At 45.6% G+C, this 71,840-nt stretch overlaps 3 protein-coding genes across 5 annotated transcripts in view; 2 read left to right on the top strand and 1 right to left on the bottom strand.

Moving 5' to 3' along the window:
* LOC132206812 (zinc finger protein 420-like) overlaps positions 1-982 on the top strand; it is a 7,462-nt gene extending 6,480 nt beyond the window's left edge. For both annotated transcript variants that reach the window (XM_059641867.1, XM_059641866.1), the window contains exon 3: positions 1-982. This exon is cut by the window's left edge and continues 884 nt beyond it. In XM_059641867.1, the coding sequence (XP_059497850.1) occupies positions 1-940 (940 nt within the window). In that variant the 3' untranslated portion in view covers positions 941-982.
* An 11,256-nt stretch (positions 983-12,238) lies between these two features.
* On the top strand, positions 12,239-43,991 carry LOC125448991 (zinc finger protein 271-like). Its single transcript, XM_048524528.2, has 3 exons — positions 12,239-12,296; positions 14,264-15,388; positions 37,684-43,991. Exons 2-3 carry the CDS (start codon positions 14,523-14,525, stop codon positions 38,363-38,365), a joined length of 1,548 nt encoding a protein of 515 aa, XP_048380485.1. The 5' UTR covers positions 12,239-12,296; positions 14,264-14,522; the 3' UTR covers positions 38,366-43,991.
* LOC125448990 (zinc finger protein 239-like) lies at positions 28,090-48,328 on the bottom strand. Of its 2 annotated transcripts, XM_059641878.1 has the most exons (3): positions 46,131-48,328; positions 44,515-45,397; positions 28,090-35,376 (listed from the first exon to the last, which is right to left on the bottom strand). In XM_059641878.1, the coding sequence occupies exons 2-3, from the start codon at positions 45,294-45,296 to the stop codon at positions 34,449-34,451; spliced, it is 1,710 nt and encodes a 569-aa protein (XP_059497861.1). In that variant the 5' UTR covers positions 45,297-45,397; positions 46,131-48,328; the 3' UTR covers positions 28,090-34,448. The 2 variants fall into 2 exon arrangements, with proteins under 2 accessions (XP_059497861.1, XP_048380481.2); XM_048524524.2 differs by lacking the exons at positions 44,515-45,397; positions 46,131-48,328 and adding an exon at positions 36,022-36,429 and having other exon boundaries at positions 28,090-35,669.
* Positions 48,329-71,840: the final 23,512 nt, after the last annotated feature.

Consider the following 71,840-nt stretch of genomic DNA (forward strand, 5'->3'; position numbering starts at 1 on the left):
CCGGTTCCCTTCCAACCTCCAGAAGCACCGGCGCGTTCACACCGGCGACTGGCTGTTCACTTGCTCCCTGTGCGGAAAGGGGTTCACCCAGTCTTCCAGCCTGCTGAGGCACCAGAGCAGCCACACGGCGGAGAGGTCATGCAGATGCGCTGACTGTGGCGGCGCTGGGGGGCACTTTCAGAGCTCCGCGGAGCTGGCGCCGAGCCAGGCCGAGGAGAGGCCGTTCGGCTGCTCTCACTGCGCCAAGAGGTTCAGGATACTGTCCAAACTGAGGAGGCACCAGCGGGTCCACACCGGGGAGAGGCCATTCTCCTGCTCAGAGTGTGGCAGGGGGTTCAAGACCTCGTCCAACCTGCTGAACCACCAGGTCACCCACACCAGCGAGAGACCCTTCCTGTGCCCCGAGTGTGGCAGCAGCTTCAAGAGCTCCGGGGACCTGATGGTGCACCAGCGCATCCACACCGAGGAGAGGCCATTCGGCTGCTCGCACTGCGCCAAGGGCTTCAGAACATCGTCCGACCTCAGGAGGCACCAGCGGGTGCATACCGGGGAGAGGCCATTCGTCTGCTCCGAGTGTGGGAAGGGCTTCAGCACCTCGTCCAACCTGCTGAACCACCAGGTCACCCACACCAGCGAGAGACCCTTCCGGTGCCCCGACTGCGGCAGCGGCTTCAAGAGCTCCCGCAACCTGATGCTGCACCAGCGCATCCACACCGAGGAGAGGCCATTCGGCTGCTCGCACTGCGCCAAGCGATTCCGCAAGTCGTCTGACCTGCTCCGACACCAGCGGGTCCACACCGGGGAGAGGCCGTTCGCCTGCTCCGAGTGCGGCAAGGGATTCAGTCAGTCGTCCAGCCTGCAGACGCACCGCCGAGTTCACAAGAGGTTACTGGGGTTGGATTGTGCTGTTATCGCCGACGTGGATCACCTCCAGGACTGAATCCTGTGGGATCCCTAACAGTGTGGAAACAGGCCCTTTGGCCCAACCCTCAGAGCATTCCCCCCCGCCCCCCCCCCCCTGCCAATAACGCCCCTAATCAACACATCCCTGAACACTACGGGCAATTTAGCATGACCGATCCACTCTAGCCTGCACATCTTTGGACTATGGGAGGAAACCGGAGCAAACCCACGCAGACAAGGTGGGGGAATGTGCAAACTCCACACAGACAGTCGCCCAAGGGTGAAATCCAACCCGGGGTTCCTTGGTGCTGTGCTAGCGACCGTGCCACACCACTCTGTTTGCTCTGGCAGACTGTAACCTTAGACAGCGCTCTCATAACGTTAGCATCCACGGAGAGAGCAAGCTGCCTGACCTGCGGTGATTTCCAGCATTTCTTTTGTTTGTTTTCAGTCTTTCATCTCAGAGTCAGGAGCTGGAGGACTTGAGACTCTTTCCAGAAACTCAGATCTCCGTAATCCAGGACTGACATAGCTTGGCGCCAGTACTGAGAGAGCACAGCCCTGTCAAGAGGGGCCACATTTCAATTTGAATATTACTCGACTGATACCTGCAATGGGGTTGGGATGAGGTGGGGGTATTAGGTTTCCTTGTGAAGGAAGGCTGGGCCTGTATCACTAGAGCGTAAAAGAAATAAGGTCTTTTTGAAACATATCGGTTCCTGAGGGGACGGATGCTGTCGGTACAGAAGGTGTTGGTTTTTACTGTTGTGAGAGAAACCTACAGTCCGTCTGAGAAAATGACCCTGAGCTTCCAGTTGCCTGCCACTTCGACAAGCCACTGTTTCTTGGCCAGCATTATGGTGTCGGGCCTGGTGCAGTGTTCCAGCAAGCGTCAGCACAAGCTCAAAGAATTGCATCTTATTTCCTACTTCCTGTAGCCTCTGGGACTCAACGTCAAGTTTCAATAACTTTACAGCCCGATTACCTCCTTCTGTGTTTCTTTGTTAACCTACCTTTTATATGTCTCTCACTGGGCTCCGTCTCCATCTATCTGTTCATTCCCCCCTTCCCAGCTACTAAGAATTAGCTGATGGCATTTTTATCTTGTAGATTCCCACAGGCTGTCTCTTACAGTGATCATAAACTCTGGTTTGAGATGCGTATATTTTTATGAATTCATCTTAATAACTAATCAAAGAAAATACAGCCTTTATGCATCAACGATTATTCAGCAGTTATTCAGAAGTGGGCTGAGCGTGAATCATTGATAACTTAGCTGGTTAAATGTGTCAGGTTAAGTGTGTGTCTGTAGCAGCGCGAAATGTCTCCTTTAAGAGAAAATAATGCTCTTTTCTTACATCCGGCTCGCAAAATATGTTTGGAGAAGATTTCTGAAAAATGTCAGATTCTCTAAATCTTGAAACCTCTGAAATTTAAAAGCTAAAACTTACTGACGTTATGTTCACGTGTTTATCCCAAGGGGCCTCAGGATGCACACAGTTGAATGGCCACAATTAGAAGGAGAGAGGGGAGGGAGAAGAGTTAGCCCCGGTGTCCTGGGGCCTGATATTTAAAGCCTTAATCAGTGTCAGTGAAAACAAGTGGTCTGGTCATCCTCAGATCGTCATCTGCATGATCGCGCTGCACAAGAATGGACTTCCACTTCTCCTACTGTTTCTACAATTCAAAAAGTGCTGTCTGACTCCATGATGGTGAGATGCATCGATACAGCCTGAGATGGAGGAAAGTGCTACGTAAATGCGAATTTCTTTTGCGATCGATCTTTCAGTCGAAACGCGTACCAGCTGACTCTGGGACAAGAACTCCCAGTATGAACCGAGGCCACTTCCCTGCAGAGGCCACTCAGTAAATTGTGGGAACTGACTATTTACGGAGCGGTTTTGTCTTGTTGGCTCGAGTATCCAGCCCTTTCTCCTCCAGGCTAATGCAGGCTGAGAATAGACAGTGGAGCTGGTCAATGGACTGAAAGCTACCTTTTCCACCAATCAAGATGGGAGAGGTTCTCTGATGAAGGGTCTAGGCCCGAAACGTCAGCTTTTGTGCTCCTGAAATGCTGCTTGGCCTGCTGTGTTCATCCAGCCTCACATTTTATTATCTATTAAGATGGGAGAGGTAATGTTTTCGCCCAAGTTGTTCTGTATTTTGTCAAACTCTTGTCATTAAGATTGCAATATTGAGTATACTTCAGAAACACAATGTTGCTTCAAAGTTTGACTTTGTTCTAAGGTGTTGAAAGGTTCTATTTTCTTTTTCCCCGTCTTGTCAATCTAAGTTAACAGTCATATAGAGTGTTTCAGATAGACTGTTCCTTTCAGTGTCTACCCAACCGTGTCACTCTCAAACACTGTCTGTTTCATTCTTTTTCTCAACGATAGACTAAACTAGTTCCCTAGTGTCACAGAGCCATACAGCCCTTCGGCTCGACTTGCCCAAGCTGATCAGGTTTGCTCAACTGAACTAGTTCCACTTGGCTGTGTTTGGCCCATATCCCTCTAAACCTTTCCTATTCATGTACCTGTCCAAATGTCTTTTAAATGTTGTAATTGTGCCCACCTCTACCACTTCCTCTGGCAATTCGTTCAATTTACATGCCATCCTCTGTGTGGAAAAGTTACCCTTTAAAATCTTTCCCCTTTTGCCTTAAGCCTATGCCCCTCTAGTTTTGGACTCTCCAACACTGGGGAAAAGACCTTGGCTATTCACCTTATCCAAACCCGTCATGCTTTTACAAATATCTATAAGGTCACCCCTCAGCCTTCTATGTTCCAGGGCATAAAGTCCCAGCCTGTCCAACCTCCTGTTATAACTAAAACCTTCCAGTCTGGCTGACATTCTTGTCAGTCTTTTTTGCACCCATTCCAGTTTAATACCATCTGTTCTGTAGCAGGGTGACTAGAATGGGATACAGTACCTTATACGGCTGTAACATGATGTCCCAACCACTGTATTCAGTGGTGTGACCAATGAAGGAAAGCATGCCAAGTACCTTCTTCCCCTCCCTGTGGCATAACTTTCAAGAAACTATGTGCCTGCACCCTGCAGTTTCTGTTCGATAACAGTCCCCAGGCCCTATCGATCCCATCTGTAACCAATAGCTGTTTATATTTTTATTGATTGTTCTCGGTTTTCCTGTAAAACACTGCCTAACCCCTGCATACAACCCAAACTGCTGCTTATTCCTCCAAAGATACTTTCTAACATGTTATGAAGGTGAACTAACTGGAGGTACAGAAGCTGTGGGATTTAAAAACTCACCACAGTATGTTCAGTTGCAGTGAAAGCATCTCGACACAGTTTCCAACTCTAAAGTCTGTGAATGGTGAAAGAGACATAAAAGCAAAACATAAGTTCATATTTTATGTAACTGATATATCCTCAGCCACGTGTTTAAAATCATGAATAAAGTCAGGTGGGTAAGAATTACCATGGGGTTAATGTTAAAATCATTTCCTAAACCACTCGACTATGACTACAGTTCCATTGCTGTTGGTCATGTAAAATCGCAGTATCAGGGAGCTGAAGACACGGGGGCACTGTGCTTAAATGTGCGCGGTATGGAAAACAATGTAAATGTGCATTAGTGCCTATTGAAATTTGGCAGGTACAATGTTGTGGGCGTTGTAAAGCTGTGGCTGCAAAGAGATCAGAGATGTTAACTGAATATCCAAAGGATGCACGTCTTCTCAAAAGGACAGGCAAAGGGAGCGGGGTTGCCTTGTTCAGAAGAAGTGAAATTAAATTGATAGCTAGAAGCATTAGAAGGTTGAAAGGCAATAGACAATAGGTGCTGGAGTAGGCCATTCGGCCCTTCGAGCCAGCACCACCACTCATTATGATCATGGCTGATCATCCACAATCAGTATCCTGTTCCTGCCTTATCCCCATAACCCTTGATTCCACTATCTTTAAGAGCTCTGAGTGTCTCTTTCTTGAAAGCATCCAGAGAGTTGGCCTCCACTGCCTTCTGGGGCAGAACATTCCATATATCCACCACTCTCTGGGTGAAAAAGTTTTTCCTCAACTCTGTTCTAAATGGCCTACCCCTTATTTTTAATCTGTGTCCTCTGGTCCTGGACTCACCCATCAGTGGAAACATGCTTCCTGCCTCCACAGTGTCTAATCCCTTAATAATCTTATACGTCTCAATCAGATCCCCTCTCATCCTTCTAAACTCGAGTATACAAGCCCAGTCGCTCTAATCTTTCAACGTGTGATAGTCCTGCCATTCCGGGAATTGACCTTGTGAACCTACGCTGCACTCCCTCAATAGCAAGAATGTCCTTCCTCAAATTGGGAGACCAGAACTGCACACAATACTCCAGGTGCGGTCTCACCAGGGCCCTGTACAGCTGCAGAAGGACCTCTTTGCTCCTATACTATATTCCTCTTGTTATGAAGGCCAGCATGCTATTAGCTTTCTTCACTGCCTGCTGTACCTGCACGCTTGCTTTCATTGACTGATGTACAAGAACACCTAGATCTCGTTGTGCTTCCCCTTTATCTAACTTGACTCCATTGAGATAGTAATCTGCCTTCCTGTTCTTGCCACCAAAGTGTATAACCACACATTTATCCACATTAAACTGCATCTGCCATGCATCCGTCCCATCACCTAGCCTGTCCAAGTCACCCTGTATTCTAATAACAACCTCCTCACATTTCACACTGCCACCCAGCTTTGTGTCATCAGCAAATTTGCCAATATTACTTCTAATGCCTTTGTCTATATCATTAATATATATCGTAAACAGCTGCGGTCCCAGCACCGAACCTTGTGGTACCCCACTGGTCACTGCCTGCCATTCTGAAAGGGACCCGTTTATCACTACTCTTTGCTTCCTGTCAGCCAGCCAATTTTCAATCCAACTCAGTATTTTGCCCCCAATACTGTGTGCCCTAATTTTGTTCACCAATCTCCTATGCGGGACTTTATCAAAGGCTTTCTGAAAGCCCAGGTACACTACATCCACTGGCTCTCCCTTATCCATCTTCATAGATACATCCTCAAAAAATTCCAGAAGATTAGTCAAGCACGATTTCCCCTTCATAAATCCATGCTGACTCTGACCTATTCTGTTGCTGCTATCCAAATGAGCCGTAATTTCATCTTTTATAATTGACTCCAGCATCTTTCCCACCACTGACGTCGGGCTAACCGGTCTGTAATTTCCTGTTTTCTCTCTCCCTCCTTTCTTGAAAAGTGGGACAACATTTGTCACCCTCCAATCCGCAGTAACTGATCCTGAATCTATAGAACCTTGGAAAATAATTACCAACGCGTCCACAATTTCTGGAGCCACCTCCTTAAGTACCCTGGGATGCAGACCATCAGGTCCCGGGGACTTATCAGCCTTCAGACCTAACAGTCTATCCAACACCATTTCCTGCCTAATATAAATACCCTTCAGTTCGTCCATTACCCTCGATCCTTCAGCCACTACTGCATCTGGGAGATTGCTTGTGTCTTCCCTAGTGAAGACAGATCCAAAGTACCTATTCAACTCATCTGCCATTTCCTTGTTCCCCATAATAAATTCACCCGTTTCTGACTTCAAGGGCCCAATTTTAGTCGTAACCATTTTTTTTTCTTTTCACATACCTAAAAAAGCTTTTACTATCCTCCTTTGTATTTTTGGCCAGTTTTCCTTCATAGCTCATTTTTTCGCTGTGTATTGCCTTTTTAGATAACTGCTGTTGCTCTTTAAAAGCTTCCCAGGCCTCCGGCTTCCCACTCATCTTTGCTATGTTATACTTCTCTTTTATTTTTATACAGTCCTTAACTTCCCTTGTCACAGCTCCCCCTGCCTCCCCTTAGGATCTTTCTTCCTCTTTGGTATGAACTGATCCTTCACCTTCTGCATTTCTGCATTAGAATCTACATTGGTAGAGTTTAAAAGAAAACTGCAAGAAGGGAAAAGGCCATGCTGGCAGTTATGTACAGACCCCCGAGGAGCAATAAGGATGTGGGGCAGAAAATAAATTAGGTGTTAGAAAAGGCATAGAAGAAAGACAGTATTATATTCATGGGGGATTTCAAAATGCTGACGGACGAGGAAAGTCAGGTTGGTAACAGATCCCAGAAAAATAAATTTGTGGAATGTGTAAGAGATTTTTTTTTTTCAAGAACCCATGAGCAAATGGGGTATTCTGGATTTGGAGTGTGAAATAAGGCAGACTTGACGAGGGATCCCTTCGGGGACAGTGACCATAATATGCCCTGCAGTGAGAGAGGGAGAAGCTGGAACTAGATGTAATGGTATTACGACTGAGTAAAGGTAACTACGAGGGCCGTGAGAGCGGAGCTGGCCAGAGTTGGTTGGAAGGGGAGCCTAGCAGAGAAGTTAAAGGCAACGGCAGAAGATTCTGGGGTATTTCAGGAAGCAGAGCAGAAATGAAACCCAATGAGGAATGAGCATTCTAAGGTGGGGGTGGGGGGGGGGGGGGGGGGGCGCGGAACAAGGCAGCCATGGCTGATATGAGAAGTCAGGGATAACATAAAAGAAAAATAAACACGTATAATGTGGCAAAGATTAGGGGGAAGCCTGTGAAAACCAGCAGAGGACAACTGAAAAAAACAGGAACCGGGTTGGAGTGAATGGGAGGGGAGATCCTGAACTATGAGGGGAAGTTAATCAGTACAGCAAATGTTGTTTTTACTGTATTATTCATATACTCTGCAATATCCATGTAGTCAGTTGCGTGAAAGGCTGTCGGTAACTTTTATTTAAGGCAAGGTTGCATTATTATTAGTGATTTATGCTGTAAATAAAATATAACAGTGACATGTATACTCTCTGCCATATGTTTCCGTTATTTAGTGTGTCTACATTGATTATATGGACCTCTTGATCTATAGGCACACCTCTGATCCCATGTTGAAGAAGATTGTGCAAGGTTTTTGTAAAGTTTTTACAAGGTAAGAGAGATTCAACAGTGAATGTTAGATCGCTGGAAAATGAGGCTAGAGGAAGAGTAATGGGGAGGAAGGAAATAGCAGAGGAACTGAATATACGTACTTTGCATGGTTTTCTCTTTAGAAGTCACCAGCAACATACTAGAACTTGAAAAGAATCAGGAACATTTACTGGAGTTAGGGAGAATGCCACAGGACTGGAAAATGTCTAATTTGACACCCCTGTTTAAGAAGGGAGGTGGTAGAAGACAAAATTATTGGCCAGTTATCCTGACCTTGTTACAGCCTTGGTTCAAACATGGACAAAAAAAGCTGAGTGTCAGAGGTGAGGTGAGAGTGACAGCTCTAGACATCACAGCCACATTTGATTGAGCGTGACATTTAGAAGCTGCAGAAAAATTGGAATCAATGGGTGTCAGGTGGAGGAGATGGCCTAGTGATGTTATTGCTGAACTGTTAAACCAGGTAATGGCCTGGGGACCAAGGTTCAAATTCCACCAGGTGGAACAGCCTCTTGATGACCGTGACTTGCTGGTTGTCAGAAAAATCAATCTGATACACTAATGCCGTTTAGGGAAGGAAACAGCCATCCTTACCTGGTCTGACCTACCTGTGACTCCAGACCCACAGCAATGTGGTTGACTCTTAACTGCCTCTGGGCAATTAGGGATGGGCAGTAAATGCTGGTCTAGCTAGTAATGCCCATCACCTCTTAATGAATTGCAATAAATGGCCCAACAACACACAAAGACCTTTACATTATCCAGGACAAAGCAGCCTGCTTGATTGGCACCACATTACACTCCCTTCACTGCTGATGCTCAGTACACTGTCTACAAGAAATTCTCCAAAGATCCTTAGGTAGCATCTTCCAAACCACGATCACTTCCATTGAGAAAGAGAAGGGCAGCAGATAAGTGGGAACACTGTCACCTGCAGGTTCCCCTCCAAGTCAGCCACAATACTGACTTGGAAATATATTGGCGTTCCTTCACTGTCTCTGCATCAAAATTCTGGAATTTCCTCCCTAAGGGCATTGTGGATCAACCTCGAGCATACGTACTGCAGCTCTTCAAGAAGGCAACTCAATAGCACCTTCTCAAGGGCTTAGAAAAACGCTTACCAGACAGCATTGTCCAAGTCCCACAAGTGAATAAACAAAAATCGCTGGGAAGGTTTAAGGTTGATTTTTATTGTCACATGTACCAAAATACAGCAAGAAAATGGTGTACAGATCAAAAAGAATTACATGCATACAGGTTACACTGCAGCTTATATTACTTGAGGCTGGAGTCCATTCAACAGTCTGATAGCAGCTGGGAAGAAGCTGTTCCTGAACCTGCTTGTGTGTGTGTTCAGGCTTCTGTATCTTCTGCCTGATGGCAGAGGTTGTAGTAGGTCGTCACCAGGGTGCAATGGGTCTTTGACAGTGGTGGCCACCTTTCTGTGGCAGCGAGCCGTGTAAACAGAGTCCATGGTGGTAGGTTGGCTTCCGTGATGGTCTGAGCAGTGCACACCACCTTCTGTAGTTTCTTACGGTCCTGGGCAGAGCAGTTGCTGCATCAGCCTGTTACGCACCCGGATAGTATGCTTTCAGTGGTGCATGTAGAAGTTGGTGAGGGACCTTTATGGACCTGCCAGAGGAAGAAGAGGCATTGTTGTGCTTTCCTGACCATCTCGTCTGTGTGGGAAATGCAGGACATTGGTTATTGTCACTCCAACGAACCTGATGCTCTTCACCCTCTCAACTTCAGTTCCGTTGATGTAGATGGGGGTGTGTTCTCTTCCTTTCATTCTGAAGTCGATGATCAGTTCTTTGGTTTTACTGCTGTTGAGAGAGAGGTTGTTGTCATTGCATCATGTCACCAGGCCCTTTATCTCCCTTCTTCAGTTTGACTCGTTGTCGTTAGATACCTGCCCTACTATGGTGGTGTCATCAGCGAACTTGTAGATGGCGTTCATTCAGAATTTGACAACACAGTCTTAGGTGCACAGGGAGTACAGTAGGGGGCTGAGGACGCATCCTTGGGGTCTCCAGTGTTGAGTGTTATTGTGGGGGACGTGCGGTTACCTATCTGCACTGATTGTGTTTTATGGGTCAGAAAGCTGAGGATCCAGTTGCAGAGGTCACGCGTTTTGTGATCAGTCTGGAGGGGATAATGGTGTTGAAGGCAGAGCTGTAGTCAATGAGCAGGAATCTGACAGAGGTGTCTTTCTGTCCAGATGTTCCAGAGATGAGGGGCTAGGGATAAAGCATCTTCTGTGGTTCGGGATCAAGGCAGATTGGGAGACTGGAATTGATGTAGGCTATGAATAGCCTCTCGAAGCACTTCATGATTGTTGAAGTCAGAGCTATTGGGCGGTAGTCATTAAGGCACACTGCGTGTGTTTTCTTGGGTATGGGGATGATGATGGTCTTCTTGAAGCAGCTGGGGACTTCAGCTTGTGGGAGGGATTGGTTGAAGATGTCAGTGAATATCTCTGCCAGGTGGTCTGCACAAGGTCTGAGTGTTCAGCCAGGGACACCATCCGGGTCCATGGCTTTCCATGGATTGACTCCCAGGAAGAGTATATTACAAAGGATAAGATTGTGTAGTATTTGGAAGTGCACGATACTATAAGGCCGAGTCAGCACAGTGTCATCAAGGGGAAGTTATACCTGACAAATCTGTCAGAATTCTTTGAGAAGTTAATGAACAAGTTAAACAGAAAGCCAGGGGACATAATCTGTTTGGATTTTCAGAAGCCCTTTGATGAGTTGCTGCACAGGAGGTTGCTAAATAAGTCCATGGTGTTATAAGGGCAAGTAACTGGCATGGATACAGCATTGGCTGACAGGCAGAATGCAGACAGTGGCAGTAAAGAAGTCTTTATTCAGGATGGAAGGCAGTGACTAGTGGAGTTCCACAAGGGTTAGCAGTGGGGCCAGAACTATCCAATGTTATACATTAATGATCTGGATGAAGGAACAAGGGCTTCGTTGCTAAGTTTGCAGATGACCCAAAGATAGGCAGAGAGACAGATGAGTTGAGACGGGTGAGGAAGTGGGTAAGCCACAGAATTATTGACAGCTGGGAGAGTGGGCAAACTAGTGGTAAATGGAATATGGGCAAGTGTGAGGTTATGCACTTTGGTAGGAAAAATAGGAGAGTAGTCTACTTTCTGAATGGGGAAAGGCTTTAGAAATCTGAAGCATAAGGGGCTTTGGAGTCCTTGATCAGGATTCTCTTAAAGTTAATAGGCAGGTTCAGTTGGCAGTTAGGAAGGCAAATGCAACATCACCGTTGACTTTAAGAAGGCCAGAAGACAATACCAAGGGTGTGCTGCTGAGGCTGTATAAGGGCCTAGACAGACCATATTTGACATAGAACATAGAACAGTACATACTGTGAGCAGTTTTAGGAGTTAGAAGTTAAATTTAGCTTAAATTTAAATTTAAATTTAGCAGTTTTAGGCCCTGTGTAGGGAAGCATGTGCTGGCATTGTATGGGGGATCCAGAGGAGGTTCAAGAGCATGATCCTTGGAACCTTTTGGACAGTAATTCTCCTGGTCCCACTGTTCAGTTGGCACAGTTATCCAAACTGAGCTGGAAGCCAATAAGGCTTGACACAAAATATTTCAACAAGTAGTTAAATTCAAATCTGCAGGGAACTCCACAAATTCACAAAAGAAACAAAAAAAAAACTACGGATGCTGGAAATCTGAAACAAAAACAGAAATTGCTGGAAACACTCAGCAGCAGGACTGGCAACATCTGCGGTGGGAGAAAGCAGAGTCAATTCCGAAGAAGTGTTACTGGGACTCTGCTTTCTGTCCCGACAGATGTGGAGTTGCTAGTTTTGGACTGGGGTGGACACAGTCAGAAATCACACGACACCAGGTTGTAGTCCAACAGGTTCATTTGAGAACACCAGCTTTCGGAGCCTTCAACCTTCCTCAGGTGTTAGCGAAAGAGGTAGTAGCCACAGAATTTATAAGTAAAAGATCAAGGGATCACACCACTGATGAGGCTGTATTAAACAAACCTGAGATGCTGTTAAATCTTTGGAAAGAAAACTAGGCTGACTCCAAACCAAAACACAAACAGATTCCAAACAGGGCCTCACAAGTAACCAGCACTGTCTGGCCTAAAATGTCAACTTTACTTTTACAGTGATGAAATCTTTAGCTCTCACAGGACAGAGACTTGAACGGAATTTGGGGATTTACAAGTACACATTAATCAAGTAAAACCTTCTAACTGACTGAAAATCCATGATTGACGGCGGTCCCAAGCCCATAGAAAGAGAAGGAGCCGCCGACCCTCCAACCAATCGGAGTTGATGTGAGACGGGACCTCCTTCACGTGATCCACGGGCGCCGAACGGCCGTGAAGTCGCGCGCAGGCTCAGTCAACGGTTACTAGCCGAAGCTTGAGCAGTGGGGGCAAGAGTTGCCGGAGGCGGCGGACGCTGAAAGGTGCGGATATCCTGACGTGCGGTGGAGTTGGCTTGGCTTAGGCAGTTTTCCAAACTCTGGGAAGTGCTTCTGATCTGATTGAGAAGGTCGGGGCTCCGGTTTGCCGCAGCCCAAGAACAGGCTGCGGATCTAAAGTCGGACGGAGGGCTGGGGCGATGGCCGCCATCTTAATTGGGGGCAAGGTCTAGCAGGGCGCATGCGCGGCATTCTCTCACCGAGCCCGAGTGATGATCTGTGGAGAGTGAATTCAGACCGAGATAAATATTGGTTTCAAGGGATGATCTGTGGAGAGTGAATTCAGACCGAGATAAATATTGGTTTCTTAACTTCCATCCTGTTTTTGCAGTATTTTACAAATTGGTTTTGTCAGACATTGAATGGAAATGATTTGTAAACAGAAAATAAAATGGTCCTGGGCAGTAGGAGGAAGATGGTTCACAGTTTGGGATGTGGGAGGAGAGGGGATAACTATAATTCCGCTTTGGGGAAAATCAGTGGAGCTCTGACCAGACTTCACTTTTTTTCTTTAGGTAATCGTAGGTAATGGAAACTGAACTAATCCCACATGTCTGCATTTGGTTCATATCCCTCCTAAACTTTTTCTATCCATATACCTGTCCAAATGTCTTTTAAATGTTATAATTGTATCCACTGGCAGTTCATTCCACACCCTCTGTGTGGAAACAGTTGCCCCTCAGGCCTCTGCATCTTTTCCTTCCTCACCGTAAATCCCTTGCCCTCCAGTCTCGCACACCCCTACCCCAGGGGGAAATCTCCTTGGCTATTCACTTTATCTATGCCCCTCGTGATTTTAATACCATCTACAAGGTCACTCCTCAACCACCCACACTCCAGGGAAAGAAGCCCCAGACTCTTCTTATCACTCAATCATGCCATTTCTGGTAACATGCTTTGTAAGTTGTTTCTGTAACCATTTCCATTTAATAACATCATTGCTATAACAAAGCAACCAGAATTGTACACAGTGCTTGCTCTAAATGTTGCCTCACCAATACTTTGTACAGCTGTAACATGACATACCAGCTACTGTACTCATTGCTTTGACTGATGAAGGCAAGTGTGCCAAATACTGCCTTTACCACCCTGTCAACCTTATGACCCCACTGCTTAGTAAGTATGTACATGTATGTCAAGGTCTCTCTGCTCGAAAAGACTCGCCAGGGTTACCATTAACTGCATAAGCCCTGCCTGGTTTGTCTCACCGAAATGCAATACCTTACATTTATCTGAATTAAACTCATTTGCCACTCCTTAGCCTACTAGCCATATTAATCAAGATTCCATTGTAATCCTACATAATCTTCTTCACAGTTGACTATACTGCCAATTTTGATATCATCGGCAAACTTACTTATCATGTATCATGTCTCCTATTATCTCACCCAAATCATTTGTATAAATGATGAACAACAGTGGATCCAGCGCTGATCCTTGTGGCAAGTCATCGGTCACAAGCTTCCGGCCTGAAAAGCAAGCCTCTACCACCACTCTCTATGTTCTACCATCAAACTGATTTTATATCTAATTGGTTAGCTTTAATCCCATGAGATCTAACTTTACCAACCAGTTTACCTTATGGTACCTTGCCAAAGGACTTTAGCAAGGCCTTGTGGACAACATTTGCTGTATTGCCCTCATCTATTTTCTTGGTCACTTCAAAAAATTCAATCAAATTTGTGAGACATGATTTCCCTCGCACAAAGCCAATTTGCCTATCCCTAAACAGTCCTTGACAGCTGCTCAGTCAGCAAGACAAGAACTGAAGCCATTGCAAAGGTGAGGCAGGGAGGAGAAGAGCGTAGAATGAACATGGTGGTAATGCATTTGGTTTTTGCTCCAAAAAGAACCTGGGGTTTAGAATTTTGGGGAAGAAGTGAGGAGATAGTCTTCCATGGAAAACCAAAATTTACTGTTGATGTTTGTAAACTTATTTTATCCTTTTACAGGTTTTGAGAAGAGCAGGATTGATAGATGCATGGCTGGAATCAAACATCACATCAGGATCTGAATATCATTGGCCTTTGAATATGGAAGGGGAAATGCTTGTCAGTTCTGTCTGAAGGGACTGATTTAAGACAACAGTGAGAATGGCAAAGTACCAACATATACACACACCCCTGAGTGACACTGTTCTAGAAAACTGCAAAGAGCTTTCAACAGTGTGACTTCCTGAAAACGGCACTGTTGATAGTGGGGAGAGATTGTATGTGTGTTCTGTACGAAGAAAACATCTGCACCATGGCCAAGCCGTTGACATGTGGGGACTGTGGCAAAGGATTCGATTACCCATCCCAGCTGGAAATCCATCGGCGCAGTCACACTGGGGAGAAGCCATTTATCTGTTCAGTATGTGGGAAGGAATTTACCAAGACAACCTGTCTCATGTTACACCAGCGAATTCACACTGAGGAGAGGCCATTCAGCTGCACACACTGTGAAAAGAGGTTCATTTCTTCATCTGACCTCAATCAACACCAGCGAGTTCACACTGGGGAGAGACCATTCATTTGCTCCCAGTGTGGGAAGGGGTTCACAAAATCATCCAACCTGGTGACTCACCAACGGATTCACTCCGAGGAGAAGCCGTTCGGCTGTGCTCGCTGTGGAAAGAGTTTCAAATATTTACACAGCCTTGAAGAACACCAGCGAGTTCACACGGGGGAGAGACCGTTCACGTGCTCCATATGTGGGAAGGGATTTACCCAGCCATCTAGCCTGGTGAGACACCAGCGAGTTCACACCGGGGAGAGGCCATTCAGCTGCCAAGTGTGTGGGAAAAGCTTCAGGCAGACATCAGCCCTCATCACCCACCAGCGAGTTCACACGGGGGAGAAACCGTTCAGCTGCTCTGTGTGCGGGAAGGCCTTCACTGTATCATCCACCCTCAAGGCACACCAGCAGACTCACTCTGCAGAGAAGCTCTTCAACTGCTCTCACTGTGGTAAGTCTTTCAGGTGTTCGTCCGCCCTCCTTGCACACCAGCGCATTCACACAGGGGAGAGACCATTCATCTGCTCTGTGTGTGGTAAGGGATTCACTCGATCCTGCAGCCTGGTCACACACGAGCGACTGCATAAATAACTGGAGAAATTGGACTTTGCTGTTATTTGTGTTGGCCATCACAACCAGGATTATTTCATAGAATCCCTACAGTTTGGAAACAGGCCCTTCGGTCCAACCAGTCCATACTGCACCTCAAACCATCCCACCCAGACACACCCCACTATACCCACCTAATCTACACATCCCTGAACACTACACACAATTTAGTGTGGCCAATCCACCTAGCATGCACATCTTTGGACTGTGGGAGGAAACTGGAACACCCAGAGGAAACCTATGCAGACACAGGGAGAATGTGCAAACTCTACACAGACAGTCACCTGAGGGTGGAATCAAACTCGGGTCCCTGGCGCTGTGAGGCAGCAGTGCTAGCCGCTGTGCCACCCTAAGATTATCTGACAGTCTTTTGGCTTGTATATACCGTGAGAATAATTAGTGCAATCTACTAGAGTTTCATATTCTGGATGTGCCACTGATTTCTAAAGAAGTGCTTTCTCACCTTCAAGATTCTATTTGTGCTCCTGCACATTAATTGAAGAATTCTCAATAGGAACTAATTTATAATAATATTGTGAACGTTTCCTGGGTGGATCTTTGGTGCAAAATCTATAATTCAGTGTCTGAAAGGCTCCACTGATTTGACATCTCCAATGTCAAAGTGCTGATTAATTCTTACTGACTTGTGTATACTGTCCACAGTGATACTCCGTTATGCAATTAAATTATAAAAAAGAGCCTCACAGTCTCCATTTTGCAGCTTCCTTTCAGTCTGAGTTGAAAAAGGAGCCCTCATCATTTGAGACGGACAACTTTTTCAATCACGCAGAAAGGTCCTGGCAAGGATGAAATTCTGAACTGCTCAAGCACAAAATGTTCCATCTACTGCAATGCCCTCATGACCGCCTCATCCTTTGTTTTAAGGTAGGATTCGTTTCACAGGACGTGTTGGCCACAAAAAAAATCATCCTAACATATTAAAAAAAAGTGATTGATCAAGGAGATTGCAACAAAGCATTTGTTCTTCAAAACTCCCCTGCTCCTGTCATAACCTTGCACGCTGTACAGTATGGCCACACCATGTCTGACAGTTTCAGAGTGAAGACTGGAGTGAAACAGAGCTGTGGCTGAGCTCCTCACATTGTTTGGCGTTTTCTTCTCTCTTCTCATGTCCTTGGCATCCCCTGAAGATATGTGAGGAGTTTATCTGAACACCAGCTGAGACAGCAGAGTTCACCATCAGTCCCAGACTGAAAACAAGGTTTTAAGGATATAGTATGTCTTTGTTCAGGGGTTCCCCTACACTGAAGATGCTGCATGTTTGTAGATAGGATTGATTCTGAGTTGTCAGAACTGTCATTAAAGGCCCTTGTGCCAGTTGTTTGGTGACAGTTCTGTCTGATGGGATAGAGAATCAGGGCAGGGTAAAGTGATTGAGCATCAGTGATGGGCATGAATGGGTGTGAAATGAGCCCAATCTACACAGGGTTATGGTGACCACCATGAAACCATCAGCAGCAATCACAGTATCTTGTTAGAGAGCTTTGTTTTTCTTTTAATTATATGTTGTACCTGAGGAATTAGATTTTTGGTTATTTCCTAAAGGCAGTTCAGGAGCATCCATTGGGTGATTGACAGGAGCTTCAGACTAACTGGGATAGGAGAAAGAGCCCGGAGGACGGAGTGGGAGAGTCTGTATCAGAATCTCAGTATTTGTCAGTAAAATAGTTTTATTCAAGACTGACAGCAGTGATTATCTCTGAGAATGACACATTGTAGTTAGAGAGGAAACGTGGTGGATCTTTCTTTGGGTGAACTGACAATAGATATTTGATAAGCTGCTGGACAGCAGGCCTTTTGTTAAAATGAACATCATGGTGTTGAAAGGAGTGGGACAGTGTGGATAGAAAATTGTGTAAACAATGAAGAATGGAGAGCGGTGGTTATTGAATGTCCTTCAAACTGGAAGGATTATAAACAGTGCTGTCCACAGGGGTCAGTGATAGGATTACTGCTCTTCCCAATATAGAGAAAGAATCGAGCCTTGGGTCTAGGGGTGATACAGTCCAAATCGTCCAGGAACGCCAATGTAGGGCAAGTGAGGATCGCTGACAGAACGGTGTTTTGATGATAAACTAATCAAAGCACTGAATTCCAGAGGTGAGAGGCAAGTGGCTGCCCTTGACATGAAGGCTGCATCTGAGCAAGGTTTGCACTAAGGAGCCCAAGCAAAATTGGAATTGGTGGGAATTGGGGAAAATGCTCTCTACTGGTCGTTACCTGGCACATAGGAAGATGGTTGTTGGAGGTCAGTCATCTCAGCTGTGGGACACCTCTCTACAGGAGTTCCTCAGGGGAGTGTCCTAAGCCCAACTGTCTTCAGCTGCTTAATCAATGACCTTCTCTCCATCATAAAGTCAGAAATGGGGATGTTTGCTGATGATTGCACTGTGTTCAGCACCATTCACCTCTCCTCGGATATTGAAGCAGTCCATGTTCAAATGCAATGTGATCTGGAGAATGTCAAGGCTTGGGCTGACAAGTGGCAAGTAACATTTGTGCCATTGTCAGGCAGTCACTGTCTGCAATAAGGGTCAATTTATCCACTACCCTTTAACATTCAATGGTGTAACCGTCATTGAATCCCCCACTATCAACATCCTGGGGGTACCACTGACCAGAAATTCAACTGCACTCACCACATAAACACTGGCCATAAGAGCAGGTCAGAGGCTAGGGATGCTGCGATGAGTAACTCACCTCCTGACTCTCCAAAACCAATCGACCATCTACAAAGCTCAAGTAAGTAATGTAGGAGTCCGCTTGATACCGCTTCCACAAGTATCCACTCCTTTCTGCACCAATGCTCAATAGCAGCAGAGCTTACTATCTGCAAAGATGCACTGCAGAAATTGATCAAAGATCCTCAACAGCACTTTCCAAATCCTCGACCCATCTAAAAGGACAAGGGCAGCAGATACAGGGAAATACACCACCTGCATGTTCCCCTCCAAGCCCCTCACTGTCCTGATGTGGCTATATCTTGTAGTGTCTCTGGGCCAAAATACTGGAGTTCCCTCCCCAAAGGGTATTGTGTGGATCAACATACAACATGGGTTAGCACTGCTGCCTCACAGCACCAGGGACCCGGGTTCGATTCCACCCTCAGGCGATTGTCTATGTGGAATTTGCACATTCTCCCTGTCTGCATGGGTTTCCTCCGGGTGCTCCGGTTTCTTCCCACAGTCCAAAGATGCACAGGCTTGGTGGGTAGGCCATGCTAAATTGCAATGTTCAGGGATGTGCAGATTAGGAGACAGATCTGTGTGGGATGCTCATAGGGTCGGTGTGGACTTTTTGGGCCAAAGGCCCTGTTTCCACATTGGAGGGATTCTACAAAATCTATGAAATGAAATCTATGTGGATTGTAGTGGCTCAAAAAGGCAGCTCACCACCACCTTCTCAAGAGCAACTGGGGACAAGTAATAAAATCTGGCCAGCCAGCAATGCCTACATCCTGTGAGTTTAAAGAAAAAGAATCATGGACTGTTAACATCGAGTGAGGAGGATGTAACTGATTAGTCATTCAGACACCAAGCAAAACTGACCTAAATTGTCCTTGAACTGATCATCAACTCCTTCATGATGGCTTTTGTCCACTGCCATACCTCCAAAGCGCTGAGAGCTGCCAATCGTTCTGGTGGCTTCTGGATGATGGGGATGTGGAAATTTTGTTTCACACCGGAAGATGACAGCGCTGTGTGTGTTTCAGCTGTCTTGACTTGACCAACATCGTGCCTTGTTTTAAAGGGGTTGGAGTATAACAGAAGGGACGTTTTACTGCAACTGCACAAGGTACTGGTGAGACCACATCTGGAGGACTCAGAGCACTTTTCATCCCCTTGTTTCAGAAAATATTTTCTATCACAAGGTCCAGTGCTTCATGAGGGATGACGCCGGGTGTGGAGGAACCGTCTTGTGATCAGAGGTTAAACAGGTTGGGACTTCACTCAGAAGAATGAGATGACCTTGTTGAAGCATGTAAGATTCTGAAGGGGCTTGACGGGGTTAATGCTGAGAGGATGTTTTCCCTCCTGGGAGAGTCAGGACCAGAGGGCATAGACTCAGAGTTAAGGGGCACCAGTTTAAGACTGAGCTGAAGATATCTCAGAGGGTAGTGTGGGCCTTTGAAACTTCTTCCCACAGAGAGCTGTGGGGACAGCGTCCTCGTATTTTTTTGGGCTGAGTTAGTTAGATTTTTGATCAGTAGAGGAATCGAGGATTGTGGCGGGGAAAGGGCAAGAAAGTGGGTATGAGGAGTGTCAGATCAGCCATGATTCCACTGAAGGACAGAGAAGTCTCAAAGAGCCAATCGTCCCACCCCTGCTCCTCTTTCTTATGACCATATGATGTCTTCACAGCAAGTGAAGTGCGTCACTGTGTTGAAGTTAACTCTCCAGACACCCTTTTTGAGCTGAACTAACCAGTGAACTCTTTCTGATTTTTATATGCTGGGCACTGGATCTTTTTCACAGGACTGAGAATGTCTGAGAAGTAACTGGCTGGAAAACCCTTTCCATTCTATTACTGCAGCAGATTTTGGATTGCTCTGAATCTCTCAGCAGGGTCATTGACCCAATGAGCTCCATCTTCCAAAGAGCTAACCTAGATGTGCTGGACTGATCAGTTTCCATCTGTGCCGTACTATTTCATTAAAAATGTTCATTTTCAGTGGTAAAGAAGGAAAGCAGCAAAGGTGGAGTTCAACCAGTTGGAATCAATTTCTGTGGGGAAAAAATTGTGGCAATGCAGTGGGAAAAGTTTTAAAATTTCAGTAATCACGTGGAAGAGCAGCAGTTCAAATCATTTTCAGCAATAGCACAGCAGTCATTCATAAGAGTTTACTTTTTTAAATTTAAATTGGTGTAAGTTAACAAAATGACCTTTCTAATTTCTGTTTGAATAATTTGAAGGCAGTGTTAAGTGAACACCACTTGTAGCGGGGACTAGCTTCAGTCTTCCCAATGTTTCAATGAACAAATTCTCTGCTTGTCCAGCAGTTTATATGGCTGACGGGAGGCAATGGCCTAGTGGTATTATTGCCAGACTGTTAATCCAGAAACCCAGATAATGTTCTGGGACCTGGGTTCGAATCCCACAATGGCAGATGATGGAATTTGAATTCAACAAATATTTGGTATTAAGAGTCTAATGATGACCATGAATCCATTGCTGATTGCCAGAAAAACCCATCTGGTTCACTGTCTTTCAGGGAAGGAAACTGCCCTCCTTACCTGGTCTGGTGACTCCAAACCCTTACTCTTAACTACCCTCTGGCAATTAGGGATGGGTAATAAATGCTGCCTAGCCAGTGATGTCCTTATCCCATGAACGAATAAAGGAAAAAAACAAAATTGGACAAGTCAGGATGGGGTTCAAGGGAACTTGAAGGCGATGGTGTTCACGTATATCTGCTGCCCTGGTCCTTCTACCGGGTGAATATTGAGGATTTGCTAATTGTTTCAAAGTTCTGGTTGAGTTCCAGATGTGTAGAATCCTCTGTATCACCCATATCTGTCTTACTTTATTCCCATGGACGCTAGAAGCTTGCGTAGGTTTAAACTGAATGGCAGGTTCCCTTGGCTGAAGAACAGGGGCAAGTAGTTGGGTTTATTTGCCAATCCTGCAGTTTCGATGGTCACTCTTTCCAGAAGGGGACCTTACAAATGAGTAGATTCTTTCAGTTCAATTTCACAACTTGATACTTGTGTTTTTCTGTGGGTCCTCCCTTACTCCCCTTTTTCTCTGTTTTAAATGAATTTTGCAGGATATCAGAAGGGGAGGTTCTGGTAGCAGGAAACTGAAAAGAGTCATCATAAAGTTGGTCAATTTGTTATAACCTGAATATCATTGATTTTTAAACACGGAATGATGGAACACCATTTACAGTGTAGAGAAACGTGTTTTGAAAACAATGAGGTTTCAGCCAGTTATCTGACCTGTTCAAACACAAGTGCAGTCACAGCAGAGAAAGCGTGTAAGTGTGGGGAATGCGAGAAGTGTTTAAAATCCCCATTGGAGCTGGACACACATTGACACATCCAGAGTAGGGAGAGGTCATTCATCTGGCCCTTGTATGCGAAAGGATTCACTCAGTGTTCCTACCTGCTGGCTTACCAGCAAGTTCATATTGAGGAGAGGTCTTTATTAATTCAGAGCAAGTTAACACTGGGAGAGGCTATTTATCTAACCCAAGTGTGGGAAAGGATTCACTATGTTATTATCTCACCTGCTGAGACATCAGCAAGATCACAGTTCACTCCAGGAGTTGAATGTTGCTCACATCCATGTTCTTTTCTACTAATGTTAATAAAATCCAGTCCAGTTTTGGATACTGTTGTTTTGAATAAAAGTCAAATGGGTCAACTTTGTGTTAAGGACAGTGTGAAATCATTTCATAAACTCAATGCAAGTTAGTTCCTTTGAAGTGTTTTTTCTCTCTCCATCTCCTCTGTCACCACCTCCGAGGTCAAAAATCACACAACGCCAGGTTATAGTCCAAGAGGTTTATTTGAAGACAAGCTTTTGGAGTCTTGCTCCTTCTTCAGGTGTCAGAGAGGTGGCACCAGACACAGAATTTGTAGGCAAAAGATCAAAGGGTCATAGAACTGATGCAAATGTATTGAACAAACCTCAGATGACTGTGAAATCTTTAATCACTTAGAAAGGATTAATATACAAATCCCAGAAATTGTTTCAAATTGCTGCTCTGAGATAGCTAAATGTTTTGTCATTTTACCAGAGTCGGGTCAGACAATGCATTTTAGGTGTGAACCTTGTTTAGAATCTGGTTGTGTATTAACTTGGAGTCAGACTGATTTTATTTCCAACACAAGAACTTGTAAAATGCCACATCGACTGTCTGCAAATTGAGCACTTTTTGGACAAAATAGAATGTATCCACAAATTAAAATCTGCAAGTGCAAATTCACCCAATTAGATTTGTGTGCATGCAGGCGCGAGGGAGGATCTGTGTGTGAGTGAGAGTGTACAGTATGGTTGAGTCACCTGTGGTGTAACATGAACCCAAGATCCTGTTTGAGGCCATCCTCATGGCTACCAGACTTGGCTATCAGCCTCTGCTTGGTGACTCTATGTTGTTGTATATCCCAAAAACTGCCTTGGAGGGGACCGGACGATATTAGCAGTGGGCTCTGTGATTCTTTTGGCTGCATTAGGCAAGTCCCACCCCCCTCCCAATTGCTGGATATTACAATACTGGCCTGCAATGGCCCTCAAAGTAAAACCTCCATCTCTGTGCAACCTCTCAGAGCAAAGTACTGACTGTCCCTTGCCAGAATAGTACAGATACTGTCAATCTGAAACAGAACTAATCCATGGTAACTGCAGTCTCTGTAGGGCCATGCCGTCTGTGTCTACCCCCTCTGTATCCATGTAGCATTTTTTTTCCCATGTACCTGTGCAATGTAATTTTCAAATGATGGACTGTCTCCATGTCCTCCAGCCATGTAGGCTACAGGTCTATAATGACGAAGACTCACTGATGAAATTCTGTCCATCCTCATTTCCCAAAGTATCTTCAACATGTCACACATTTCTGTGTGTGTAAGACACATTTTAGTGCGGTCACACAGAGTAATACTGGAGCAGGCTCGATGAGCTGAACCATACAGCACGGTGCGGCATGGTGGCTCAGTGGTTAGCACTGCAGCCTCACAGCACCAGGGACCTGGATTCGATTCCAGCCTTGGGTAACAGTCTGTGTAGAGTTTGCTCGTTCTCCCCATGTCTGCATGGGTTTCCTCCGGTTGGTCCGGTTTCGTCCCACAGTCCAAAGATGTGCAGGATAGGTGGATCGGCCATGCTAAATTGCCCGTAGTGTTCAGGGGTGTGTGGGTTCTAGGGGGATTGGTCTGGGTAGGATGCTGCAAGGGGCTGTGTGGACTTGTTGGGCCAATGGGCCTGTTTCCACATTGTAGGGAATCTAATCATACAGAGTCATAGAGTCCCACAGAACAGTGACAGGCCCTTCTTCCCAAACTGGTCCAAAATGTCCATACATGCTAACCCCATTTCCCTACCATTGCTTGGCCCATATCCTTCAGGTTGAATGGCTCACTGTGTTCCTGTTTTCAATGTCTGTGTTTAGGCAGCTACATGACATTTCTGGATCTGTGTTTGGGACAGGAATAATTGAGTATGGATAATTGATCAGCATTAACTAGCACTTCAGGGAAATGGGGAGTGTATATAAGTTACAGCAGAGGGAGAGTGTTTGGGATGGAAATGTACTGATTTTGGGGAATGAGTGGAAAAATGTATTCAATATAAATTGGAATTGCTTGTTTCAAATTTCTATTCAGTGCTGACAGTTGTGTGTTGCTTTATTAGGAGAAGATTTGAAAACAGAAATTGCAAACCAAACATTGTGTCAAGGTAATACACCATAACAAGATCTAACCTTGATTCATCATAGTCTGAATGTTTATGCTTTTTGTCGGTGGTAAAATATTTGAAATATCAGTGTAATTGAAAGAGCACCAAGATACAGTGTTTCAGTGCACTGACGATGGAAAGATTTTAAATTAGATACACAGGCTAAAAGAAACACACCATTCTCATGGGCAGAGACTACATGTCTTCTATGTGTGGGCAAGGTTTCAACTGATCATCAAATTTGGAGAGGCATAAGGACACTGACACCACGGAGGAACTGTGAAAATGTACTGACTGCGGGAAAGGGTTATGATCTGCATCTCAGCTGGAGATTCATTGATGTAGTCACACTGGGGAGAGTCCATCCACGTGCTCAGAGTATGTAATGGGATTTAGTTGGATATTCAATCTACAGACACACTAACAAGTTCACCTTGGAGACAGGCCAGTCACCTGCTCTGAATGTGGGGAGAACTTCACTCAACCCACCTGCTGACATACTAGAGGGTTCAGACTGGGGAACTTCACTCAACCCACCTGCTGACATACTAGAGGGTTCAGACTGGGGAAATGCCATTCCCTTGTTCTGAATAGGGGAAGCGATTGACTAAGTCATCCAACCTGCTGATACACCAGTGAGTTTATCTGTTCCCAATGTGGGAAAGGATACAGTCATTCATCCAATTGGCTGACACTTCTATAGAATTAAAGGATTGGCAAAGATTTGTAGCTAGGGTTGTGTTTGAGGTTGTTGACTTGCTCACCAAGCTGGCTTGTTCTCATTCGGACGTTTCATCACCATGCTAGGTAACATCATCAGTGGAGCTTCAGATGAAGCGATGTTATTCTAGTCTGCTTGGAATTTATACTGTCCGGTCCGTTATGGTCAGTAGTGTCATTTCCGGTTTTGATCTGTATGGGTTGATATATGGGGCCCAATTCTATATGTTTGTTGATTCGAGTATGGGTAGAGAACCATGCCTCGAGGAATTCCTGTGTGTGTCTATGTTTGGCATGGGCTACTATGGTTTACTTTGTCCCAGTTAAACTGAAGACCTTCGTTGTCTGCATGTAGCGATATTAAGGAGAACTTGTTCTGCTGTTTTGTTGCTGGTTGATGTTCATGCATTCTCATTGCTAAAGTTGAGCGTATGACCAACAGGAAGTTCCAAATGTCAGCATACAGAAAAGCAACCCACACTGATCAAATCCTCAACTTCCACAGCAACCACCCCAACATTCACAAACAAAGCTGCATTAAGACACTATTTAAACAGGCCAGGACAAACTGCAACACTCCAGAACAACTGCAGGAAAGAAACAGCACCTGTACAAAATTCTTGCTATAAATGGATATCCCCGCAACTTCATCTGCAGGTGCCTACTAAACAGACAACAACAGGAGGACACAATATGCCCTAAACACTGGCCACACTGCCCTACATTAAGAACATATCAGAACTGACAACAAGATTCCTAAGACCACTAGGAATCATGGTGGCCCACAAGCCCACAGCAACTCTATGACAAACACTTACTAGGATTAAAAACCCTAATCACACACAACATGCAGAACGAACGTGGTTTGCATGGTATTTTGTAACGACTGCCACAAACATTACATCGGACAGACAGGAAGGAAACTAGCCAACAGAATACATGAAAATCAGATAGCAGCGAAAGGGCACAACAAACTCTCCTTAACATCAGTACACTCAGCCAATGGAGGCCATCAGTTTAACTGGGATTCGGCAGCCATAGTAGCCCAAGCCAAACATAGGCATGAACGGGAATTCCTAGAGGCATGGTTCTCCACCCATACTGCAATCAACAAACATGTAGAATTGGACCCCATATACAAACCCACACAGATCAAAACTGGAAATGACACTACTCACCATAACAGACCAGGCAGTATAAGTTCCAAGGAGAGTAGAATAACATCGCTTCATTGGAGGCTCCACTGATGATGTCACCTAGCATGGTGACAAAACGTCTGAACGAGAATAAGCCAGCTCAACAAGCATGTCAACAACTTCTATGCAATCCCCACAGGATGGAAAAGGCCATTCTGCCCAACAGGTTAACACCAACCCTCCAAAGAGCATCCCACACCCACCCCTCCGTCCTCTCTCTACATTTCCCATGGACAACACACCTCATCTATACATCCCTGAACACTACGGGTAATTGAGCATGGCCAACCCACCTAACTTGCACATCCTTGGACTGTGGGAGGAAACCCATGCAGACACGGGGAAGAACATGCAACCTCCACATAGACAGTCGCCCAAGGCTGGAATTGAATCCAGGTCCTTGCTGCTGTGAGGCAGTGCCAACCACTGAGCCGCTGTGCCAACACTGAAGAATCCACACCAAGGAGAGGGTGCATAGGGCATTCACTGAATTCTCTGCCCCACTCAGATTACAGTGGGTTCAGAATTACAGAGATTGGGTTCTGCTGGTAAGCACATCCAACTCTGAACCAGGTTCATTCTGACAGTGGGAGGACAGGAAGGTTTATTTCTATCGGACTGGTCACTCTCAACACTTGACTTCCAGCGGACCTGATATCGTTTGAACTTACAATGCACATTTCCACTGAAATGAACCATAGAAGCTGATGAAGTACATTTATTTAATTCCAGATAGTAAACAACGTTTTTCCTACCACTTCAATTAAATAAATCCTGAAATAAATACGTGTCTCTGTTCCATTGAGTCTACAGTACAGGACTAGGCCAACTGGCTCAACTGATGTCTGTCAGTACTGATGCTCCATATGAGCTTGCACCCAGCCATAAGTCACAAGTTATCTTTAATTTGGCTATTTAATAAGAAATCTCGCAGGCAATCAAATATTGAAACAATTAGTTAAAACTTTATTGCATGCAATAACCAAAATAAGACCCCTCAAGTAAGCAAGTTAAGCCTCAAAACTGAACCTGGCTACTACTGGATTAATGGTGGAATTTAGCTATGATTCCAACTAACACTGTATGTCTCCAGAAACTTTTTTTCAATTCATTGCGGCATTGCTGGCTGGCCAGCATTTCTTCCCCATCCTTTGTGCCCTTAAGAAGGTGGTGGTGAGCTGCCTTCTCAGGATTCAATCCTTGTGCAGTGTTGTTCTTTGAAGTTCTGCTAATGAAGGTGTTGGATTCTTACACAGATTTTTATCCTTCAGGTCTATGATGTAATATCGATGAATCTTTCGATTCTTTCATCATATCTACAGCTCACCTTCTAATCAGAAGTAACCTCTTTACCCTTGTTACATTTGGCCTTAACTGCTTGTTCAATACACAGCTTTCCTGTGATTAACTCCTAAAACTATTCAGCAGAGCAGCCATTTATCCTTGTGGTGCGAGGCATTCAGTTATCAAGTACATGTCAAAACAGCTTTGTTCATGAGGTTTTGACTCCTTCTCATACATGGCTAGTTGCTTTCAATTCCTGTATTAGTTTGGCCTTGTCTTTAATAGTTTATTCCAGATGGGAGTTATTGCTGCTTCTTTCGGTTTTTGAATAGTTTCTGAAGTTCACCACTATCTCGCACCTCTCCTCATCTCCCATCCATCAGCATATCTTTCTAATCTTTTCTCCCTCATGTACGTATCCAGCATTCCCTTAAAAATATTCCTGCATCACTTGCTGAGGGAGTGAATTCCACATTCTCACCACTTGCTGGGTAAAGAGATTCCTCTTGAATTCCCTACTGGATTATTGAAGCCTTAAATATCTTAAATCATAGAACCATGGAATCCATAGAATAAAGACTTCCATCAGGACACACTTTGGTCTTCTTTTTTTCTAGACAAAAGCTTCCCAGCCTTTGCTGAGAGTTGAATGCTCTGACTTCTAGTCTTATAGATTCATACAGCACAGACAGCCAGAGAGTCGCCCAGCATGGAAACAGACCCTTCAGTCCAACCAGTCCATGCCAACCATAATCCCAAACTAAACTGGTCCCAACTGCCTATTCCTGGCGCAAATCTCTCCAAATGTTTCTTATTCATAAAAAACAAAAGAACTGTGGATCCTGTAAATCAGGAACAAGAACAGGAGTTGCTGGGAAAGCTCAGCAGGCCCGGCAGCACCCGCGAAGAAAAAAAAAATCAGAGTCAACGCTTCATAAAAGGCCTTTTGGCCCACAGAGTCTGCACTGACATAACTACCACTAAAAGTGCGCTAATGACAATTTTCCTGCATTTGTCCCATATCCCTGAATGTTATGATATTTGAAGCACTCATCTAAACTTTTTTTAAAGGTTGTAAGGTTTCCAGCCTCCACTACTTCCCAAGCAGTGCAATCCAGTTTCCCACCATTTGCTGAATGAAAAGGATTTTTTTTCCAAAAATCCCCTCTGAATTTCCTGCCCCTTACTCTAAAACTATGCCCTCTCACGATTGACCCCTCAACCAAGAGGAACAGCTGATTTCTGTTCACTCTGTCCATGCCACACATAATCTTATACACCTCAGTCAGGTAACCCCTCTGCTCCAGAGAAAACCACCCAAGCCTATCTAGCCTCTCCTTATAGATCAATTTCTCCATCCCAGGCAACATCTTCGTGAACCTCCTCAGTACCCATTTCAGCACCATCACACCCTTTCTGTAATGGGATGACCAGAATAGCACAAAGTACTCACTTGTGGTCTGATCACCACTCTGCACAACTCTAACATTACTAAGGATGGCATGGTGGCTCAGTGCTAAGCACTACTGCCTCACAGCACTGAAGACACAGGTTCGATTCCAGCCTTGGTTGACTGTGCAAACTCCGAAGACACTCTCCCCTTCTCTGTGTGGGTTTCCTTTGGGTGATCTGGTTTCCTCCCACAGTCCAAAGATGTGCAGGTTAGGGCGGATTAGCCATGCTAAATTACCCACCGTATGCACGCTAGGTGGGTTAGCCATGGGAAATGCAGTGTTATGGGGATAGTGAGTCTGGGTGGGATGTTTTTCAGGAGGTTTGGTGTGGACACGATGGGCAGAATGGCCAATTTCTACACTGTTGGGATTCTATGATCTACCTCCTCGCTCTTATATTCTCTGTGCTATGATTGATGAAAGCAGTATGCTTGCCTTTATTGGAAAGTGTAGGAGTTGGGATGTCATGTCGCAGCTTTACAGGACTTTGGTTAGGCCACTTTTGGAACACTATCTCCCCGCTATATGAGGGCTGTTATGAAACTTGAAAGGGCACGAAAAGATTTACTAGAATATTGCCAGAGTTGGAGTGTTTGAGCTATAGGGAGAGGCTGAATAGGCTGCCTGGAGCGTTGGAGGTTGAGGGGTTACTTTATAGAGGTTTAAAATATCACGAGGGGTATGGATAGGATGAATAGCCTGTGTGTCCCCCAGGGTAGTGGAGTCCAAAGCTAGAGGTCATAGGTTTAAGGAGAAGGGGAAACATTTAGAAGGGACCCAAGTGGCAACTTTTTCCACACAGAAGGTGTTGAATGTATGGAATGAGCTCCCAGAGGACGTCGTGGAGGCCAGTACAGTTACAACATTTAAAAGGCACCTGGATGAATACGTGAATAGGAAGGATTTAGAGGGATATGGGCCAAATACTGGCAACTGGGACTAGGTTAATTTAGGATACCTGGTCAGCATGAACGAGTTAGACTGAAGGGTATGTTTTCATGCTGTACATGTCTATGACTCTAAGTGTCCCATATGCCTTCTTATCTATCCTACTCACGTCCTCTGCTGAATTTGGGGATCTGTGAATAATTACCCCAAGATCCCTCTGTTCTTCTAAGCTACCTGGCGTCCTGCCATTCATTAAATACTCCCTCATCTTGTTTCTTCTTCCAAAGTGCATCACCGCGCACTTGTCAGGGTTAAATATTATCTACCACTGGTCTGCCCATTTGAACAACCCATCTATATCCTGCTGTAATCTATAAGCAAATTTCACTATTAACCACTCTACCAATCTTGGTGTCATCTGCAAATGTGCTTAACATTCCCCCCACATTGTCCTCGACACCATTTATGATCATTATAACAAACATTAAGGTACCCAGTTCTGATCCTGTGGTACACCTCTGAACACAGGTCTTCTGTCACTTAAACAGATTGCAACCTCTGTCCTTTGTGTTCTCTTACTAAACCAGTTTCTGATCCCTGTCACCACGTTTCCCTGAATTCCACATGCTTTTAACTTCTTAATCAGTGTCGCACGTGGGACCTTGTCAAAAGCTTTGCTAAAGTCCACAAAAACTACATCAACAGAGCTTCCCTCATCCACACACTTAATCACACTTTCAAAAAATCCTAACAAATTTGTTAGGCATGACGTCCCTCTGACAAGGCAACACTGTCCATCCCTAGTGAACCCATGCCTTTTCAAGTGGGTATTAATTCGCTCCTTCAAAATTTTATCCAATAATTTCCCTACTGCTAACGTGAGACTCATTGGTCTGTAATTTCCTGGTTCATCTCTACCATCGCTTTTAAAAAGTGAACCATGTTAGACATCCTCCAATCCTCTAGCTCTTCCAGCATGGCTAGAGAGGAATTAAAAATTTATGTCAGAGCCCCTGCAATTTCCTGTCTCGCCTCCCATAGCAGCCTTGGATGCAATTCGGGCAAGGCAGGGAACTTGTCTGTTTTTGAGCCCGACAGAGCTTTCAACACCTCCCATTTCCTGTGTCAAACTGTGAAAGTTCCTCACAGTTATTTCTTCTGAATTCCGTACCTATGTTTTCTTTTTCCAGAGTGAAGGCTGTAGAGAAGTATTCATTCAACACTCTTCTAATATCCCGTGGCTTCACACACAGGTTACCTTGTTGGTCCCTGGTCAACCTCTTCTTTTTAAGGTATTTATAAAATATCTTAGGATTTTCCCTAATTGTGTTCGCAAGATCTTTCTCATGCCCTATTTTGTTCTTCTAATTGCGTTCTTAAGGTCCCTCCTGCAATTCTTGTATTCCACAGCTGAAATGCTTCCTTTGGACATGCTAAAGACCCACTCTGCTTATTTATCCAGTCCTGAATTGTCCTAGACATCCAAGACTGCTCCTGCATTTCCCTCTGAAGGGTACACGTTAGACCTATACTCTCCCCAGCTCCTTTTTGAATGCTTGGCTGCCAATTTTTTTTAACAAAAGAACATCAAGATTTCTTATAGAAAAGAATAAAAAAATCTATACATAGATAAGATAAACAACAGAGAAAATATTTATGCTGATTCTTTGAAAGAGCTTACCAATTCATAGCATTACCCAGCAATTTTCTATCCATTCCTAAAATCTGACCTTTTGAAGGTTCCAGTTGAATTTGTTTCCAGCTTCTTTCAGGCTCTGAATTCCAAGTCACAATAATTCTGATTTTAAAAAAGCATTATTGAGTGCATAGATTTGTGCAAGTCATTTGAAAAGGGGTGAAAGAAGAAGTTACTGGTACAAATGGAGCTCAATCCCTTTTAATAATTCACAATTGCGACTGTATGTAGTATAGCCACACTTGCTGACACTTAAAAAAAAGGAACTTGTCAACATACAAACAAGCAGCAGAACAGACCTATTAGCTTCTAAAACCCACTCTGCCATTTCATGGGTCTGTGGGTGACCTGATTGTAACCTCAAATCCACATTCTCGCCTACCCCTAAGAACCTTTCAACTCGTTGTCTAATAAGAACCTACCTACAACAAAAACAGAAGTCGCTGGAAAAGCTCAGCAGGTCTGGTAGTATCGGTGAAGAAACGAAAATCAGTTAATGTTTTGGGTCCAGTGACCCTTCCTCAGGATCTACTTACCTTTGTTAAGGACTACATATTTAAGGGCTTGGAGACAACAAGGACAGCAGATGCTGGAAGCCACAGTCTATAAGTGTGCGGCTGGAAAAGGGCTTTGTTTTCATCACTATTTTGGGAAGAAAGCTCCAAAGACTCGTAACCGTCAGAGCAAACAAAAAACACCTCAACTGTTATAAGTTGGCAACTTCTGATTTTTAAACTTCATTCTAAATTCGCCTGGAAGAGAAATTATCCCCTGCATATCCACCAACGTGTAAAGACCCCTCAGGATTTTACATATTACTCTTATTTTTAAAAACTCCAGCGAATATAAGTCTTACCTGTAGTAAGCCACAAGACAAACTGCCTCAAACTTTCTCTGAACGGCTTATACATACAAGCAACCTTAACTAAGGTGACCTACACTGGACACAGTACTCCAGATATGCTCTCACGTTTTCCTGGTTAAATTTGTGTCTTTTAGGCAAACTGGGTGAGAGGGGTAGGCAACTCTTTAACAGATTGGGGTCTCTCAAAGATCATTGGCAAAGGAGCCAGGAGTGGGAGATGAGATTTACTTGTTTTTTGACACAGTGGTATTAGAAAATATATTGGAAGTGTCACCTTTGTTGGTGACACTGTTGATACTTAATTCAGTGTAAATAAGATCGTGACACATGCCGATGCTTGACCAATCGTCTCAAAACCCAGCAGCATCATCTTTACACTCTAGGGGGAAGCACAATCTCCATATCTACCCCACAGGCTATGGCGCCAGTCAATGCAATGTGTAAAACCTCGACAAATCTCGAGCTCAGGGAATCCCTTCTTGTACTGCTTGACTTTGCAAAGGACAGAAGGAGACAGACTCGAATCCATAATCGTTGCTGAGGATCAATTGAACAAATCAACTTGAAAACCTGCCGGTAAACCATCAGAACCTGCCCAAGTCACGCCAAACTCTCGGACAACTGGTCTCCGTCACCAATCCCAGATGCAGGGAGTCAGCATTCCCATCACTACCAGTGAAATCCCAGCGGCCTTGACACCTGCAACAGTTGAGGATTCAAGACCCTGTTGTTTCCTGACTTCTGGGAGCTGTTCATCTCCCTGTTCGTGTCGAGCAAACGATTTGTTCTCAGTTCCGCTGGATTTCTGCTGATGTGTGCCCCCACCACCCCCCCCACCGTTTTACACAAAGAACAAAGGAATTACAGTACAGGAACAGGCTCTTCGGCCCTCCAAGCCTGCGCCGACATGCTGCCCTTCACAACTAAAACCCCCTACACTTCCGGGGACCATATCCCTCTATTCCCACCACATTCATATCTTTGCCAAAGTGGCCTTTAAGATCGATAAAACAGTCTATGAATGAAGGACCAAGCCACAATTTCCATATTGTCACCTGTTAACATCTTTATCCAGAGTGTAATGGGGAGGTGATGGTCTAGTGACATTATCGCTAGACTGTTAATCCAGAGATCCAGATAACATTCTCGGGATCCAGGGTGAAATCCCACCATGGCAGATGGTGGAACTTGAATCCAATAAAATACCTGGAATTAAGAACCTAATGATGAACATGAATCCGTTGCTGATTGTCAGAGGAAACCCATCTGGTTCACTAATGTCCATTAAGGAAGGAAACTGCCATCCTTTCCTGCTCTGGCCTATATGTAACTCCAGATCCAGAGCAACGTAGCTGACTCTGAACTGCACTCTGTTCAATTAGGGATGGGCAATAAATGCTGGCTAGCCAGTGACACCCTCATCTCAGAAATGAATATTAAAAAAGACAGGATAAAGTACTTAATAATGACTAGCAAGAAAACCCAAAGTAGATGTACCTCTGTATTTTTACAGTTCATACTTTGATGGGGAGGAGTTCTCTCTGACCCTCACTCAACCTCACACTTATTTTCTCGTTTTGTTCTGGGCCACCTAGGGCCCCATTTCCTGAAGAAGTGCAGGAAAGTCAAAGTTAATTGTACACAGATATACAAGCTTCAAACAATGGGTCATGGACAGACAGAAAAGATTCTCCAGCATTCTCTTTACCTACGGCCAACCTGTGGACAGTTCTTACTCAATCTTTTCTCTCCAAAAAATTGCCTTAATTGTCCCAAAGCAAACTGTCATCCCTTGCACATTAATCTACCTCACTTTCTGACCATTTCCCGTGTGCTGAATTCTCTCCTGGTCATTTAAAGTCAGTTTCTCTCTGAAACACGCGTTACAATCTTGATGATGTTACAATGTTGTCTTGTTCCCCAGACCACATTAACCATTTCATGTTCAGCTGTTTTTCAAGGAGCTGCGCATGTTTGGGAGCTGCTCTTCAGTGCGAGTTCATCATGAACAACCCCATGTTCATGGCTTCACATGTAACACATCACATCTGCCCTCTCACCCAGGTATCCCAACCTGATACCACACAGTCGTGACTTTCATGTCATCCTTACCAATAGGTCTCAGTGGGTGTCAACACTGAAAACTTGTTCATCTTCCCCTCTATGGTCCTGAGGTTTCAGGTAAAGGCCTGGCATCAAATGTGGTTTTCTTTACACAACTCCTCTGTATTCTCGATTTCAGAGGTCAGGCTCTTTGCAGTGGAGGAGATGGAAGACAGATTGAGTGCAGATGTAAAGTGAGGATAGCTTTCCATAAACCAGAGACAGAACCAATTGCAGGCTGGGAGATACCTCTGCTCAGTCCACAGACGTGAACTCTGGCAATTGTCGTTTCAATACACCATTGTGTTCTTCTGCTCAAACTTCTGTCTGAGGCCTCTTGCAATCTTCCAACGAAGCCTGATATAAGCTGCAGGAACAGCAGCCATAATAGCACAGTCCAACCTGTCATCACTTGTGAACTCTTTGGTGCGCCCGTAGGTTCGATGACTGAGTGAAACCCTTTCCACACTCAGAGCAAATGAATGGCCTTTCCCCAGAGTGAACTCGCTGGTGTGTCAGCAGGCTGGATGACTGAGTGAACCCCTTCCCACATGTGGAGCAGATGAAGGGCCTCGCCCCAGTGTGCACACGCTGGTGTATCAGCAGGCTGGACGAATCCTTAAAGCCTTTTCCACAATCACAGCAGATGAATGGCCTCTCGTTGGTGTGAACACGCTGGTGAGTCAGCAGGGTGGAGGACAGAGTGAATCCCTTCCCACACTCAGAACAGACAAATGGCCTCTCCCCAGAGTGGACTCTCTGATGTATCTGGAGTTTGGACAGCTCCGTGAATCCTTTCCCACACTCAGCACACGTGAACGGCTTCTCTCCAGTGTGAACTCGCTGATGTGTTTGCAGATGGGATAACTGAGCGAATCCCTTTCCACAGGCAGAACAGGTGAAAGGCCTCTCGCCGGTGTGAACTCGATGGTGTTTCTGCAGATTGGACAAAATAGTGAATGCCTTCCCACACATGGAACAGATGAATGGTCTTTCCCCTGTGTGAACACGCTGGTGCATCTGTAGGTGGGATAACAAAGTAAATCTCTTCCCACACGTAGAGCAAGTGAATGGCCTCTCCCCTGTGTGAACACGCTGGTGTGCTTGCAGGTTGGATGATCGACTGAATCCTTTTCCACACTCAGAGCAGGTGAATGGCCTTTCTCCAGTGTGAACCCGCTGGTGCATCAGTAAGTTGGATGAATCACTAAATCCCTTCCCGCACACAGAGCAAGCGAATGGCCTTTCTCCAGTGTGACTCCGTCGATGAATCTCAAGCTCAGATGGGGCCTTGAATCCTTTCCCACAGTCCTCGCATTTCCACGGTTTCTCCATAGTGACCAGGTTTAATTTCATCTACTGCAACACTTCTACAGCCTTCCTGTTGTGAATGGGGAGATCATTTTATAGTTCTGTAACAGGTTAAAACTCTTCACAGTCACAGCAACAATCTCACTTTGTGAGCCAGGATGACCTTTTGTAGCAGTTTGGGTAGAATGGTAGTTCTCCTTCAAGATACAGAGAACTATAAGCCTAAGTCTTGGCGAAAGGAGTGGTTGTTAGATTTTGACAGGTTGGTTGGTTGGTTGGTTTGAGATTCCTGTCTTCAAATCCTCTCCATCTAATCTCCTGTAAAACATTACAAAAAGTCAACACGGCGCAAATTCAGGAGACCATTCGAGTTTCCATGAAACATTCTTTCCCCTTGTGTTTCCAAAAGCTGGAAATTCACATCTCACGTACTCTCCCTCCATCCTCACTCTGCTCTACCCAAAGTTCGTGCTCCCCACTCTCACCAAGCGACTCAATTCATGCCGATTTACAGACTCACACTCAAACCTTCCTTCTGCAGCGGCCATGGACAAAACAGGAAGAGGGCAGTTCATTAAAATCAAAACCAAGTTCCCCCCCCCCCCCCCCTCAACTCAACCCCACAAAATCCCCCGAATTTTCCATGGGTAGGGAGACGGAATTGTTTTACCTGACAGCTGTTGGACAGGAAAGATTGCTTCGGAATGAAACCCGGTGTTGTTTTGAAGCCAAGCTGCAAAGGCTTGAATGGAAGGGAGATTTTTGCAAAGAGACCCGTCCCCCGAAGACCCTCCAGGAGGAGGAGAGGGGTGGCCAAGCTGCCCGAGCAGGCGCAGTACGGCTGCAGGCGGCCTCGATCCGTCTCGTTCCGAAACACCACGCGCCGAAGACACGGTGTTCCCCGGGGAAGGGAGGCGCTCCGGCCAGTTGCCCTGGAGACCTTTGTCGCAGCTGGGTGATGGGTAAACAATGGGAAGGGGGCGGGGCCCCAGCGTGTCCGTGACCGGCAGCCTGGGTCCCGGTGATTTCATCCCCATCCCCCCCGAAACAACCTCGGAGCACGGCACCTCCTCTTGGCTGCTTGGGGAGGGCTGCGCCCCCTCGCGGTCGACGTCACAATGCGGAAGTTGCCCTGTGAGCTTCAGAGCGATGCTTCCTTCTCGGTGCGACATCTGCAAACAAAGTGGTAGAGTGTCCCACTTCCCATTTCTTTCGTCGTCCTGGCAGGGTGGCAGGAAACTGTTCACTTACAGTGATTCCAGGGAAGGACCATGCTCTGGAAAGGCTGTTTCAGAGATAGTAGGAACTGCAGATGCTGGAGAATCTGAGACAACAAGATGTAGAGCTGGATGAACACTGTAGGCCAAGCAGCATCATCAGGTATGCCTATCTCTCTTCAAGGCATTAGCATTCTTTCTTCCCAGCTTGATATTTTTCTGGCCAGAACAATGACGACTTTCCAAATGTTCACAATTATAGGATTTCTGTCAGGATTTAAGGGACAGTGAATGGGTGCATCCAGTTAGTTCTATCCTCCCTCCGTTTCCCCGTAATCTTGTCAGTTGATTTCCTTTAAATGCCATCCAATTTCATTTTGAAATGATTTTGATTCACCTTCACTCGAGCACTGATTTTTGTCAATTTGTTTAGTAGGATACTTGAAAAAGAGGGTTTGCAGACTCAATTCTCAAGTCAATGGACCTGTTTGATCAAACAGTCGAGTGTGGATCTGTCAATCAGCATGAATCAGCACGTTTATGAGAACGAGGACAGTGTGGATTAGGTACAGCAGAGTGAGAATGGAGAGAGTGTGTGTTGGGTAGAAATTTACATATTTTGGGGAAATGCGAGATGAAAAATATTATTCAATAGAAACTAGTCTGTTTTGAATTTCTATCTGAACGGATAGTGACATTTTTGTGATCTTTTACAGGATATTAGAAAGGGAAGTTTTAAAGTCAGAGAGCTCAAAGCGCACATCATGCAAATGTGTGATACTTTCACTCAGTTACCCAGGACCTGCAAAGAGTTGGCCTTAAAATCTTAAAGAAGAAATGTTTCTTCTTTTTGCTTCAAAAAAATTAAACATCAGTGGGACAGCAAGAGTGCTCCAGTGAAATGACTGTGGAAGGAACTTTAACTAGTTATGCAGTTAGAGCAACTGAAAGAAACACTGCATTCAACAAGATATTCTGTGCAATGATGAGGCTTTAGCTCATTGTTGACCCTGAACATATGCAAGGACATCTTGCACCATGGAGAAACCATGGAAATGTGAAGACTGTGGAATAGGCTTCAAAGTTCCATCTGAACTGGAGATTCATCGACGTAGTCACACTGGGGAAAGGCCGTTCACCTGCTGCCAGTGTGAGAAGAGATTTGTTAATTCATCCACCCTACTGAGACACCAGCGTGTTCACACAGGGGAGAGGCCATTCACCTGCTCTGTATGTGAGAAAAGTTTTAGTCAGTTTTCCAGTCTTTTGAAACACCAGCGAGTTCACTCTGGGGAGTGGCCTTTCACCTGTTCTGAGTGTGGAAGAGGATTCAGTGCTTCATCCAGCCTGTTGACACACCAACGGGTTCACACTGGGGAAAGGCCGTTCAACTGCTCTGAATGTGGGAAGGACTTCAGTGACTCATACAGCCTGCGGAGACACCAGCGAATTCACACTGGGGAGAGGCCGTTCACCTGCTCTGTGTGTGGCAAGGGATTTGTTCAGTCATCTGAGCTGCAGAGACACCATGTCTCTCACACCAGTGAAAGACCTTTTCAGTGTTCAGACTGTGGTCGTAGCTACAAAACATCCCGGAACCTGATGCTCCACCAGCGAATTCACACCGAGGAGAGACCGTTCAGCTGCTCTCATTGTGCAAAGAGATTTATAACATCATCCAATCTCCGGAGACACCAGCGTGTTCACACAGGGGAGAGGCCATTCACCTGCTCTGTGTGTGGGAAGGGATTTAGTCAGTCATCTGGGCTGCGCAAGCACCAGCGAGTTCACAAATGATGACATTGCTTGGCTTTTGCTATTGTTATTGCATCTGTTGATCACAACTGGGACCTAACCATGCTCATTCTCACAGCGGTCAGCACTCATCTCAGAGTGAGGAGATGGTGATACTGAGACCCACTCCAGAGACGATTACATCCGTGATCCAGGGTTCAACGTTCCTGCCTTTGGAGGCAGCATTTTCACGTGAGACTTTGCTCAATCGATGTTGGGTTGGGGACAGGGTTTATTTTATAAGGAGAGGTTGGATACAGGTGTGACTATTGGAGCTTAGAAGAATGAGAGATGATCTTTTAAAACATGAAATCCTGACAATGTTGATGCTGAAAGAGTATTTCTGACTGTGTGAGAGGTTTGAGCCGGGGACACAGTTTAAAAATCCAAGCTTGCCCATTTCAGATGGAGAAGAGATTTTTCTTCTCTCAAAGGGCCATGACTCTTTGGAACTCTCTTACCCACACAGCAAGGAAGGCAGGGTCAGGGAATTTTTTAAAGCTCAGGAAGATAGATTTTTGCCTAATAAGTCAATCAAGGATTTTCAGGAGGGAGGGGTGAATGTGGAGTTGAGGCCACATGATCAGATTCAGTAAAAAGTGTTTTTGTGTGCTATACAAGCAGATCATTCCATACAAGTGTATCAGGGTAGTGGAACAGAGTGCAGAATGTCGTGTTATAACTGCGGAGAAGGTCCAGAGAGAGAGAGAGATCAGAATTAACATTTGAGAAGTCCATTTAGAAGTCTGATAACAGTGGGAAGAAGCTTTTCCTGACTCTATTTGTACATGTATTCAAACTTTTATATGTACTGCCTGACAGAAGAAGGTGGAAGAAATATAACTTTGGGAGAGGGGTTTCTGATGATGTTGGTTGCTTTCCCAAGGCAGCAGGAAGTATAGACAGAGTCAATGGATGGAAGGCTAGTTTGGGTGATGGACTGGGCGGTGTTCACAACTCTCTCGTTTCTTGCGACCTTGGGAAGACAGTTGCCAAACCATGCTGTGATAAAGCCTGATAGAATACTCTCTATGGTGTATCTGTAAAAATTGGTAAGAGTCCTTGTGGACGTGCCAAATTTCCTTAGGCTGCTGAGAAAGTAAAGATGTTGTTACGCTTCCTTGACCATCACATTGACATGGGTGAAGCAGGACAAATTGTCGGTGATTATCACTCTCGACCATCTCCACCTCAGCACCATTGATCCAGATAGAGCCTTGCCCTACACCCTGCTTCCTGAAGTCAATAATCAGCTCTTTCATTTTGCTGACATTGATGGAGAGATTGTTGTCTTTACATCATGCCACTAAACATGCAGTCTCTTTCCTGTATTCTACCTCAGCGTTTGGGATCTAACCTACAACGGTGCCACCCCAATTCCAACTGTAAGTTTTAAGAAGGAGTAGAGGCAGTTTAGATTAATTCAATGTGGTTCAGCCCACCTAATTGAAAGTTTCAAATTCATCCCTTGAAGTGACACTATTTAAATGTCCCAGGTTGGACAGACAAGTCCCCCAGGTCACATGTAAGATCAGATTTTATTTGGTATAATTTAATAAGGTACTTATTCCCCCTTTCTCGATTCATCCATTACTGAGATCAAGCTTGGGTAGCTCAGTTTTCATAACTTGAAGTGAATAAGCTGAAAATGTCCTTTATTTAAAGATTCAATAGAAGAAGTTGGAGTGAAAATGTCATGGAATATAAACACACAAATTGAAATTGGGAGACTTTATTTCACCCAGGTGCTCCAGTTTCCTCCCACAGTCCAAAGATGTGCAGGCTAGGTGGATTGGCCATGCTAAAATGGCCCGTAGTGTTCAGAGTTGTGTGGTTCATAGGAGGATGGGTCTGGGTGGGATGCTCCAAGGCTTGGTGTGGACTTGTTAGCCCTGTTTCCACACTGTGTGGATTCAAAGTATTTCATTTCATTTTCAATAGCTGAGAATAAAAGTGTGAATATAGGATAAAAACTAAGAATGGAAATGAAAGGGAATTGGGTGTAGTTAAGGGAAAGCACCTTTTCTACTTTTAATGGCACCAAACAACTCAATAATATCACCAACATTAACAACTTTTGCCAATTCAGTCTCAATGCTGTAAATTGTTAAAACAGCTGATCAACTGCCAGCAAGCCAAACAACATCTGTACAGAAATCTGTCAATCTTTTTGTGTTGACCCTTCCTCAGAATAGGGAAAGTCTGAGGAAAAACTTTTGTGTCCTCCACAATCTTTCCTGCATTGTTTGTTTCTGTATCAAGGTTTGTTTTTGTTGGAGTGAACAAAAGTAGCAGAGGAGTTAGCAGTGATTCTGGTAAATATCAAATTAGTTTAAATGACTACTAATAGGACAGTGCTGTGGAGAAGATCAGAGAGGTTAAATGCTGACTATATGCAAGATGTTGAGGTGCAGTAGTAATGACAGTCCAGAACCCCAGATCAAAGTTCTGAGGGTTGAATCCAACCGCAAAGATGGTAAAATGTCATTTTAATAAAATCTGGCATCTTAATTCAATAAAATCAATACTGTCAATTTTCATTAAAAAAAAATCTGGTGCACCTGACTCCAGTGCTGAGCATTAGCATGCTTGAGTATCAAGAACTGGGAGAGTATGAATACTGCAAGTTGCTACTTTTAAATGGTGAATAATTCAAAATATGGAACAATTCAAATATGATTGTCAAAACCCACTTTTGAGACTGCATTTCTACTGACAGAAAATATCTTGTTCTCACTTTCTGTTGAATTCTCTCAATGATAGTAAACAGTTGATTGTCACTGGATCAGTTTGTCTCCATCATTATTTCTCAATGCACTAATCTCAATTTTGACATAAAACTGAAAGTTATGAGGATGCTGGAAATCTGAAAAAAAACAAAAATTCCTTTGAAATATCAGCAGGTCTGGCAGTATCTGTGGAGAGAAATCAGAGTTAATATTTGTCCAGTGACCTTTCTTCAAAACAGTTCCACTGACTTTCCAGTTGTTTCTGCTTTTAATCTGAATTTTGAGTTTGTTTGTAAGCTGCTTTTACTTGACACTGAGTTTTTCACACCATCTACACCTTATCCTCAATCTATTCTGATACCTACTTTCCACACCAGTCTTCATGAACACATTTGTCCTTTATCAGAGTGAATTCTCTCCCATTTAGAAATTGCTTACATTTTCAATGCTCCCTCTTTCTGTTGATAAGAGTGTCGCTGCTTAAGGGAATAACTTTGACTTTTTCTTTCAACAACTTCCATCAAGTGCCTTTGCGATGCATCATTCAGCCCATCAAGTCTGTATTGTCAGTCCTGACCCCACCCCTCTCTCTTAATTGTGTGAAAACAATTTTTGAGAAGGCCAACTTGATACAGACTATGGTGAGCATCTAGCCCAGTTTCTGGAATGTGAACTGTACATTTTTCACATAACATCCAGGGATAGCAGTGAACACAAAGAATGGAATTAGCCTGCCAGCTCCATGACTCAAGCCCTTAACACGAGGATGGAGAGTGATCCGACTTTAAAATAATTAGAAAGGTTGAAATAAGCTCTGGCACAAGGACAGTCAGAAATAAGGACAGATATTAAGCAGTCAAGGTATCATTGCCAGTGTTACCATCAGTCTTGTGGTGACAACTCTCGTGGGACACATCAAATCAGGAATAAGGACAGAGACTTTCCCTGTGCTGTCAGCAGTTGAGAGACTGCGGACTCTTGGTGGGGGAGAAGAATATCCTCACTTTCTTCACTGCCTTTTGTTCAGTATATTTACCAATTTTGCTTCAGAAAGTCCACCTTAATATTTTAACCTTGGATCACTTGGTTGAAACGCATTGTCAGTTCAGCAATATTCATGGAAATTACAGCTGTGGAATCCTAAGTTAAGCTGAACAGATAGATCACCAGCCTGAAATTTAATCAGCGTACAATTCATACATTGGTCACTTGTCTGATTGTTGTTTGTGGAAGTTTACTTTGCACAAACCGTTAGTGATGAGGAATTAACAACTCCTAATTGTAGAGACAACAGTATTGAGCTTGAGGAATACAGCAGGCCAGGCCGCATCAGAGGAGCAGAAAAGTTAATATTTCAGGTTGGGACCATTCTTCAGAATAGGTTGTCTCGTAATTGTAGAGCATATCCAGCATCATAAACCATTCCAAGGTGTTTCACAGAAAGTTTGGTGGTAAAACAGTGTTTAGTAGATGGCCAAAATCTTGATTAAGAGGGAGATTTTACAAGCAGCTTTAATTCAAGGACTAACAGACAGGTTTCAGGGAGAATTTTGGAGTTTGACACTGAGGCATGGGCACCAGTGGTGAGGTAATTAAAATCAGACACAAACGAGAGGGGTTCAGGTACCTCAGAGTGTTAGGAGATTTGGGGCCATAGACAGATCTGAAAAACCAGGATGCAAATTTTAAAATCAAGGCATTGCCTGATCACGAGCCATTTTAGGTCAACAAGCACAGGGTGTGATGATGAACAAGACTTGGGTGAGAAAGCACATGGGCAGCAGTTTTGGATGGAGATAACACACTGTGGAGCTGGAGGAACACAACAGGCCAGGCAACATCGGAGGAGCAGGCAAGCTGACTTTTCGGGTCGGGACTCTTCTCCTTCCTGCTCCACACGGTGTTATGTCAGACTCCACATTGACAGTTCTTACTATCCCTCAGTTTTGAATGGACTGGTGTTTTTGTTGAAGGTAAATGTGAGGGGCCATTCAGGAATGAATGACCAAGTCTAAAAGTAAGATGGGCAAAGGTGAGGGTTTCAGCAGCAGATGAGCTGGACTGAGGCAGAGATGGAAGACATTATGGAGTGGAAATACCTAGTAATCGACATGAAATATGACACTGAAGTGGTGAACGGTTTGGTTCTGCATCAGACAGTACCCAAGGGGAAGGGCAGACTGGGTAGTAAGGTAACGGAACTTATAGTACTGAATGAAAGCAATGGCTTTGATCTTCCCAGCTCTTACTGGGAAGGAATTTCTGATTCAATTCCTACTGGACATGGCAGAAGCAGTCTGATAACTTATTAATAGTGGAGCAATGGAGAGGGATGATGGTGGGGTACAGCCAATTTTTATCAGCGTACATGAAAAGTAATACAGGGCATTTCGATGCTGTCACTCGAAAGCTGTGTGTAGATGAGAAGTAGGAGATCCTTTGGAAAGGTAGGTTAGTGAGGGGGTGGTATTTTGCAAAGATGATGGGGTGAAGGGTTTTTATTTTAAGATGGGAGACGACAGTTGATTTAAAAGTGAAAAGCAATATGAGAACAAAGGAGGATGTGAATATATCAGATAACATGGGGAAGTTAGATGGTCAGCTGTTTAGTGAGAATAGTCATGGAAGCAAGATATTGGAATGCTGGCCTAGGCTCTGCATGATATGTGATAGAGAAACTGGAGGAGGGTGGAGAGTCAGAACTCAGACAACAGAATTTCAGAGGCAGACTGGGTCAGTGAGCTAGTGGGAGGGAAGCAGCGGAGACAGCTAATTAATTTGTCTCAATCTCAGAGACAAAGAAGCTCTACGAGCTTCTCATTTGTTGGAGATGAGGACTGAGGAGACGGGAGAATCATAGCATCTCTACAGTGCAGAAACAGCCCATTTGGCCCATCAAGTCTACACCGATTAACACCATCTCCTCCTCCCCTCCCCCCCCACCCCCCTGACCACCCCCACCCCCGGCCTTCCCGGCTACAATATCCCCCACAACCCTGCACTTACCATAGCCAACCCATATAGCACAATACAGGGCAATTTAGCATAGCCAATCCACCAAACATGCACATTTTTGGACTGCAGGAGGAAACCAGAGCACCCTGAGGAAACCCATGGGGAAAATGTGCAAAATCCACACACACAAAGTCACCAAAGGCTAGAATCGAACCTGGGCCCCTAGCACCGTGAGGCAACAGTGCTAGCCACTGAGCCACTCTTTTTAAAAGGAATCAACTTGTAAATTACAAGTATTACAAAAATCTGACAGATTAGTTAACACAAAGCTGATTTATTTGACTTTTACCGAGGATGTCAACATTTTATAACTGGGCTCAAGTTTGTTAAACTTAATAACAAACAATCCCAACATACAGAGATGTGTACTGGATCTGACTCACAGCAAAACCCAACTCCTGCCATCATTTATGGACTTGCTGGTGTCTCAGCAGGTGAGATGCCCGATTGAATTTCTTCCTGCACTCTGAGCAGGTGAATGGTTTCTCCCCAGTGTGAGCTTGCTGGTGTCTCAGCAGGGTGGATGACTGAGTGAATCTCCTCCCGCACACCGTACACAGAAATGGCTTTTCCCCAGTGTGTACTCGCTGGTGTTCATTGAGTTGAGATGTTCGCCTGAACCCTGTCCCACAGTGAGAGCACCTGAATGGCTTCTCCTCTGTGTGAACGCGTTGATGGGTCACCAGTGCCCCAGAACTTTTGAAGCACTTCTCGCAGTTTGGGCACTTAAACGGTCTCTCCTCTGTGTGGACACGTTGATGGTGTGTCAGCTCCCCGGAACTTTTAAAGCACTTCCCACAGTCTGGGCACTTAAAAGGTCTCTCCTCAGTGTGAACACGTTGATGGGACATCAGATCACTGGAACTTCGGCAGCACTTCCCGCAATCTGCGCATTTAAAAGGTCTCTCCTCAGTGTGAACTCGCTGGTGATTCAGCAGGCTGGATGACTGAGTAAACCCCTTCCCACACTCACAGCAGGTGAATGGCCTCTCTCCAGTGTGATTACGTCGATGAGATTCCAGTTCAGATGGGTAACTGAATCCCTTCCCACAGTCCCCACATTTCCATTGTTTCTCCCCAGTGTGACTACACTCGTGTCTCGACAGGCCAGGTAAACGGCTGAAGCCTCGTCCACACACGCAACACGTGTATGGCTTCCCTGCACCGTGAACAGTGGTCTTCCCTTTCATATTCAAAATCCAGTGGTAGGTTACAATAAATCGTGTTTCTCAAATACAGTTTTGATGTTTGGTTTCAGATTTCCAACTACAAATCCTCCCTCTCTCACATCCTGTGAAAAATTGATTTAAAACAGAAGAGGCAATGAGAGAGAGAAAACAACAAAAATAGGTCTCACAAATGTACTTCAGGGAAGGGCACCAATCACGAGACAAGAGTCTGGCTACTAGGAGGAAAGAGAGAGAACGGAGGAGAGAGAGGGGTAAAGGACCCACAGCTGTATACAACTCAACAAGAACGAAAATGTCCTAAACACTGAACTTCCCCCACACAGATGGAGCAGGATAGCAGGTGTTTGTGAACACCATCACATCCAAGTTACCTCCAAAACACAGTCCAGATTTGTGACATCCCATTCTAGATTAAGCAGAAATTTCCTACTGAAATATAATTTAAAATATTGATATCCGCTTCATCACCAAGCCCGTCTTTTTCCACCTCAGTAAGGTTGTCTTACTCCGCCCTCATCTGCCTTTGAAGCTTCCAACCGTTTCTTTGTTAGCTGCAAACCACCTCCCCCATTCAACCTTCCGGTCACCCAAACTCTGCTGCATAGATCCGCACTCATACCAACTGTTGTTTACCCATTGCTCTGTGCTCACTGCACCAAAACATGACAATTCTTATTCCTGGTTTTCAAATCCTTCCATGGTTCCCATCATCATTACCTCTGCAATCACCTCCGTACATAGAGCACTCTGAGATAGACTGGTGGAAGGCAGGGAAGCTGATTAGATGATCTCAATCTTAGTGACAGAGAAGCTCCAAGAGCTCCTCACACTTACCGTTGAAGGTGAAGTTGGAGGAAACAGGGGAGAGGGACAGCACTTCAAAAGAAAGTATATACTCAAATGAAAGCAAAGTACTGCAGATCAAATAAAAACTGAGTAGCCAGAGAAACACAGAAGGTCTGGCAGCATCCATGGAGAGAGGACACAACTTTTTGAGTCCAATAAGACTCTTTCAGAACAGAATAGTTCCAGCTTTTTTTTATTTCAAAAGGAACTAACTTGAATTTGATATGATAAAACAGTTGAACACACTGCATTTAAAATAAACTTAATATATGTGATTTTTATCCACAATATTAACCACTATAAGTAGGCTGGACTTTATTGATATCAGCTCAATCAGATCCTAGAGAACATGGTTCTGTTCTAGATGCAATTTACAGCAGAATCTCATGAGAGCAGTAAGTTGTGAATTTGCCAGTGTCTCAGCAGAGTGCATATCTGTGTGAACGCCTTCTCACATACAAAACATTGTACGGCCTCTGCCCTGAATGGACTCTCTGATGTGTCAGCAGATTGGACAAATCCTTTCCCATGCTCACAGCAAGTGAATGACTTCTCCCCGGTGTGAATTTGCTGCTGGTTAGTGAGGTGAGATAGCTCCCTGAACCCAGCCCCATAGTGAGAGTACTCGAACGGTCTCTCTACACTGTGAACACATTAATGGGACATCTTCATGAGAACCAATAAAGCATTTCCCACAGTCTGTGCATTTAAAAGGTCTGTCCTTATAGTCAACCTGCAGATGTCTCAACAATGCGGCTGACTGAGTGAATACCTTCCCACACTTTGGACAGGGGAATGGTCTCTCTGCACTGCCAATTCACGGATGTTACAGGAGACACGATCAAGTGAATTCCTTAGTGCACGTGGGCAGGTGAATGGTTTCTCTCCTGTATGAATCTACTAGTGTCTCAGCAGGTGAGGTGAATGAATGAACCTTTCTTGGGGCAGAATAATCTCTCCCAGTGTGAACTCACTGGTCTTTGAGAAGTGTGAATAATGAAGTGAATCCTTTCCCACAATCAAGCAGGTGAAAAGCCTCTCCCACCCTGTGTCCTACACCAATGAGTTTCCAGCTCATACAAGACTCTGAATCGCTCCTTACTGTTCCCACACTTCCACAGGTTTCCCCCCAGTGTGAACTGTGCCCCTTCCAGACATGTTCAAAATCTGACAGCATTTGGGATGCAAATTGGGCAACTCCAAGAGCAACGAATGTGAAGTCTGGTTTGAGCTTCCTGACTGCAAATCCTTCCCATCTAAGTCTGTGAAATTAATCTTGAAACAGAAAACTGGGAGGCTGTGAAAGCAAGCTGAATGGATTTGCTAGACTGGTGGGTTTGGCAAAAGGAACAGTGACTGAAAGCTGTCAGACTTTTAGAAGGATGAGGGGGGGAATCTAACTGAGACTTTCAGAATGCTGAACGGCCTAGGCAGAGGGAATGTTGGGAAGATGTTTCCATTGGTAGGAGAGACTAGGACCCCAGGGCGCAGCCTTAGAGTGAGGGGAAAACATTCTAGAGCAGGGACAAGGAGTAATGTCTCCAGCAAGAGGGCAGTGAATCGATGGAACTCACTACCACAGAAGGCCGTGGAGGCCAGGTCATTGAGTGTCATTTACGTTAGATGAGGTTCTTGATTGTCAAGGGGATCAAGGGAGAATGGGGGTTGAGAAACTTGTCAGCCATGACTGGTGGAGAAGACCTGATGGGCTGAATGGCCTAATCCTGCGTCTAATGGTCTTAAAACCCCACTGGTTTCCTTCCAGCTGACCTGGGCTCAGGAGACAGGGAGAGGCAGAAGCAGAGAGAATGTCTGGGACACATGTTCACAACATTCTCTCTGTGGGCCAGGATGACCGCGCCTGCGCCCTGCTGCCCATCGCCCGGCTGCAAAGATGGCGGCGGCGTCGGGTCTCGGGAAGCCCGGCCGGAGACTCCCCAGCGGCTGCCGTACCCTTCAGCCGCAAACCGCCCCCCTCCACGGGGCCTCCAGCTTCTTATTCGGAGTGTGAGCGCTGCGCTGCACGCTCACGAAGCCGCCAGGCCTTTCCCTTATCCCCGCTGCCCCTAAAAGTCGCTGTCCCGCTCCGTCCCGCCCTCGTCGTCCGGAGAGACAGAGAGAAAAAAAACAACAGACCTCGCCGCGGCTTCACCCGCGTTGCGCATGCTCCTGGTCACCGTGGGAAGTCAGATGATTGACGGCGGCGCTGGACCAATAGAAAGAGGGGGCATGCCCGGAGGACCGAGCTGCCGCGGATGGTCTTCCAACCAATTGGAGTGAATGGAGGTGTTGGGAGGGGCGGGGCTGGGTGTTTGGGAGTATGGGGCAAGATCTCTCATTGCAGTGTGAGAATCTCCCCCAAACCATTCAAGGGCTGATTAAAAAGAATAATGGGGAGACGGGGGAATTTCACCATCAGATCAAGAACAGCACAGCACAGGGACAGGCCCTTTGGCCCTCCAAGCCTCGTTTCGCCCGACCATACTAAAACTGTGTTCACCTTCAATGCCTTCAATACTGTTATCCCCCCCAGACCACGGTCTCTGCAATCGGATCCTCAGTCTTCTGACCCATAGGCTGCCATCAGTGAGGCTAGGTAAATTTGGCTAGGTAAATTACATTTAAGATCCCTCACCAACTTCTACAGATGCACCATTAAAAGCGAACTGTCTGGGTGTGTAATGGCCTGGCATGGCAACTGCTCTGCCCAAGATCGTAAGAAACTACAGAAGATGGTGTGCACAGCCAGACTATCATGGAAGCCAACCTTCCATCCATGACCTCTGTTTGCATGGCTTGCTGCTGTGGAAAGGCTGCCAACATCATCGCTGACCCCTTTCACCCTGGTCATGACCTCTTCTGTCAGGCGGAGGATACAAAAGCCTGAACACACACACAAGCAGCTTCTTTCTGGCTATTATCAGACTGGTAAATAGACTTAAATAATGTAACCTGCAATAAACTTGTATGTTTGTAAGTCTTTTTGATCTGTGCATCCTTTGCTTGCTGTGATCTACCTGTACGGGCTGCGAACAAAGCTTATCAGTGTATTTCGGTACCTGTAACAATAAAATCAATCAAAGCAAATCACTTACAAGATTTGTAATCCTGTATTCCCTTCCTATTCATATATTCGCCCAAATTATGAGATGATGCATTTTGGAAGGCCAAGTACAGGTGGAAATTATAGAGTGAATGGCTGAACCCTTAGGAGTATTGACATGCAGAGGGATTTGGGTGTGCAGGCCCACAGATCACAGAAGCTGGCAATGCATAAATGAGGTAGTAAAAAAGTTTATTACATATTTGCCTTCATTGAAAGGAGCATAGATTATAAGGATAGACAAGTTAAGCTACAGTGTTATAGAACTTCAGTTAGGCCACACTTGGAATATTCTGTACTGTTCTGGTCACCACACTGCCAGAAGGATATGGATGCTTTGGAGAGTGTATAGAAAATGTTTATCAGGATATTGCCTAGTATGGGGTATTTTAGCTACGAAGTAAGATTGAATAGACTGGGTTTGTTTTCACTGGAACGCAGGAGGTTGAGGAGCAACCTAATGGAAGTTTCTATGGTTGTGAATGGCATGGACAGTGTGAAAAGTATGAAGCTTTTTCCCAGAGTGGAGAGGTCAACTAAGAGGGGAGACAGGTTCAAGGTGCGAGGGGGGATGTTTAAAAGAAATATGCAAGGCAAGTTTATCACACAAAGACTGATGAGTGCCTAGAAAGCACTGACAGAGAAGGTGATAGAAGCAGACTCAATAGCAGTATTCCATATCCTTCTGGTAGTGTGGTGACCAGAACGGTACACAATATTCCAAGTGTAGCCGAACTGAAGTTCTATAAAGCTGCAGCTTAATTTGTCTATCCTTATACTCTATTTTCCTTTCAATTAAAGCAAATATGCCATAAACCTTTTTTAAAAAATTACCTTATTTACCTACACGGCCAATTTCAGTGACCTGGTGACCTGCACACCCAGATCCCTCTGCATGTCAATGCTCCTAAGGGTTCAGTCATTCATTTGTACAATTTCCACCTGCACTTGTCCTTCTAAAATGCATCACCTCACATTTGTCCGGGCGAAACTCCATTATCATTTTTATGCCCTTGCCTCCAACTGATCTACATCCTGCAGTATCCTCTGACAATCCTAATAATCCAAAACTCCACCAATCTTTATATCATCCACAAATGCTATAATCAGACCAGCTAATTTTTCCTCGAAATCATTTATGTAGATCACAAACAGCAGAGGTCCCTGATCGAAAACCACTAGTCACAGCCCTCCACTACTAAAAACATTCTTCCACCACTACCCTCTGTTTGCTATGACTAAGTCAATTATGTATCCATCTTGACAGCTCACTCCTGATACCATGTAACTTCACCTTTTGTACCAGTCTACCATGAGGGACATTGTCAAAGCCTTTACTGTAGTCCATGTAGATAACATTAACCACTTTTGCTCATCAACGATCTTTGTCACCTCCTCAAAAATCCCGATCAATTTAGTGAGGCATGACCTCCCCCACACAAAACCATGCTGTCTATTGCTAATAAGTCTATTTCCTTCTAAATGCGTGTAGGTCGTCTCCCTGAAATCTTTTCCAATAATTTCCCTACCACTGTCATTAGGCTCTCAAGCCTGTAATTTTCAGGATTATCCCTGTTACCCTTTATAAACAAGGGGACTTCATTCGCTATTCTCCAGTCCTCTGGGGCCTCACATGTGGCCAAAGAGGAGACAAAGATGTTTATCAATTCTCTGGCAATTTGTTCTCTTGCTTCCCTCAACATTCTGGGATAGATCCCATCAGGAGTCAGGTATGTATCTACCGTTATACTTTTTAAGACGCACAACACCTCTTCCTTTTTAATAGCAATTTGGCTTAGAAACTTGACACTCCCTTCCCTCTGAGATCATCCTCGAGCAATTCCTTTTCTTTGGTGCATACCGACACAAAGTATACGTTTTGGACCTTACCCACCTCTTCTAGCTCCACAGATAGATTCCCTCCTTTGTCCCAGTGTGGGCCAACCCTTTCCCTGGCTACCTTCTTGCCTTTTATATATGGATACAAAGCCTTGGGATTCTCCTTAATCCTGTTTGCGAATGACTTTACGTGATCCATTTTAGCCCTTCTAATTCCTTGTTTAAGTTCTTTCCTACTTTCCGTATATACTTCATGACCTTCATCAGTCCCCATCCTCCTGGACCATATGAATGCTTCCTTTTCCTTTCTGACCAATGTCATAACGCCCCTGGTCATCCAAGATTCCCGTAACCAGCTGTACCTATCCTTCAATCTCACAGGAATGTGCTGCTCTTGAATTGTTATCAACTGCTGTTTGAAGTGCACCCACGTGTCCAATGTAGCTTTACCCTCAAACAGCCACCTCCAATCAAAATTCTCCAGTTCCTGCCCAATGTTGTTGTCGTTTGCCTTCCCCCAATTCAACACCTTTTCCCGAAGACTGCTGTTATCCCTATCCATGAGTATTTGAATGTATTGTGGTCACCACTCCCAAAATGATCCCCCACTCGAACTTCACTCAACTGGCCGGGCTCAATTCCCAAAACCACGTCCAGTGTAACCATATCCCAGGTTGGATTGTTTACATATTGTGTCAAGACCTCCTGAATGATTCTTACAAATTCTTCCCCATCCAAGCCTGGGGCACGTAGTGTGTCCCAGTGAATATAGGGGAGGTTAAAATCACCCATCACAACAACACTGCTGTTTTTACATCATTCCAAAAGCTGTCCAGATATTCTCTCCTCCATCTTCCATAGGTTGTTGGGAGGCCTGTCGAATACTCCCAACATTGTGGTTTGACCTTTCCTATTCCTGTGTTCTACCCATATTCCCTCACTGCATGAGTCCTCTGATGCATCCTCCCTCAGTACTGCTATGAGATACTCCTTTACCAGTAATGCAACTCCATTTTACCTCCCTTTCTATCGCATCTGAAACATCTAAGTCCTGGGACATTCACCTGCCAGCCCAGTCCCTCTTTCAGCCAAGTCTCTGTAATCACAACAATGATATAGTTCCAAGTGCAAAACAAAGAAATAACTTCTTCTATCTTCCCTCTTATACTTTTTTCATTTAAACACATGCATTTAAGACCAGTTCCCCTGCTCTTTTGAGCAGCATTTCCCTGCTTGTTCATGTTCTTAGTAATGTTTGCTTTGGTTTCCACCTCTCCCACAATTTCTGCATCTATTACCCTAATGCTCTGGTTCCTATCTCCCGGGTTAAACCATCCCCAAACACCACCCTACCGAGTATCCCCCAAGGACATCAGTCCCGGTCCTGCCCAGCTGTAACCCATTGGATTTGTACACGTCCCACCTCCTCCAGAACTGGTCCCAATGGCCCACGAATCTGAAACCCTCCCCTTTCACCATCTTTTCAGCCATGTGTTCATCTTATATGTCCTGCTGTTTCTATTCTGACTGACTCGTGTCACTGGTAGTAATCCTGAGATAACCACCTTTGAGATCCCACATTTCAACTTTCTTCCTAGTTCTTTATATTCTCATTTCAGGATCGTGTCCCTTTCTTTCGCCTGTGTTGTTTGTACCACTGTGTACCATGACCACTGGGGGTTATTTAAGGAGAGGGCCATTTTCTCCATTTTGCACCTCAGCAGAGAGGACCTACTTTCTCCTTTTCACACTTTCATTTACATCTCTATCATTCCATCACCACCTTGGACTTTTGCACTGGGCACCCTTAAAATATTTTCCACTCACTTTTCCCTCGCCTGTCAACAGCACAAAAATCACTGTTTCCCAGCCCCTTTCTGTTTTGAAGTAGCATCATATTGGATTTGAAACGTTAACTTGTTTCGCTCTCTCCTCATATGCTGCCAATCTGCTCAGTTTCACACTTTCTGTTTTTGTTTCAGATTTCCAGCATCCCCTAGATTTTTTTAATTGATCTTCTGACTTGCTGGTAATGTACAGTGGGATGATATGCTTGGCCATGATGTTGCAGATTGTGTTTTGAGTACGATTCTGATGCAGCTTATGGCTGACCTGCCTCATGGATGCCTGATTTTGAGGTGGTAGATCTGTTTGAAACATATTCTGAAATAACTCCATGAAGACTGGTATCCTGTCACCAAGTCACCCTTTATTTACACAGGCACAGATCCAGCGAGCTCACAGCCAGGTCCTAGTGGGAGCAGTACCCCTGAGACTCCTGTTTATATCTGTCAGCCAGGACTCCCTGACTGGACAGGGTTAACCGACCCAATTAGGGAACTCATTCCGCCAGACTACTGAGCGATGTCTGGAGGTGTCCTTATGTGCTGCATGCTATCTGACTTCAGGAAATACTCAAATTCCCTGGTGTTAAATGCTAAACACCTCAGAAGTCTGTGTTTTGCAAAAGATGCTCGTAGCTTTTTATATTGTCATCTCCATGTTTGACAATGAACTTCATGCAATACATTCTCTGCATTAAGTCCTGGGATAGGTCCATTGTTTCTCCTGTAGCTTCCCCTGGGGTGTTTTCGCATCAGATCTGGTTCCTCAGACTCTGGCTCGGATATGGGCTATGTACACTGGACCATAAGCCTGCCTCTTGTGCCTGGAGTGGCTCAGCCGAAACTCATCTGCTTCAGGCAGTCAGGGTGTCGAGGTTGTGATGTCTGCTGTGTCCATCTCATCCTCAGAGGTTTCCATGATACTAGGCATAGGCAGGGAGCCCACGGGCCCTGGCAGCCTTTCTGGATGTTCCGATGAGCCGGCAATGTTTTGTTGCTGCCCCAATTGCAAGGTTACAGCTTTGAAGTGGTCCACATGCTGTCTCAGAAACTGTCTCTCCCATCCAAATATTGTACATCACTGGATCTGACCGCGCATCGACTCTGCCTGTTACCCATGCTCAGCCATTTCTGTGGTTTTGACACCAAACCTCATCCCCTGAATTAAGCAGCTTCTCGCTGAGAGGAATCCTATGTCTGGCTTTGTGGTTCCTGATGCCGTTTCACTCACCACCCTCCAAGGTCTGGGAAGATCAGGTTTAACCTGGTGCAGCATCTTCTCCCCATTAGCAACTCTACTGAAGTTGTCTTTGTGTCGCGTGAGGGGTGGTCCTATAAAATAACAGTTCGCGTATTGAGTGAAGGTGTAGACTGTTTCAACCTTGTCTTCGAAGTTTGGACTCATCTTGCCACCAGATTCTAGACGATGTATGGGCTGGAGATGTCCATACATGCTGAATGGTATCTGACTTTAGGAAATACACAAATTCCCTGCTGGTAAAAGATGGCCCATTACCTGTGATAAATAATTCCAGGAGTCTGTGTGTTGCAAAAGACGCTCGCAACCTCTACATCATCGTCCCCACGTTTGGCAAAAGAACTCAACGTGCCCTCAGCCAGTTCAAATGGGCACCCACAATGTTAAAAATCATTGAGCCAATGAACGGACCAGAGTAGGGTTCATCTGACATTCCCACAGACGTGGGTGAGCTGCTGGCAGTAATTACAGTCTAGTTGGTGCTCTGGGCACTGCCCCAACAACATGGCTAAGTCAGCATCCAATCCTGGCCACCAAAGATAACTTCTCACCAATGTTTCCGTTTTGGAAATCCCTGGATAATCCTGGTGGAGTTCAGCCAGTGTCAAGTGGTGACCTTCACTCAGGACAATCACTCTTGCTCCCCATCATAAGATGCCATCCTCTGTAATGATCTATCAGGTCCAAAATGATTTCAGTTCTGGTTGTGATGACCCTTTTGTTTGCCCATCACCGGCTGCTTAGTTTTGCCACGACAAGATCTTTTTGCGTCCGCTGTCTAATATTGTCAGCGATGACCAGAAGGGTATACAGGAAGTTTTTAGAACCAGAACGGACTCTCCTGGTGATGGGACCTGTGGCGGTGTATCTGCCGGTGGTAGTCTGCTCAAAGCATCCCCATTTGCCACTTGTAACCGGAACCCAGGCAGTGTTCCAACTTGTAATTTTACACACTCAGAATAAGAGCCCACTGCTGGATTCATCCTGAAACTAAGGGTGACACTGACCTTGTCTTCTGTAGTTAGCCTAGGCAGGGGTTTGTGGTCTGTGACAACTACAGACTTAAGTCTTTAAATGTTTTGGTGGAACTTTCCCACACCAAAGATGACCACCTGCCCTTCATAGAACATAGAACAGTACAGCACAGTACAGACCCTTCAGCCCACGATGTTGTGCTGACCTATTATCTAACTAAGATCAATCTACCCTGCATACCCTACATTTTACTATCCTCCATGTGCCTATCCAAGAGTCACTTAAAAGTCTCTAAAGTATCTGACTTCATGACACTGCCGGCAGTGCATTCCACCCCCACTCTCTGTATAAAGAACCTACCTCTGACATCTCCCCAGCATCATCTTCCAATCACCTTTAAATTATGCCCTGTCTTAATAGTCATATCCGCCCTGGGAAGAAAGCTCTGACTATCCATTCTATCTATGCCTCTCATCATCTTGTACATCTCAATCAAGTCACCTCTCATCCTTCTTCGCTCCAATGAGAAAAGCCCTAGTTCCCTCAACCTTTCCTCATAAGACCTGCCCTCCAGTCCAGGCAACATCCTGGTAAATCTCCTCTGCACCCTCTCTAAAGCTTCCACATCCATCCTATAATGAGGCGACCTGAACACAATATTCCAAATGTGGTCTAACCTTCTCTATCTTCCTTCTCTGTCTGGATGTATCTTCATTAAGCATCAGGCAAAATCCAGGAAATATTCGCTATCAGGTGTTCCTCTCTGTTCTGTCAATGCTGAGCAAACACTGCCCTGACACCATATGAGGGAGGGATTGCATGTTGGCGCCTCATCTCGCTTGGGATCAAAGGGTGCCAATACCTTAGATGATGATAGCTGCTCCTTCACTCCCATAAAGACTCCATCTTTTCCAAGGCTCACACTTGTTCAATAGCAAATGTAAAGATGCCAGGACAGTGGCTAGGTTACATGTGGATTTTCAGTAAAAATTCACCAACCCAAGGAAAGACTGAAGTTTGGTATTATCATTGGATTTTAATCCAGAGACCCAGATAATGTTCTGGGGACCCGGGTTCAAATCTCACCACGGCAGATGGTGGAATTTGAATTCAGTAAAATATCTGGAATTAAGAATCTAATGATGACCGTGAATCCTTGTCAATTGTCGGAAAAACCCATCTGGTTCAATAATTTAGGGAAGGAAACTGCCATCCTTACCTGGTCTGGCCTACAAATGATTCCAGACCCACAGTAATGTGGTTGACTCCAAACTGCCCCCTGGGTAATTAGGGCAGGGTAGGCGGCTCCCTCATCCCATGAATGAATAAAGAAAACAAAAAATTCAACCTCCCAGTCATCTTGAGGTCATTCCAACTCTCAGCTGCACACACGCAGACTCACACCAAAGTCTCCTTCACTCATCACCTAGTCGCTCACTAGCCTAAATAAGGTGGCTGTTTTAGAAGCAATGACATTTACACATGGAAGACTATAGGGACTGCAGGTGCTGGACACCAGGCAAAGCGCAGCAGGGCAGACAGCATCCAAGGAGCGGGAAAGTCAACGTTTTGCACCAAGATCCTTCATTAGGACTGGAGAGAGGGAGGGGAGCACAGAAATAAATACAGGGAAGGGGTGTGGGTCTGGTAGGAGAGATGGTGATAGGGGAATGCAGGTAGGGGGTTATTGTGATTGGTATTGTAGGAAGGATGGCGCTTTTAGGTGAATAAAAAGATAGACATTAGGTCAGATCAGGGAGCTGAGGAGGAGGGGGAGGGCTGGACATGGGATAAGGCTGTGGTTTTTTGTTTTGAAGCTGGTGAAATCAAGGTTGAGACTGTTGGTCTGTCAGCTCCCAATAAAATATCAGGTGTTGTTCCCCCAGTTTACATCTGGCCTCACACTGACAGTCGAAGAGGCCAGGGAAGGACATGTCATCAGGGGAGAGGGAGGGAGAGTTAAAGCAGAGGACTGGGTTGGCTGTTGCATGCAGAGCTCAGATGCTGCATGGACCCTGATTCTGCATTTGGTCTCCCCGATATAGAGGTCACCACATTGGGAGCAATGGATGCAATAGATCAGGTTGGATGAAGTGTATGTGAATATTTGCCGGATCCGGAAGGATTGTTTGGGGCATTGAATGGAGGTGAGAGGGGGGCGTGTAGGAAGCAGGTGTTGCATCTCTTGTGGCTGCAGGGAAAGGAACCGGTGTGTGGTAGAAGGATTGGTGGAGAGTGAAGAGATGACAATGGAGTTACGGAATGAGCAGTCGCTGCGGAAAGTGGACAGGGGTGGGGAGGAAAATGTCTTTTTGATGGTGGGGTGTGGTTGTAGGTGGTGGAAATGTCAGAGGATGATGTATTGGATCTGAAGGTTGGTGGGGTGGTATGTGAGGACTCAGGGGACTCTATCCTTATTGCTGTTGGGGCAGAAGTGTGGGAAATGTAGGAGATGCGGATAAGGCCATCTTAATTACAGAGGATGGGTAATTATGGTCCCTAAAGTAGGAGGATATCTGAGATGTCCTGGAGTAGAATGACTCATCCTGGGAGCAGATGCAGCGGAGGCAGAGGAATTAGGAGTATGACATAGCATTTTTGCAAGCGGGTAGGTGAGAGGAGGTGTAGATGAGGTAGTTGTGGGAGTCAGAGGGTTTGAAATGGATGTCAGTGGTGAGTTGGTTTCTGGAGATGGAGACAGAGAGGCCCAGGAAGGGGAGGGAGGAATCAGAAATGGTCCAGACAGATTTGAGGGTGAGGTGGAAGGCGTTGGAGAAGTTTATTCAAGCTGTGCGAGCTCCTCACGGGAGGATGAGGCAGCAGCACAGAAGCAGACATCAGCAAAACGGAGAAAGAGGTGAGGGACGGTGCTGGTGCAGCGAACATCCAAACGTTCCTGTAACATGTGGTGTGTGTAAGACAGTGTATGATACTGAGTGATATGTGTTTGTGTGTGTTTGTTTATGTGTGTGTGCACGCACGTGCGCATGTGTGTATGCATGTGTGTGTATGCGTGTTTGCTTGTGTGGTGTGTGTTTGTGTGTGTATGCGTGTTTGTGTGTGTGGTGTGTGTCTGTGTGTGTATCCATGTTTGCGTGTGTGGTGTGTGTTTGTTTGTGTGAGTGTGTGTGTGTGTTTGCATGTGTGTGTTCGTAAGTGTGTATGTGGGAGGAGTGAATGTGTGTGATGTGTGTTTGTGTATGTCTGTGAGCGTGTGCGTGTGTGAGAGTGTGTGTCTGTGTGTTTGCTCATTTGTGTGTGTGCATGTGTGTTTGTGTGAGTGTGTGGGTGTGAGAGAGTGTGTGTACATCACTGAGTTGTGTGTGCCTGTGTATTGCATGTTTGTGTGCGCATGCGTGTTTGTTAATATTTCAAGTCTCTGGTTTATTGCTGAGCTACAATTTGTACATACTTAGATGCTGTTCTAAGGTAATGCAATTTTTTTGGTTTGGGATGGGCTTGAGGAACAGCTGGGCTCTTGCTGTGTAACTTGCATTCAAAATGTTCTCACTCCTCCCCCTCCCCCCCCCCTCACCCAAGTTAATATCTTCTCCTTTGTTTCTGAGGAAACCTGCAAGATCTGAAATGTTCGGCTCAAGCCCCAAAGAACAAACATCCAGAGGGGACATTGGTAGGCTACATCCTGTGGGGCCCGTGAGTTGGTGTCTGTTTATGAGCTGAGGTTTGATTCCCTCAGTAGGAGTCTGAATTTTAACTGTCTCTGGTCAAATGGATCTTGTCGGTTTGCAGCCCTGTATCTTTCCAACAGATTTGAAGCCTGGAGTTAAAGTAATTGGGTCTTGTGATTTGACACAAACGTGTTAACCCCCTCAAGTGTCTGACAGACGAGACTCCCCCAAGAGGAAATTAAAACCGTAAACTTTAGACCGTCTCTTCAAGACTTGCTACAATGTCAGAGTAATGTATGATAGGTATCGGGCAGTATGATATAATTCGATAGTGAGAGACAGGGAGAGAATGGAAAGGCAGAGGAAGCAGGAGAATTGGGAGAGAGGAGAGTCATTTGTGAAACCGCAATCGGCTTAGTTTTGGAGTTACAGCAAATAATTAACACGAGCAGCAAAACAGGATGAAGGAATCGGATGATCTGGTGAGACAAACAGGAGGCTGGAAGAACACAGCAAGGCCAGGAAGCATCTCACAGCATCCAGGAGAAAGGGAGCTGTTAACATTTCAGGGATTACCTTGCTTCGGGACACAGTGAGCAGCTGTCACTATCAGCAGCTCCCTACACTTTGTGGAAAAGTTTGTAGAATAAAACCGCCTTTAACCACAGGTTCATTTGGAAATGGTCAGCATGTAGCGTCCTTGAGGGCCCGTGGGGAAAGGAGATGGTGGACCCCAGCCTTGTGTGGTTCCCTGAGAGAGACTGTCAAAGTCATTTGGCAGATTGCCTCATTGCTAGAACATCCCAATAAGCACCAAGATGTTGCTTGTCTGGTGGGGAGAAGGTCACTGCCTGTTCAGAGACTTGATGCCTGCCTGGTCTCTGTGTGTATCACTGCACGCTGCCTCAAAGCAACTATGGATGGGGTGGGGGGCTGTGGTACGAAAGGATAGAGACTGCCAGAACACATCCTTATCTGGAATGTGCCTTCGCATAGAAGGTCTGGAGAACAAAGCAGTGGTTTTAGTTGAGGTTCGCTCTGAGTAGCTCCGTGTCACATGTTGCCCCAGGACTGCACATTGAGGCGGACACTGGCTGCTCCTGGAGGACTATCGCCCCGGTGAGAAATGCTCATTGGTCTGTCCCTGAACTTGTTGGTCTTCCACTGCAAAGAGTTGACATTGACTGGGTGTTGCAGACTGGCACAATCCAAGGCCCAGGACTGCGTGCTGAAGGAGGCACTAAAGTTTGGGTCAGCTGATGCTAAGGTGCACTGGGGAAAGGACACTATCTAAGGTCTCTCTGCCAAAGTACAATGGGGGTCCGTTCAGTTATCAAGCTTTCTTGGTGCCTCAATGTATGTCCTGAAAAAGTGAGAAATGCCAAGAAATACCATTTTGGACTGTGGAGAATGCCAAATTCCAATGCTTGTTCTTCATGTGCAATGACTGTACAGAACTGCTTCAGTAACTGTGTATCTATAAAAAGATATTATATCAATAAAGTATATTTTTGAAAATGAGAAAAGCTCTACCTTTCTACGTGTGTGTGTGTGTGTGTGTGTGCTATATGTGTGTGTGTGCGCATTAGTTAATATTTCAAGCCTCTCATTTATCACCGTCCTATGATTTGTACGCATTTAGCTGTTGTTGCGATGATATGCAACATCTTGGAGGTGGGGAGCTGGTGTGAATAAACCTGGGCTCTAGTTACGTAATTTGGCTTCAAAATGTTCTCACGAGCCCTTCGAATTAATCTTTTCTCTTGTTTTTCTGTGGAAACATGCAGCACAAAGATTTGAAATGCTTGGGGCAAGCCTCCAGAGGATCTGAGGCCTGTTTGACAGGCTGCACTCTGTGGGGCCCACGTGAGTTATGTCTCTTGAGCGTCTCATCAAAAACAAACGCTGCAGCCTTTCTAAGTATGAGATAAAGATTGCAGAGTACAGGATTAAATATGTGAGAGATCAAAGATGGGAGGGGGAGAGAGAGAGAGAGAGAGAGAGAAAGAGATCAGAGATACAGAGAGTGTGATCAGAGATGGGTGGACATCAGAGAGATCAGAGAATGATGATGGTGCTGGGGAGAGAGAGAGAGAGAGAGAGATGGGCAGAGTGAAAAGAAAGACGGAAAGAATTTGACAAACAGCACGACTGCTCCTCTTTGTCGTCCTGGAGCCAGAACTGAACCCTTAACCACGATCAGTGGACACAGTCTGGCTGCTGTCACACCACTGCTTGTAGGATCTTGCTGTGTGTCAACTCTGTCAACTGCATCGCAACAAGTTTCAGCTTCAAGGCGCAGTTTACAGAGGCTCGAATTTTCGGTTTTCTGTCTGTGCACTTCTGCGCACGCCTTCTTCAGTCTTCTTCAGGAGGGAGGGGGCACAGATTCAAACTCGAAAAAGTCAGAAAGCAGGAGAATTAGAAGGAGAAAGGGAAAGGTGGTTCAGCTCATTTAGTTTCAGGAGTTACTGCAAATACAACAACAATTAAACAGCGTCGCAGAGGGGCAAAGAAGCAGATTATCTGCTACATTATTGCAGTTAGGATCATACTGTGCAAGAATTGCAACAATGCTATCTTTGCATGCCCCGCACCCTTCCCTGTAACCCCACACATTACCATGACTAAATGGACATTATGGACAATTTAGGAGAGGAAAGGGAGTGATCTCCCCCCGTCCCAACTGCACCCACATCCCTCCTTCCAGCCACTGTCTTGGCTGAGAAAGATTTTGATGGGGGTGGGGGTTGGATGGAGGAGATTGTTCAGTTTGACTGGACCCTGTTGTTGTCTCTGGGGGAGGAACTGAGTTCTCTATGCAGGCTTTGGGGCTAGATAGTGGTGTCAGCTTGCAGAAGGTGCAGAAACAGCAGAGTTTGATCACCTCGCCTGATATTCAGATGAGTGTAACCCCTCGATCAGCACATGGCCATTTTCACACCGTTGCTTGTGGGATCTCAGTCAGAGACAGAGAGAGAGATGCAGAGTGGACGTGAATGAAATGAAGGGGTGACAGAAAGATTGAGGTGAAGAGAGAGAGAGGGAGAGAGGGGCAGACACCCACGATCAGAAACAGGACCAGAAGTTGCTCCAAAAAGCTCAGCAGGTCTGGCAGCAACTGTGAAGAAAAAAATCAGAATTAATGTTTCGGGGCCGGTGACCCTTCCTCAGAACTGATGGTGGCTAGGAAAACGTCAATTTACATGCAGGTAATAGGGAAGGGGATGGATAGGCAGTAAACGATAAGATAGAGACTAAACAGAGAGAAGGAGTTGCTAATGACCAGGTTGGGAGGGTCAATAGCTGTTAATGGGGACGATTAGTGACTAAAAATAGGTAGTGTATAATGGACATATGTAATGGACATATCACATAGTGTGTATGTGATAACAAGGGGTAGGGGACTCGGCCATAAGCGAGTTTAGGCTCTGAAATTGTTGAACTCGATACTAAGTCCAGAGGGCTGCACGGTCCCCAAGTTGAAAATGAGGTGGTGGTGAAATTGAGCTTCACTGGAACACTGCAACAAGCCAGGGAACAGGAAGGAGCATTGAAGTGGTAGGCAACAGGTAGCTCAGGATCTTTTTTGCGAGCAGAACGTAGATGTTCTGCAGAGTGGTCGCCAAGTCTATGCTTTATTTCCCCAATGTAAAGGAAACCACATTGTGAGCAGCGAACGCAGTCGGCTAGATTCTGGGAAATGTTGCTTCACTTGGAAGGTAAGTTTGAGCCTTGAACAATGAGGAAGGAGGAGGTAAACGGGCAGGTGTTACACCTTCGTCAGTTGCAGGAAAAGGTGCCGTGGGGCCGTGGGGAAGTGTTGGGGTGAAGAAAGTGTGGACCCGGGTGTCCTGGTGGGAACAGTCCCTGCAAAAGACGAACAAGGGAGGGGAGGGGAATATGTGTCTGGTGGTGGCATCTCGCTAGAGGTGGTGGAAATGGCGCCTGATGATCTTCTGGATGTGGATGCGAGTAGGTAGGTAGGTTAGGACAAGGGGAACCCTATCACTGTTGCGGGAGGGAAGAGAAGGGGTGAGGGCGGAAGTGCGGGAGATGGGTTGGACATGGTTGAGGGCCCTGTCGACAACGGAGCTGGGGAATCCTCAGTTAAGAAAGAATGTGGACATTTCAGAGGCTCCCTTGTCAAAGTTGGCCTCATCTGAACATACGCAACGGAGATGAGGAACTGAGAGAATGGGATGGAGTCTTTACAGGAAGTGGGACGTGAGGATGTATGGTCCAGGTAGCTGTGGGAGTCGGTGGGTTTATAGTGGATGTTAGTGACCAGTCTATCTCCAGAAATGGAAGCAGAGATGCCAAAGAAGGGAAGGGTGGCACCAGTGATAGACCTGATGAAAGGATGGAAATTGGAAGGCGAAATTGATGAAGTTTTCCAATTCCGGACGAAAGAGGGAAGCAGCACCGATGTTATCATCGATGTATCGGAGAAAGAGTTGCGGGTGGAGGTCGAAATTGGACTGGAAGAGACACCATGAAGAGACAGGCATAACTGGGGTCCATGCAGGTACCCACGGCTCCACCTTTGACCTGAAGCAAGCAAAAGGAGTTAATAGAGAAGTTGTTGAGGGTGAGGACGAGCTTGGCCAAGCAGAGGAGGGTGCTGGTCGGTGGGGACTGCCCAGGTCTTCACTTGAGGAAGAAGTAGAAAGCCCAAAGACACTCCTGGTGGGGAATGGACATGTAAAGGGATTGACAAAGCTGGAGGAACACACTTCATTTTCCGCTTGGGGACACGCAGCCCTCTGGACTCAATATCGAGTTCAATAATTTTAGACCCTAAACTCTCCCATGTTCCAGCCCCCCACCCCACACACCAGGCCTTGTTACCACGTAGCCTGCCACTACACACCCCCTGTTGTTAGTCACTAACATTCCCCATTAACAACTGTTCACCCTCCCAGCCTGATCGTTAGCAACTCCTTTGTGTGTCCTGCTCTCCTCTGTCTTTAGGCTCTATCCCATCATTTACTCCCTACCCCACCCACCGCCCTATTTTCCGCATATGAACTAGCATTTTCTCAGCTACCATCAGTTCTGATGAAGGGTCACTGGGCCCGAAGCGTTAAATCTGTTTTTTCCTCCACAGATGCTGAGCTTTTCCAACAACTTCTGTTTTTGTTCCTGATTTACAGCACCCCAGTTCTTTTGGTTTTTATTCAGTATTTAACTCACTGCCATATCTCTTCCCGGCATGCCCACCGTGAAGACGTTCTGCTCCTCACTCCTATGGGATTTCCGTTCCAATCTCTCTTCTCGCCCACCAACTTTAATTTCACCGTCACTCCTGGTGTTTGACCAGGTATTTGCTCAAACCTGTTTCTACAGCCATATCACATTCCTTAGTGACTGCCTCTGGCTCAGACTCACCCCACGTGGATCCGAGCTCAAGTTTCATCCCTCATGTTTTGAACCGTTCCAGGATCATGGATATCTCCGTGATTTTCAATGTATCCTGAGAACACCCTTAGTGCCATGCGGCCCACATGCAAACTCTTGACCTTTCTCTCCAACAGCATCGTATCACACTGGCTCAGGGCTGCTCCACTACTTTACCCCCCGGTGTGACCCCACCTTCACAAATTTCGGGCACGACATGACGCCGAACTCTTCTTCCACCGTCTTCCACTCCGTGCTCATTTCTTCGGACAAAAGTCCTCTTCCCGTCCCACAGACCCATCTGCCCAGTTCCAACACTCTTCCTCCACCTGGACCCCTCCCTCTGGCCTTTTATCTGCGCTCAATCTGTTCATTGACAACTGTCAACCTGATGTTAGTCACCTCAAGTTTTCTGCCTCCCTCGTCACCAAATCCAACCTATCTCCCTCCGAACTGACTGCGCTCGGTACACTCAGATCTAACCCTGGCTTTGTCATCAAGCTTGCCGATAAGGGTGGTGCTGTTGTAGTCTGGCGTACTGACCTTTACCTTGCAGAGGCTGAGTGCCAGCTCTCAGATATCTCCTCCTACCATTCCCTGGACCATGACCCCACCAGGACGCATCAGGCCATTGTATCCACTACGGTTGCTGATCTCATTTCATCCAGTGATCTCCCACCCACTGCTTCCAAGCTAGTAGCCCCCAACCCTGCACAGCTCATTTCTACCTCCTGCCAAAAATCCACAAACAGGACTGTCTGGGCAGACCCATTGTTACAGCATGCTCATGCCCCACAGAACCCATCTCTTCCTACCTTGACTTATTCTTCTCTCCCTGATCCAGTCCCTGACCATGTACATCCGTGTTTCCTCTGATGTCTGACGCTGGTTTCAAAACTTCCAGTTTGCCGGCTCCTGCCACCTCCTCTTTACCATGGTTGTGCAAGTCCTTTACACATCCATTCCCCACCTGGAGGGTCTTAGGGCTCCCTGCTTCCTTCTGGAGCAAAGACCCAAACTCTCCCCACTCACCGCCACTTTCCTCCACTTGGCCGAGCTCTCAACAAGTTTTCTTTTAATTCCTCTTATTTTTTTGGGCCAGAGGCATGTTAATGGGTACATGCATGGGCCCGAGTTATGCCTGTCTCTTGGTGGAGTACGTGGAACATTCCTTGTTCCAGTCCTGTACTGGCCTCCACCTACAACTCTTTCTCCAATACAGCGATGATATCATCAGTGCTGCCTCCCTCTCTCGTCCGGAATTGGAAAAATTAATCAACTTCGACTCCAATTTCCATCCTGCCATCACTGTCACCTGATCTATTTCTGACTCCTCCCTTCCCTTTCTCGACATTTCTGCTTCCATGTCTGGGGACAGAATGGCCACTAATATCCATTACAAACCCACCAACTCCCACAGCCACCTGGACTATACGTCCTCACACCCAACGTCCTGTAAAGACTCCATCCCATTCTCTCAGTTCCTCCATCTCCATCACGTATGTTCAGATGAGGCCAACTTCGACAAGGAATTCTCCGAAATGTCCACCTTCTTCCTCAACTGAGGGTTCCCCAGCACCATTGTCAACAAAGCCCTCAAGCATGTCCAACTCATCTCCCACATTCCCATCCTCACCCCTTCTCTTCCTTCCTGCAATAGCGATAGGGTTCCCCTTGTCCTTTCCTACAACACCGCGAGCATCCACATCCAGAAGATCATCAGATATTATCTCTCCCACTTCCTGCGAGATGCCACCAACAGGCATATAGTCCCCTGCCCACACTTGTCCGCCTTCTGCGGGGACCGTTCCCTCCGGGACAGCCTGGTCCACACTTCCTTCATCCCCAACACCTCCCCACAGCCAAAGAGCACCTTTCCCTGTAGCCAACGAAGGTGCAACACCTGCCCATTTACCTCCTCCCTCCTCACTATCCAAGGGCCCAAACATACCTTCCAGGTGATTGCTTCACACAACATCTATGTTCTGCTTGCAAAAAAGACCCCAGACTACCTGTTGCCTGCCACTTTAATGCATCATCCTTTTCCCTGGCCAAAAACTCAGTCTTTGGCCTGCTGCAGTGTTCCAGCAAAGCTCAACGCAAGCAGGAAGAGCTACACCTTATTTTCCACTTGGGGACCCTGCACCCTCAATGTCCAGTTCAATAATTTTAGGGCCTAAACTCTCCCATGTCCCAGTGCCCCCTCCCCACACACCAGGCCTTGTTATCACATAGTCTGCCATTACACACCCCCTGAGATAACAAGGTATAGAGCTGGATGAACGCAGCAGGCCAAGCAGCATCAGAGGAGCAGGAAAGCTGATGTTTTGGGCCCAGGGCCTTCTTCAGAAAAAAAAATTACACGCCCATTACGCATTACTCATTACGCACCTCCTGTTGTGAATCACTAACAGCCCCCATTAACAACTACTCACCCTCCCAGCCTGATGGTTAGCATTTCCTTTGTCTGTCCAACTGTCTTTCTCTCTCTTTGGGCTCTATCCTGTCGTTTACTCCTTACCTCCCTCCCACCTCCCTATTTTCTGCAGATAAACTGACGTTTTCCCAGCCAACTTCAGTTTTGAGGAAGGATCACTGGACCCGTAGCATCAACACTGATTTTTTTTCTTCACAGATGCTGACAGACCTGCTGAGCTTTTCCAGACAACTTCTATTTTTGTTCCTTATTTACAGCATAGAACATAGAACATAACAGCACAGTACAGGCCCTACGGCCCTCGATGTTGTGCCAACCTGTCATACCGATCTCAAGCCCATCTAACCTACACTATTCCATGTACGTCCATATGCTTATCCAATGACGACTTAAATGTACCTAAAGTTGGCGAATCTACTACCGTTGCAGGCAAAGCGTCCATTCCCTTACTACTGTCTGAGTAAAGAAACCACCTCTGACATCTGTCCTATATCTTTCACCCCTCAATTTAAAGCTATGCCCCGTTGTGCTCGCCGTCACCATACTAGGAAAAAGGCTCTCCCTATCCACCCTATCCAACCCTCTGATTATTTTATATGTCTCAATTAAGTCACCTCTCAACCTTCTTCTCTCTAATGAAAACAGCCTCAAGTCCCTCAGCCTTTCCTCATAAGACCTTCCCTCCATACCAGGCAACATCCTAGTAAATCTCCTCTGCACCCTTTCCAAAGCTTCCACATCCTTCTTATAACGCTTATATAACCAGAACTGTACGCAATACTCCAAGTGCGGCCGCACCAGAGTTTTGTACAGATTCACCATAAACTCTTGGTTCTGGAACTCGATGCCTGTATTAATATAAGCTAAAACACTGTATGCCTTCTTAACAGCCCTGTCAACCTGGGTGGCAACTTTCAAGGATCTGTGTACATGGACATCGAGATCTCTCTGCTCATGTAATGTTCTATGTTCTATGTCCCTGCATGGCAGGAAAGAGAGAGAGAGATGGGTTGAGATGGGGAAATCGAGTGGCAGAGAGAAAAGGCAAAGAGGAAGTATATTGTGTCGGACTGGCAGCGGTGGCAGACACAGGATCTGGGGAGGGGAGATCCAGGGGTCTATCAGTGCCCAGCTCCAGTCACATCCTCCCAAATGAGATGGGGGGGGGTGTGTGGAGTTTAACATTTCCTGTTGGCTCAGGGGTAAGTTTGTGTTTGCATGTTACGGTTGTATAAGGCTTTGGTTTGGCCACATTTAGAGTACACATTGCATGTCGGGGAGACAATGGCCTTGCAGTATTACTGCTGCTGCTTGGCCTGCTGTGTTCATCTAACTTCACACTTTGTTATCTTGGATTCTCCAGCCTCTGCAGTTCCCATTATCTCTGACCCAGATAATGCTCTGGGGAGCCAGGTTGAAATCCTGCTCATGGCAGATGGTGGCATTTCAATTCAATAAATATCTGGAATTAAGAATCTAATAATGACCGTGAATCCATGGTCACTTGGTGGAAAAACCCATCTGGTTCACTAATGTCCCATAGGGAAGGAAACTGCCATCCCTTACCTGGTCTGGCCTACATGTAACGCCAGGCCCACAACAATGTGGTTGACTCTTAACTACCCCCTGGACAATTAGGAACGGACAACAAATGCTGCCTGGTCAGCGACACCCTCATCCTGTTAATGAATAAAAACAGCGTGAGATTTTGCTGCGAGTGGAAGGGCCTGCAGCTTGTTGCTACCCTGTAACCAGGGCTGCACTTTAATATTTCAAGAGGAGGGAGATTGTGAATGTGTCCAGTAAGGGTTTGGGAGGGGATGCCATTCCCGTGTCCCACCTGTGACTGACGCTGGAGATTGGTGTAGGGTCTTCCGAAAGGAGTCAATTGTTTCCTCCTGCTTTAAACTGGGAGTTTGGCCTTTGCAGTTTTCAAAACAAAGTGCAGCAATGAATGAGCCTTCAAGCTGCTCCCAGACTGAGCATCCCACTCTCAGAGGCTGACCCGTAAAATCCCGGAGCATCTGAGAATGTGGAAACACTTGTGCAGATTTAAGCTTGTGGTATAGTCAGGGATGGGGTCGGGGGGGGGGGGGGGAATGTGAAAGTTCAGTCTGCTGTTTGAAGTCAGCCTGTTTCTTGGTGAAAGATAGTAAGAACTGAAGAAGGGTCCCGACCCAAAACGTCAGCTTTCCTGCTCCTCTGATGCTGCCTGGCCTGCTGTGTTTCTCCAGCTCCACACTGTGTTATTTCTCGGTGACATTGTCTCGGCATTACGCCAGAGAACAAGAAAGAGAGAGAGAGAGAGAAGGAGGGAGTGAGGAATGCAGAAACAGATGGTAAACCAGAGGCTGTCACATCGCGTGGCTGTGAACACACTTGGAAAATGGACCCAGTCACTGAAGCACTTGGAATGTCCTGACCTTGTATAAAAAACTGAAAGGGAGTGCATGGTGATCATTTGAATTCGGTCTCCTTAGGGCCAGAGGGAGGGGATGAGGGCGGGTTATCATTCTACAAATCCCCCCACTACCCCACTAGTTCCCTACCTATCTATACCCTTCATTTGTTCTGATCTCATGAGAGGTCAGACATATTTCCCAGGGTAACTCAGTGAAGGCTACACTCAGAACAGAGAGAGAGAGAGAGACGTAGAAATAGACAGAGAAGGAAGGGAAAGTGGAGGAAAGGGACATGGGCACAGAGCAGGAGAGGGTCAGAGACACTTAGGGAGTGCATTTTATGCTGGGATCCCCTTTGGACTATTTCCAGAACATTCTCCTGCCTCCTCTGCTCCGCAATTCCCAAGGGTAAAAAAAACCCATATCCCTCCGGACTATGACCACTTCTCTCTCTCATTCCTGAAGGGATTATTTGAGGATGAAAAAATCTCAGTCAAAGCTTAGCTGTGAGACTGTTCAAGTAAAAGGCAATGAAACTCTCCATACTGCAAATTGAAAGAAATAGTTAAGTAAGACCCAAAAAAGTGATAGAAAAAGGGAGGTTCTGGTGCTTGAGCAGAATGGAGTGTTGATGTTGGCATGTCTCTGTACAGAAGGACAATGTGGGGTGGGGGGGAGAACGGTTTGACAATCAATGAGTGATGGTGAGGGTGGGCAGAGACTGAGGGCAACTGAGGGGAGTGAGAGAACACAGAACATTACAGCGCAGTATATACCCTGTGGCCCTCGATGTTGCACCGACCTGTGAAACCAATCTGAAGCCCACCTAACATACACCGTTCCATTATCATCCATATGTTTATCCAATGACCATTTAAATGCCCTTAAGGTTGGCGAGTCTACCACTGCTGCAGGCAGGGCATTTCACGCCCTTACTCCTCTCTGAGTAAAGAACCTACCTCTGACATCTGTCCTGCATCTATCAGCTCTCAATTTAAAGCTATGTCCCCTCGTGCTAGCCATCTCCATCTGAGGAAAAAGGCCCACCCTATCTAATCCTCTAATCATCTTGAATGTCTCTATTAAGTTGCCTCTTAACCTCCTTCTGTGTAATGAAAACAGAATCAAGTCCCTCAGCGTTTCCTCATAAGACCTTCCCTCCATACAAGGCAACATCCTGGTAAATCTCCTCTGCACCCTTTCCAATGCTTCCACATCCTTCTTATAATGCGGTGACCAGAACTGTACACAAAACTCCAAGTGCGGCCGCACCAGAGTTTTGTACAACTAAAACATGACCTCATGGCTCCAAAATTCAATCCCTCCACCAATAAAATAAAACCAAACACACTGTACGCCTTTTTAACAACCCTATCAACCTGGGTGGAAACTTTCAGGGATCTATACACATGGACAGCGTGATCTCTCTGCTCATCCACACTACCAAGAATCTTACCATTAGCCCAGTACTCTGTATTCCTGTTACTCCTTCCAAAGTGAATCACCTCACACTTTTCCGGATTAAACTCCACTTGTCAACTCTCAGCCCAGATCTGCAGCTTATCTATGACCCTCTGTAACCTGCAACACCCTTCCGCACTATCCACAACTCCACCGACGTTAGTGTCATCCACAAGTTTACAATCTCATCCTTCTACACCCTCATCCAGGTCATTTATAAAAATGTCAAGCAGCAGTGCCCCCCAAAACAGATCCTTGCGGTGCACGACTAGTAACTGAACTCCAGGATGAACATTTCCCATTGACCACCACCCTCTGTCTTTTTACAGCTAGCCAATTTTTGATCCAAACCGCTAAATCACCCTCAATCCCATGCCTCTGTATTTTCTGCAATTGCCTACCGTGGGGAACGTTATCAAACACTTTACTGAAATCTATATACACCACATCAACTGTTTTACCCTCATCCACCTGTTTGGTCACCTTCTCAAAGAACTGAATAAGGTTTGTGAGGCACGGCCTAACCTTCACTAAACCGTGTTGACTGTCCCTCATCAAATTGTTCCTTTCCAGATGATTATAAATCCTATCTCTTATAATCCTTTCCAACACTTTACCCACAACCAATGTAAGGTTCACTGGCCTATAATTACCAGGGTTGTCCCTCCTCCCCTTCATGGACAAGGGGACAACATTTGCTATCCTCCAGCCTTCTGGCATTATTCCTGTAGACAATGATGACATAAAGATCAAAGCCAAAGGATCTGCAATCTCCTCCCTAGCTTCCCAGAGAATCCTAGGATACATCCCACCTGGCCCAGGGGACTTATGCATTTTCATACTTTCCAGAATTGCTAACACTTCCTCCTTGTGAACCTCTATCCCATCTTGTCTAATAGCCTGTATCTCAGTATTCTCCTCGACAATATTGTCTTTTTCCTGTGTAAATACTGACAAAAAAAATTCATTTAGCGCCTCTTCTATCTCTTCAGATGCCACTCACAACTTCCCACTACTGCCCTTGACTGGCCCTAATCTTAGTCTAGTCATTCTTTTGTTCCTGACATACCTATAGAAAGCTTTAGGGTTTTCCTTGATCCTACCTGCCCAAAGACTTCTCATGTCCCCTCCTGGCTCTTAGATCTTTCTGTAGGTCCTTCCTGGTGAACTTGTAACTCTCAAGCACCCTAACTGTGCCTTCATGCCTCATCTTTACATAAGCCTCCTTCCTCCTCTTGACAAGAGATTCAATTTCTTTAGTAAACCACTGGTCGCTCAGTCGACCACTTCCTCCCTGCTTGACAGGTACATGCTTATCAAGCACACACAGGAGCTGTTCCTTTAACAAGC

This window comes from Stegostoma tigrinum, chromosome 43 (genome assembly GCF_030684315.1).
Source record: "Stegostoma tigrinum isolate sSteTig4 chromosome 43, sSteTig4.hap1, whole genome shotgun sequence".
Lineage (NCBI taxonomy): Eukaryota > Metazoa > Chordata > Chondrichthyes > Orectolobiformes > Stegostomatidae > Stegostoma > Stegostoma tigrinum.

What these genes read in the sequence shown, in the direction of transcription:
- LOC125448991 (XM_048524528.2), top strand. Translation starts at nt 14,523, where the DNA reads ATGTGTGTTCTGTACGAAGAAAACATCTGCACCATGGCCAAGCCGTTG. An exon ending in CTGGTCACACACGAGCGACT is followed by an intron (nt 15,389 to 37,683) that starts GCATAAATAACT and finishes TCATCGACGTAG; the next exon opens with TCACACTGGGGAAAGGCCGT.
- LOC125448990 (XM_059641878.1), bottom strand. Translation starts at nt 45,296, where the DNA reads ATGAAAGGGAAGACCACTGTTCACGGTGCAGGGAAGCCATACACGTGT. An exon ending in AGACACCAGCAAGTCCATAA is followed by an intron (nt 35,377 to 44,514) that starts ATGATGGCAGGA and finishes AAACCTGGTCAC; the next exon opens with TATGGAGAAACCGTGGAAAT.